Source organism: Podarcis filfolensis, assembly GCF_964270895.1.
Source record: "Podarcis filfolensis genome assembly, chromosome: 12".
Lineage (NCBI taxonomy): Eukaryota > Metazoa > Chordata > Lepidosauria > Squamata > Lacertidae > Podarcis > Podarcis filfolensis.
The window spans coordinates 9,721,615-9,793,316 of record NC_139614.1 but is presented as its reverse complement, the minus strand read 5'-3'; the positions used below and the strand labels follow the sequence as shown (position 1 = coordinate 9,793,316).

At 42.6% G+C, this 71,702-nt stretch overlaps 1 protein-coding gene and 3 long non-coding RNA genes across 7 annotated transcripts in view; 1 reads left to right on the top strand and 3 right to left on the bottom strand.

Moving 5' to 3' along the window:
• The window catches only part of PDCD6IP (programmed cell death 6 interacting protein), a 28,576-nt gene extending 5,902 nt beyond the window's left edge, over positions 1-22,674 (top strand). For 2 of the 3 annotated variants that reach the window (XM_083577726.1, XM_083577724.1), the window contains exons 4-18: positions 228-355; positions 1,461-1,614; positions 3,455-3,555; positions 6,967-7,083; positions 9,277-9,499; positions 10,167-10,290; positions 12,163-12,340; positions 13,402-13,513; positions 14,520-14,689; positions 16,029-16,277; positions 16,511-16,645; positions 17,966-18,060; positions 19,183-19,309; positions 20,541-20,719; positions 21,675-22,674. In XM_083577726.1, the coding sequence (XP_083433852.1) occupies positions 228-355; positions 1,461-1,614; positions 3,455-3,555; positions 6,967-7,083; positions 9,277-9,499; positions 10,167-10,290; positions 12,163-12,340; positions 13,402-13,513; positions 14,520-14,689; positions 16,029-16,277; positions 16,511-16,645; positions 17,966-18,060; positions 19,183-19,309; positions 20,541-20,719; positions 21,675-21,861 (2,279 nt within the window). In that variant the 3' untranslated portion in view covers positions 21,862-22,674. Of the gene's footprint in view, positions 1-227; positions 356-1,460; positions 1,615-3,454; positions 3,556-6,951; positions 7,084-9,276; positions 9,500-10,166; positions 10,291-12,162; positions 12,341-13,401; positions 13,514-14,519; positions 14,690-16,028; positions 16,278-16,510; positions 16,646-17,965; positions 18,061-19,182; positions 19,310-20,540; positions 20,720-21,674 lie in introns of all 3 variants that reach the window. The other variant, XM_083577725.1, reaches the window with a different exon arrangement.
• On the bottom strand, positions 10,332-12,204 carry LOC310745664. Its single transcript, XR_014540293.1, has 2 exons — positions 12,059-12,204; positions 10,332-10,806 (listed from the first exon to the last, which is right to left on the bottom strand). It is a non-coding gene; the product is annotated as an uncharacterized lncRNA (long non-coding RNA).
• A 20,327-nt stretch (positions 22,675-43,001) lies between the features above and the next one.
• Positions 43,002-50,244, bottom strand: LOC310745663. The gene is made up of 2 exons (XR_014540292.1): positions 49,971-50,244; positions 43,002-44,637 (listed from the first exon to the last, which is right to left on the bottom strand). It is a non-coding gene; the product is annotated as an uncharacterized lncRNA (long non-coding RNA).
• Positions 50,245-52,017: 1,773 nt separating this feature from the next.
• LOC310745596 lies at positions 52,018-61,317 on the bottom strand. 2 transcript variants are annotated; one of them, XR_014540203.1, is made up of 4 exons: positions 61,064-61,317; positions 60,344-60,433; positions 58,602-58,668; positions 52,018-52,193 (listed from the first exon to the last, which is right to left on the bottom strand). It is a non-coding gene; the product is annotated as an uncharacterized lncRNA (long non-coding RNA). The 2 variants fall into 2 exon arrangements; XR_014540204.1 differs by lacking the exon at positions 52,018-52,193 and having other exon boundaries at positions 57,605-58,668; positions 61,064-61,313.
• Between the last annotated feature and the right edge of the window lie 10,385 nt (positions 61,318-71,702).

Sequence of the window (71,702 nt, the reverse complement as noted above, 5' to 3'; positions counted from 1 at the left end):
TTAAAAGATCAATATTTGAAAGAAGCCATATATTTATATTTATCAGCCGGCTGAGCACAAGGAGGGGATTCTTGAAAATGTAATTCTATACATAGAATGCAGGTATATGTTCTCTAGCTCAAGGTTGAGTTAGTTGTTTTTTTTTTTTAATGCATTAAGGCAATTTTGAATTAATTAGAATATTTATACTTGCAAAACGCATACTTTCCATGCATATTTTCTTTCAGCTTTGGCAAGTTTGGGCTATGAGAAGACTTGTGTGCTGTTCAATTGTGGAGCATTGGCTAGCCAGATAGCAGCAGAACAGAATCTTGACAGTGATGAAGGATTGAAAGCTGCTGCTAAACATTATCAGGTATTTCTTTTTCTCTCTAACATATGATTGAAATTGCTATTAGTTGTCTTGAAATTTGGCCATGTATGATTGAGTCTATATTCAAAAAGCTACACCTTGGTTGTGGGACAGTGACCTTTCATTGTTGGACAAGGTGGTGAGAAACATGCAATGGGTTTATTCACTTTGAAACACAGCAAACCTGGATTTAAGTTGTAGCTTTGCCATATAAAAATTGGCTGCCCTAGGGCACCATGCTACATTTCAAATTTATTCTGGTTCAGATAGGGAACCAATAGTCTGACTTAAAAGGGAGCAAATCCTATGAAAAGCATAGTTGGAACTGCATGTGTTCACTTTTCTTTGGAATATGCGAGGCTGCTGGATAGCAAAGCCTACCTCATCCCATTCTGTTTTTGAAAACTGAGGAAGCATATGAAACAGCTAACTGTATCATGGCAACTGTCTACACCATCTGTCTGGTACCCTTCAGTTTTTTTGTTTTTTTTTGTTATTATAACTCCTGTCAGCCCCAGCCAGCATGATGAGTGGTCAGGAATGATGGGAGTTGTAGTCCAAAACATCTGGAGGGCACCAGGCTGGGGAAGGTTAGTCTACATACTTCAAAAGGTCTGTACATAGACCTTAAGGGAAGTACATAGGCCTTAATTCTGAGATCATTGAAGGAATTTGGAAAGACATCAGTTGACACCCTCATGGTTTGCACAGATGGGAGTACTGTCAGTTTTTTTCAGATGTCCTGAAAAGAAACAACAAACAACATTCTTGGATATCGACACGGACATCACAATGATTTAAATAATTATACTTTTATAGATTTCCCTTTCATCGCAATTTAAAATAGGCCACAATATAGTTTTCTAATACAAAGGAGGTATATTTTACAGACTTAGAAAAAAATGTGACTTTTGAGCTCTCAATGTTTAAGCAGCATTGCCTCTCTGTCTTGCTGCAACCTCAGAATTGTTGGTGTTAGCATCACTCGGTCTAGCTCAAAAATCTGAGTTCTACTAAATACAAAACCAGCAGAAGCCTAAACATGCAAGATGTTTGTTCATCATGATATCAAACATGTGTCTTTAATAGAATATCATTTTCTCTCAAGTTTGCTAGTGGTGCCTTCCAGCACATTAAAGATACTGTCCTCTCGTCATTAAGTCGAGAACCTACAGTGGACATCTCCCCAGATACAGTTGGAACACTAAGCCTAATCATGCTGGCTCAGGCTCAAGAAGTCTTTTTTCTAAAAGCTACCAGAGGTATGGAATGGTCTACTTGTAATTTTTACATTTTAGTTTTTTGTTTTGCTACGGTAGGAACTACAACAATTAGCATTGCTCCTAATTTCAATGAAAAGCTTTTCAGTGTGATCAGCTGAGCAGTCTCAACAAACCTAGATCTGGCTCATGAGAAGACCTTCCCCAGAGTTTGGAGAGGATGTCCCCTTCGGGCTCTGGGGAGGGTCTCATTGCAAGCCTACAAGTGGCGCTTTGTTGAGGCTCTTCAGGTTTCTTCTCCCTAATTCCGGATTTCTGGGGCTACATGTAAATTGAATGCACGTAAATAGGGGTTGCCTGTATATTCCGCTGTGTCCTCTACATGCACATTCTGCAACCTTATCTGCCACCACAGCTAAGTACATAGCTGTCAACTTACAGATTTGAAAATAAGGGACCAGCAGCCAAAATAAGGGACCTGCAGCCTCACCTGTTCCAGGCATTCCAGTCTTCCTGTCCTCCTGCAGTCTGGTGAAACTCATGCTGGTAGCTTCGAGAACACTGTCCAACCAACTTTGTAACCAGAGGTTCAACTGAATAGAATCTGAATCGCATGCACCACAAGGCCTATGCAGCCTCAACTTAAGATGGCTCCCTGTCCTGGCTTTGCACTGCAAAGTTTGCAGCAGCACGTGCAACAAAATGGCGTCCAGCATTCAAAAAACCCCTCAGCTTGCTTTAACTAGCCACACACAAGGCATGCAAGCTCCACCCCCCAGTCGTTCTTAGACTTCTTATTTGGTGAGCAACACAGCCAAACAACACAGTTGGAGCCTCCCTCCTCCCTGGCCGGCAGGGAGGGAGGGAGAGGAGCGGCTTCCTTTGAAATTTAAGGGACATCATTTAAGGGACTTTTAAGGGACATCTATCAATAAGGGACAGCAGCGGGACATGGCGCTGGAATAAGGGACTGTCCCTTCAAATAAGGGACACTTGACAGCTATGGCTAAGGAGCAGCTAGTGAACCATTGTCTTTTATTAATTTACCCTTAGTAATGTAGAAAATTGATTGGGCCACTTGATAAATTTATTTCATATTTTGCTCTATTTATATATGCATTTATATCCCATCTTTTAAAAAAAATTACAATGCAGCCAGCAAAATAGTATGAGCAATAAAATCTATTAGTAATATGCTGCTGGTTACAAACAAGCACAGCAACTGTTTGCTCTGGAGCTGGTCTGTTTTTTATTAAGATCGTGTGTTTCTGAAAGCTTAATAAGATTATTGTGGGCTAGTAGATTGCCAGAATATTGACATTTGATTTATAAGTTTGAGTAGAAAATGGGGGGAGCAGTAGTAGTGGGGGGAATCATGGATCATCATATGCATTTTAGAAGTGCATCAACCATTTGGATTATTTGCAAAGTAGATTTGAAGATGCTATAATATAACTTTCACACAACAGCCTAGTTAATACTTGGATTTAAAAAGTGTGGTTCAAAACAATGCAATGATTAGAGCTTGCAAACCCTGGTAAGGCTCTTCTACCAAGTTTACGTTGTAGATGTGGAATATAATGTCTGATAACTGGACTTCCTTTTGGAAATCTATTACTTGATTTAGACATTTCTTAGAAATATTGTATTCTACTAATTTAAAGAGATTTGAATGGAATACTTTAATAGGCAGTAAGTTCCTAAAGCTAAACAATGTGGCTGCTTTAGTGTACATAAAATATTTAGAACTTTTAACACAGATCACACATTTCCACTGGATTTTAATATGATCTTACTCCTGTAAGTTGTACATGCAAAAAGTACTGCCTTGCTACTGCTTTTCAAACTCATATGTTTTAATGGTATCTATATTTTGTTTTAGATAAAATGAAAGATGCCATCATTGCTAAACTTGCAAATCAAGCTGCTGACTATTACGGCGACGCTTTCAAACAGTGTCAGTACAAGGATACATTACCCAAGGTTAGTAACTTCCTAGTGAAGGCGGCTTATGAAGAAAGGAAAATTTAGGAGTCGTAACTAAATTTTGAAGAATCCCACATGAAGCCAATGAATACTTGCTAATTGTTATAGATTTAGGAAAGCACATGGATTCATTCCAACTTGTTGCTTCAACATTACCGTATTTTTCGTCCCATAGGACGCTCCGTCCCATAGGATGCACCTACTTTTTTTGGGGGGGGGAATAAAGGAATTTTTTCCGCTTTATTTCCCCCCCAAAACCAGGTTGGGGAACAGTGTGATGGCGGCGCTGCGCCTCCCTGCTGTCCCCCGAGCTTGTGGGGATGGCCGGTGTCTGCCCGGCGCGAGGGGCGCTCTGCTTCAGGGCGCCCCACGCGCCGGGCGACAGGCTGCGGACACCTGCGCGAAGCACGGGGCGTCCTCCGGGGGGCGCCCCGTGCTCCGCGCTGCAGGCTGCCGCCCACAAGCCGTGCGCGCCAGGGGGGAGTTCCCCCGGGCGCGCAAGGCTTGCCGACACCTGCGCGAAGCAAGGGGCGTCCTCCAAAGGGCGCCCCGTGCTCCGCGCTGCCGGCTGCCGCCCGCAAGCCGTGCGCACCAGGGGGGAGTTCCCCCGGGCGCGCAAGGCTTGCCGACACCTACGCGAAGCACGGGGCGTCCTCCGAAGGGCGCCCCGTGCTCCGCGCTGCAGGCTGCCGCCCACAAGCCGTGCGCGCCAGGGGGGAGTTCCCCCGGGCGCGCAAGGCTTGCCGACACCTGCGCGAAGCAAGGGGCGTCCTCCGAAGGGCGCCCCGTGCTCCGCGCTGCCGGCTGCTGCCCGCAAGCCGTGCGCACCAGGGGGGAGTTCCCCCGGGCGTGCAAGGCTTGCCGACACCTGTGCGACGCACGGGGCATCCTCCGGAGGGCGCCCCGTGCTCCGCGCTGCAGGCTGCCGCCTGCAAGCCTTGCGCGCCCGGGGGAACTCCCCCCGGGTGTGCAAGGCTTGCGGATAGCTTCCTGGAGCCTGGAGAGCGAGAGGTGTCGGTGCGCACCGACGCCTCTCGCTCTCCAGGCTTCAGCGAAAGCCTGCATTCGCCCCATAGGACGCACACACATTTCCCCTTCATTTTTGGAGGGGAAAAAGTGCGTCCTATAGGGCGAAAAATACGGTATGTCCTTCAGTTAGACAATCTGGTTTATTTATTTAAATTTATATACTGCTTGAGTGTAAAAAAAATTTTTACAAAATTTTTATTTGGGATGTTTCTCTGACTCTCCCCCTCTGCCTGGGAATGTGGTTTCAATTCTTTACTAAAAAATTAATTCAAACTAACATACTTCGTAATGGAACTTATGCTTCGGTCTTTACTGTACCATCCTCTTTCACAACCAAAAAACTGATCTTGAGATAGGCTTGGTGGCAGTATGCGTGTGCTGTTGCTTGATTTCATGGCTTTCAGAAACAGGTAATAAAAGCAAAAATGTTATTTCAAACTTCCTCCTTTTCAAGATGTACGTTAGCTGTACTTGCGTCTCAGTTATTTGGATGAAGTCTCAACTCTAGAGTTGTTGTAAGGGCCTGTGTAAGTTAGTAATAAGGTGCTTTTGTTAGGAGAAATTGCTGCTGGCTTGGATATTAATCCTTAAATTTTCAGAGGGGCTATGTTTTCAGCTTCAACAGCCCTCCTTGATATAGTTGCTGCTTGAGTTCATGTGTCAACACTTTATAAATTAATTTAGTAAAAGGGCTGGGTGTTGCTTTTCCACTAGACTTGCCCCTTTGCTTCATGCTCAGCACAGCTACTGAGAGTGAGCTAGGAAAGTCAGGAGGAGCTGATAACAGGATGGACCTTGGAATATGTGCACTGGTATGCAGTTCAGTAATTATGACTCATTCATTTTATGCCAACTTACACCTTGTTTACATGTGCAACACATATAGCCTATTCTGTGTCTAACCTTAAACCTGGTTGCAGGTGGAGACCATTTTTAAAGACTGTGTATTTTTCATAGGAAAGCAACAGGCTTTTAAAACGTTGCTGTATTCTACCACCACATTTTGTTGTGTGTATAGACCAGACATAAAGCTTTTTGTAGACCAGACATAAAGCTTTCTTTGGAAGAATGTTTTAAAGTTTGAATTCCTGTTGCACAAGCACTTTCAGTGAGGCAGCAAATAGAGAATGGTATAACCTCATACGTAATCATTGACAGGGAAGTAATTAGAAGCTGCTTCAACAATTGCATCCATTTCCCACATTAGTCAAGTTTACACATACTGTCTCTTCTGCATCGTCATATCCAGCAACTTCAAGATGAATTCTTCCCATGTGAATTGGCAAATCACAGGGATTCTCAAGAACAACACAATCACAGTAGTTCCCTCTTGAAGAATTATGCTCAGTGGATCTCTACCTCTTTCTGTGCAGCTATGTATTTAATATTCAGTAAGAACTTAAGCCTGCCAATGGCCCATTTAGTCCAGCATCCTGTTTTCCTGGTGGCCAACCACATGTTTGTGGGAAGCCTGAAAGCTGCACTCTCCTCGTGTGATTCCTAGTACAGTAACTGCATTCAGAGACCTCAGACCATGGAGTTAGAACATAGACATTGTGGCTAGTAGCCATCAATAGTTTTATTCTCCATGAATTTGTCTAATCCTTTTTTTGAAGCCACCCAAGTTGGTGGCTGTCATAACCTCTTGTGGGAGCAAATTCTGGAGTTCTCCACGCAGTATGTGAAGAAATTCTTTCTTTTGCTTGTTCTGAATATTCCAACATTATTTCAGCATTACTTCAAGTTCTAGTGTTATGAGAGGGATAAATCTATTTCTCTATTCACTCTTTCCACACCTTGTATAATTTTATACACCTCTTTCACGTCTCATTTTGCCTTTTCTCCAAGCTAAAAAGCTCCAAATAAGAAAAAGCATTTGCCATGCAGAGAAATAAAGCTGTACATAGGTGCATATGTGGACTGACCCACATAACTCTGAACCTTGTAACAGGCAAAAATTGGCTCTACATTGCTCCTTTGTGTGATCTTATACTGGCTTCTGTTCATATAGTTGGAACTATATGGAATAGCTGGTTGGCATCCCAGCTGTACTTCCTCATTCTTATTTGAGTTGTTAATCTTTGTTAAATAAGATTACTAAGCCTGGGTTCAGTTAGCTGAACTGAAATCCTAAGCAAATTTAAAATGTGCCCAAATTATATTTATTTTTATACAGAGCTGTGCTCATACTTCCACCAAACTTCATCCATGTAATGTTACATGGGTGGGTGTCCATGGCTTCTCATGTCTTAACCTTTCTAAACCATTAATTGGGTGACTCTAATGTCCTGTTCTTCTTCCTCTTTCCTCCTGCATCCCATGTTGTCTGTGATGGTTTATGTGGTTGGACTTTCCCCTGGTCAGTATTTTTATTTCCAGGAGGTGTTTCCTGTTCTGGCAGCAAAACACTGCATAATGCAGGCCAATGCAGAATACCACCAGTCTATCTTGGCAAAGCAACAGAAGAAATTTGGCGAAGAAATCTCAAGATTGCAAGTGAGTAACGTCATTTCCTTTTTAGAATGCTGTAATTGGTTCTAGCTCTAGAAAGATTTAAGTATATGGGAGTGGGGTCCTGAAGACTTTTAAAAATCATCTTGCATCTGATTTCAACCTCAATTAGGAGGCTGAAGTCCAAGCCTGCAACAGTGTTAACTAATGTACAGTGGTACCTCGGATTACATACGCTTCAGTTTACATACGCTTCAAGTTACAGACTCTGCTAACCCAGAAATAGTACCTCAGGTTAAGAACTTTGCTTCAGGATGAGAACAGAAATTGTGCTCCGACGGTGTGGCGGCAGTGGGAGGCCCCATTAACTAAAGTGGTGCTTCAGGTTAAGAACAGTTTCAGGTTAAGAACGGACCTCCGGAACGAATGAAGTGCTTAACCCGAGGTACCACTGTATTCCATTTTGACACTAAAAAATTAACTGGATGATAATTCTATAGGATGAAACAGAGTTTCTCAAACTGTGTTCCGCAGAAGCAATCCAAGGGATTGTAAAAGAAAATTGTGAGATTCGTTGAGCTGCAGCCACATGTGTTAAATATACCACTTGAGCAATTGTCCTGGAAATCATTTCCCCTTGCCATGCTTTCCAGGGGTTGAATCAGTAGTGGTAGACAGAGGAGCATTGCTTGCCTGGTTTTCCAATGTTAATATACTACTGCCAGTTACCAAAGGCCTGCTGACTCAAACCTTCCACTCTCAGTAACCAGCAGCAACTTGTGGTTTTGGGAGGCCAGGTAAGCAATGCTGCTCTGTCCATGACAACCCACGACTGTGTTAAAGCTGCCATTCAAGCACACACCACGAGAATCCTTTACCCTCCCATTAGCACTTTCTATTGAACTGCAGCCTGATGGCAAGAATTAAATATGCTGCTTCTTTAACATAGTAAGAACTGTCTCAGATAAGAGCCAAAGACTTTAAGGTTGACAGACAAAGCAAAACCTTCTCCCTTCCAAGGAGGTGAGATCCACAGCAAAAATAAACATTTTAAGATGGAAGTGGCTTTCATTACTCCTAGTGGCTTCCACAGTGACATTGAAAGAAGGATAATAACAATAAGGGTTATTGTTATTATTTTATTTATTCAATTTAGATACTGCCTTTGATGAAAAGATCCCAGGGTGGTGAACAACGTTAAGAACTCATTTTATGGAGCGTAGTAATGAAAACATAGCACAAAGCATAATAGTAAAATCATCATCATAACTATCTCCCCTGCACCACACCTTTAACATGCCATAGATTATTTAATGGCCAAAGGCCTTTGTAAAAAAGGAATGGTTTTGCCTGGTGCCTAAAGCCATGCGATAATGGCACCAGGTGAGCCTCTCTGGGGGGAGCATTCTTCAAATGGGAGCCACTACAGAAAAGGTCTCTTCTTGCATTGTCACCCACCAAACCTCTTAGGGAAGGGGGACATGGATGACAAGAGCAGAGTCTGGGTCGGTTTGTATGGGGAGAGGTATTGAGGTTCTGAGCTTTGTAAGGCTTTATAGGTCAACACCAGCACTTTGAATTGGGCCCGGAAACTAATTGGCAGCCAGTGCAGTCAGGCCAGGATTGGTGTTATATGCTTAATGTGAATAAGCATGTGTGTGTATATTCAGACACGTTTCTGTTTATAATACCAAGCTTTTTGTCCCTTCATATTTCCTCTTCCTCCTGTTCTAGGAAAAGGTCGATTCTGCTGGTTTTTTTGCAGCAAATATATTGCCACTAAAAAGGCACCTGAGCACTATAAGAGTAACATGTTCTGGACATACTACGGTTTATTCATTTTTATTGGGTTTATTTTTTATTGCTGGGTGTTTGTTAGGGACTTTGACCTAGCTTGAAACAGAAGTGTATCTTTTGGGAATCAGTTTAGATATTTAACTCTACTGGCATTGAAAGTTTCAATCCCATATTCACTTACATGAGAGTAAGTCCCATGAAGTACAACAGGGCTTACTGAGTAGGCATGTACAGTATTGCACTGTAAAAGAGGATATCTGAACAATATGTTAGAAAGCATTGGAGTAGAAACTAAAGATTTGGTTCTGTAAATTCCGGGCAAACACCTTGCAAACTCTTTTGGATGTGTATGTTACCTTTATAGTCATGATTGTGTCTATATTAAATATTGCAGTTGTATGTAGAAACCAAGTGTTAACTTTAACTTTATTTTTAATTTAGCATGCTGCCGATCTAGTAAAAACAGTGGCATCTCGCTATGATGAATATATAAATGTAAAAGACTTGTCTGATAAAATCAGCCGTGCACTTACAGCTGCTAAGAAGGACAATGACTTCATCTATCATGACAGGATACCTGATCTTAAAGATCTAGAGCCTATTGGAAAAGCCAGTCTTGTGAAAGCCACTCCAGTTGTTGTCCCCTTGAGTCAGAAATTTACTGGTAAGCAGGCTTTTTATTGCAGTCTACCATTTAACATACATTACAGCCAACAGTACCTTTCTAAATTTTGGACTTAAGTTTTTGGATTTACCACCTTTTCACTAAATGTTCAAGGGGGTGTATTTTATTGCTAATCTCTCAGTGCTATTGTGAGATGTATTGGTAATCTTTCCATTTTGAAGATGGACAAACTGCTTCTGAAAGAGTTTAGTTTGCCTATCACTGAGCAGTTGCTTATTTATTCACCTGCACCCCACCTTTTTCCCTGATGGGACTCAAGGTAACTTACACATAAAAATGCAAACTGCTAAAAACATAGAAAAAAACAATAATTAAAACAATTAAGCATTGTTAGAAGTAAAACTATATACATATATTAAATCTATTAAATCCATACAGATAATTTAAATTAAAATATTACGGCACCAGCCCTTTCATTAAAAGTCCATTTGCTAAAGCCTTTTAGAAGAAAACTGTTTTGAGGTGTTCTCATGTTAAGCATTGATACTTTGCCTGTGTTAAAATTTTGGTTGAAAGACTTCCCTTTCCAGAAGGCAATGGAGAGCGTGTGCTGGTGGTTTGATCTTTCCAGATAAGTGCCCTGGGGAGGTAGAGGTATAAGTATTGGGGTTTTTTGGTCATCATAGTAATACAGCTCATTTTATAGATTTGTTTGAGAAGATGGTTCCCCTGGCAGTGCAGCAAGCTCTCACTCTCTACAACCAAAGAAAGGCAGACTTGGTTAACAGATCAATAGCCCAGATGAGGGAGGCCACCAATCTGGCAAATGGGTGAGTTGATGATTCTGATGTCTGACTTGGTAAAACATTGCTTTTGTTTGGCATGCCAAAGAGATACTGTTGAATAAAACAGAAGTTCAGTATTATTGAAGGTACGTTTTCATGTCATTTAAATTTATATGTTGCCTAAATTGTGTTTGGCATTAGAAGAGTACAATCACACTCATAAAGAGTAGTTTTCATTAGCAGTGACACCATCAAGTATTTTGTGTGTGGCAGAAAGCACACTGGTCAATTTGACTTTTACTGCAACGATACTTGGTACAGGCAGGCCCCCCCCCCAATTTATGCATGTTCAATCTGGAAGAAATGTCATAAAGACTTCACGGAAACATCCCTAAAAGGGCGAGGTGGGCATTTGCAGGCTTTTTCAATGGGTTTCCATTATAAGCAATTTCACCTACGCGAGCGGTGCTTTGGAACGTAACCTCTGTGTCAGTTGGGGGCTGCCTGTAATTTTACTTTTTGCTATAGCAAACAGAATGGTACAAGAGAAGACAGTATATTCTTATACAGTGGTGCCCCGCAAGACGAATGCCTCGCTAAACGAAAAACCCGCAAGACGAAAGGGTTTTCCGATTTTTTAGCGGCTTCGCAAGACGAATTTCCCTATGGGCTTGCTTCGCAAGACGAAAGCCCACAGGGAAATCTCCGGGGACAGCGGGGAAATCCTGCAGGGCTCCCCAAGCTGTGAATGTCTGCCCCGCGAGGGGCGCTCTGCTTAAGAGCCCTCGTGTGGGGCAGCAGGCTGCTATCCACAGCTTGGAGAGCCCTGCGGGGAAGTCCTGCAGCGCTCCCCAAGCTGCGAATGTCTGCCCCGCGCGAGGGGCGCTCTGCTTCAGAGCAGGCTGCTATCCGCAGCTTGGAGAGCCCTGCAGGGAACTCCTGCAGGGCTCCCCAAGCTGCGAATGTCTGCTCCGCGCAAGGGGCGCTCTGAAGCAGAGCGCCCCTCGCGCAGGGCAGCAGGCTGCTATCCGCAGCTTGGAGAGCCCTGCAGGGAACTCCTGCAGGGCTCCCCAAGCTGCGAATGTCTGCCCCGCGTGAGGGGCGCTCTGCTTAAGAGCGCCCCTCGTGTGGGGCAGCAGGCTGCTATCCGCAGCTTGGAGAGCCCTGCGGGGAACTCCTGCAGGGCTCCCCAAGCTGCGAATGTCTGCCCCGCGCGAGGGGCGCTCTGCTTAAGAGCGCCCCTCGTGTGGGGCAGCAGGCTGCTATCCGCAGCTTGGAGAGCCCTGCGGGGAACTCCTGCAGGGCTCCCCAAGCTGCGAATGTCTGCCCCGCGCGAGGGGCGCTCTGCTTAAGAGCGCCCCTCGTGTGGGGCAGCAGGCTGCTATCCGCAGCTTGGAGAGCCCTGCGGGGAAGTCCTGCAGCGCTCCCCAAGCTGCGAATGTCTGCCCCGCGCGAGGGGCGCTCTGCTTAAGAGCGCCCCTCGTGTGGGGCAGCAGGCTGCTATCCGCAGCCTAGGCAGCCCTGGGGGAACTCTTCTGAAGGCTGGCGGCGGGAGAAGGGCTTTTCTTCCCACCGCCAGCCTTCAGAAGGCTGTTCTGAAGGCTGGCGGTGGGGAGAAAAGTCCTTCTCCCCCCGCCAGCCTTCAGAAGAGGTCCGGGGACAGACTGTCCCCGGACCTGGTCTGAAGGCGGTCTCCATAGGAACGCATTAATTGATTTTCAATGCATTCCTATGGGAAACCGTGCTTCGCAAGACGAAAAACTCGCAAGAAGAAAAAACTTGCGGAACGAATTAATTTCGTCTTGCGAGGCACCACTGTACATTGTTAAACGGGAATGTTAACTCCCAACAAACTGTCAGTCAAGTGTCTTTAAAAGCTGGTTGATGTCAATTGAAGTGTCAAATTGTCCTTCCCAGAGTGCTGGCTTCCCTCAATCTCCCCGCTGCCATAGAAGATGTTTCTGGGGATAGTGTTCCTCAGTCCATTTTGCAGAAGTCTAAGTCTGTGATTGAACAGGGAGGCGTCCAAACTATTGATCAGTTGATGAAAGATCTTCCGGAACTGTTACAGAGAAATAGAGAGATTCTGGATGAGGTAAGCCTACAATAATACCAATAGTCTACACTGTTAGCACATCAACTTACATTTTACCATATTGTGGTAGTGGCAAAACCTGAGCTGATAAATTCTCACACTTTCTTTGTTTATTTACAAGAAACTAGATCACCATATGTTTTAAAAATAGATTCCATTTGATTGGATTCCAAGATTTCAGTCTACGTATATGCATATTTCCTTTCCCAATAAAGGGACGTGGGTGGTGCTGTGGTCTAAACCACAGAGCCTAGGCCTTGCAGATCAGAAGGTTGGCGGTTTGAATCCCCATGACGGGGTGAGCTCCCGTTGCTCGGTCCCTGCTCCTGCCAACCTAGCATTCAAAAGCACGTCAAAGTGCAAGTAGATAAATAGGTACTGCTCCGGCGGGAAGGTAAACGGTGTTTCCGTGCGCTGCTCTGGTTCGCCAGAAGCGGTTTAGTCATGCTGGCCACATGACCCGGAAGCTGTCTGCGGACAAACGCCGGCTCCCTCGGCCAATAAAGTGAGATGAGCACTGCAACCTCAGAGTCGTCTGAGGGTCCCCTGTCAGGGGTCCCTTTACCTTTATATGTATATTATGTGTGTGTGTAAATATATGCATCGGGTGTTTATAGGGGATAGGTTTTCAAAGCAACACTGGATTTGTTTCATTCTAAAGACATTGGATGATACCCAGTTCTGGCAGTCTGCTTGCAGACTGCTAACTAGGAACCTCATTTTAGCACAGAATGACAGCCAGATCCAGTGGATGTTGTCCGCTTGTGAAAGATAGTGCACAGCGACTAACACAACTGCTGCTATCATAATTCTTGGTAACGGTTATGCCTGTGCACTATTCTTTGCTCAACGAATGCTACAGCTTTCAAAACCTCTTGCATGAACACTGTTGAATTTTGCCCACTTGGTTAAATCCAGACTAAGTTGAAATTGGATGCCAGTCAAATAATTGGGAAATTTAATTATGATACAGGTGAAGCCTATATTCAGCACACTTTGCATGGATTCAGCCTTTTTATGGTTTGAAGTTATTTAATTAAAATATTTTTAAACGATTTTAGTCCCTAAGGATATTGGATGAAGAAGAAACAACAGATAATGAGCTAAAGAACAAGTTCAAGGAACGTTGGCAAAGAACACCATCAAATGACCTTTATAAGCCTTTAAGAGCAGGTAATATTTGTTCTTCATAACCTGGTACTGAGTTGCTGAAATATATTGGCATGAAGCTGAATTCTGTGTTGAGATTTATCCCAAAAGGGATTGGAGTGATAAGGAAAGACATCAGAGGAGGCAGAGTAAGAGCACCATTTATTGGACTCTGAACAACAGGTGGCCTCTTCTAAGCTCCTCTCTGGTCTGGTTACCTAGGTTTAGCACACCAGTGGCAAAAAGTGGTTGTACTACATGTATAATTCAGAATTGTAAGATTCTCAAATAATAGGATGAAATGCATCATATTTGCTTACTCTTTGGGGAAAGGTGCAGAATGGAGATAGGAGAGCAACTTAATTCTATACTTCAGAATTCATTATGCTGAAGAACCTTAACTTGATTCATTACAGACCCCTTCAACTATTTTTAAGTTTTACTCATTGTCTCACATTGTCTGCAGCATGTGTGCTTTAATTATTGGGCCTGTTTTTATTTTATTTTTTGCTGCTTTTATTCCTTGTATTTTCTTGTATTGCAACTTGAAATCTGTGGAATTCAGATCGTAATATGATAAAGTATGATAAAAATAGCAATAAAAATAGTTAAAAATCACACAGCATCTAGCATAATACATTGCAGTTGTTACAACAGAAAAATCATTAATGGTAGACCAAGACAATCTGCAGATTTAAGTAGTTCATGGGGGTGGGGGTGAGTTTGAGAATCATACCTGTTTTTATAAGTTGTGCGCTGAATTATTTTTACTTTAGTGTTTTACTGTTTTGGAGCCAGCCCTGGGATCATGTGATGAAGGGTGGACTAAAAATTATCTTTATAAGTGGGTTTCAATCAATGGAATTGTTTAAATTCACACAAACACCAATTTACTAAATTATTTGTAACGCAGACTGAGCATATTACTAAGTTTTTTAAGTAGTAATTGTACAGTATTTTGTGTATTGGTAAAAGAGGCATGCTTGAGCATCGAATGAACCTTTGTATTTTTATTTTTTATTTTTTGTAGAGGGAGCCAATTACAGCAATATCTTGGATAAAGCTGTGCAAGCTGACAAACAGGTTAAGGAACGTTACCAATCGCATCGCGATACAATTTCACTATTATGTAAACCAGAACCAGAACTGAATGCAGCAATTCCGTCAGCAAATCCAGCAAAAACTATGCAGGGAAGCGAGGTAAGAGATTTAGAAATTGCATATAAAGTTTCTTAACGATTCAGTTCTTGATTGATAATGTTCTGCCTTAACAGTTGTTTGAGAGACTACTTAAAACAGGCTTCTTCAACCTCGGCCCTCCAGATGTTTTGAGACTACAATTCCCAGCATCCCTGACCACTGGTCCTGCTAGCTAGGGATCATGGGAATTGTAGGCCAAAAACATCTGGAGGGCCGAGGTTGAGGAAGCCTGACTTAAAACTTGGGGTGAAGGGTTGTACAAATATTCCTTAGATATTACAGGAGCACTGTTAATGTGCTGCTTTCATGGGTTCATCTCACAATGCTGCTGTAATGATCGGAAGCTCATCACAGGCTAGTCAGGGCCAGTTACTCAAGTACTTAGCATCTGAACATTGTTTCTGATCCTGAATGAGCATTGATTACATGGCAAAGATGTGTTTGTTTGGCCTCAGTCATACTGTGTTGCATCTTTAGACATTAAAATGAGGTGAACCATTGGAAAAACACTGCTAAAGATAATGCAACACAACCTTCTAAGAATTACTTGTAGAATAATTCTACCTGGTTAAAGCAGTGGGAGAGATGTGACAATAGAGCCCACTTTATCAGCTTTGATGAGAGACCAACTGGTGCTTGCATTTGCTTGTTTTCCTCTTCCCGCCCCACCATTTCTTCCATGTGCTCTGTGTTTTTGTTTTTTACTTTGTAAGCCCGCAAGCAGGGACTGTTACGTTCAAGACTTAGTAAATTTTGTACATGAGAGGATGATGTTAATTTTAAAGTCTTCCAACGCAGCACAGAAACTTAATCATCTATTAGGAAGAACTTCATTTGAAAGGCAAAATTAATGGGACACAGGAGACTGGGTTTTTTTGTGTTGTGCTTTTTACATTAAAAAGTTCTGCAAGGCCTTCCCAGATTACCTGAGTGTCATGGCATGGAATGGAGAATGGCCTATCCTGTTTGCCGTCCCCACCCAATCTATCTGATATAAATTTATAGGTTCTTGTAAGCAGCTCATGATCCACTTTGTAATTAAAAGCAAAAATCAGAAAACTTCATGGCCAGATCTTCTATATGCCATTTCATTTTGCCCCAGATTGGTCAAGTCTGTGTTCTGTGATGCAACAAACTTGTCAGTGAGTTGGCCTCTGTAAGGCCCAGCCTTGCTAAGCTAATTTTTTTAACGTACAGCCTTGATGATGCAGTAGTGGGAGAAAATAACTATTTCAAAAACAACTGCTAGTTCTGACTCTTCTCTTTCTGGTGCATAGTGGAAAATAAGACTTAACAAGTGCCTCAAAGCACCAACAGTTAATTGCACTTTGCTTTCTAGGTGGTGAATGTCCTAAAATCCTTGCTAGCTAATCTGGAAGAAGTGAAAAAGCAGAGAGAGCAATTAGAGAATGATCTGAAGGCAATAAACTTTGACATGACAACAAAATTCCTAACAGCCCTTGCACAGGATGGTACGTTAAATGAAGAAGCCATTTCTGTCACTGAGCTGGATCGCATTTATGGTAGTCTCACCCACAAAGTACAGGAGACCCTGAAAAAACAGGAGGAGCTGCTCAACAACATTCAGGTAGTCTTATTTTCTTTGTGATACATTTTAAGGGCCAGTTTGGCACAGTTGGTACCTGGGGGGCAGGGTGCTGGTGGTCATTGATTTCAGTGTGCTTGTATCAATTCAGACTTGCAGCCACACATATTTTCTTCTAGTAGATAAATGTATTTATCTTAGTAGAGATATATGCTTATGGAATAGTATGAACTTTGTGAAACCCTCTTAAAATGCTTTCTTTTTTCTCATGGTAGAATTCACATCAGGAATTTTCTAAGATGAAGCAATCAAATAATGAATCCAATTTAAGAGAAGAAGTTCTAAAGAATTTAGCTGTTGCTAATGACAATTTTGTGGAACTTGTAGCCAACCTGAAAGAAGGCACAAAGGTATCGTAAGGTCCCTCACCACAAAAAGCAATACCACAGGTTTTATTTTATTCTTTTCCCTGGTCTGATTGATTAGTGAGTTTCAACAGGTGCAATGTAAAGCATTGCAAAAGCCCACTTGACTAAATGTATATTCTATATTCTAGAGAAAATGCAGGTCTTGAATTATAAAAGTTGAAAATGGAGTGACATTTCATGTACTTAATGCTACTTTGATGGGATGGGATGAAATGCCACAAATTTTGGAGCGAGTATTTATTACCTATAATGACAATAAGCAATAAAACTGAAAGGGAGAAATTCTAAACGAAATACAAACAAAAAATTGGAAGTTTGGGAAATGGCATCCCTTTGAGTTATACAGAACCAATAAAGAAGAGTTCTTAATATGCTCCTCTCATTGCAGCCTTGGGTCTCCTTTGAAGTTAACACCTGTAGCACCTCTTTTTAGCAGAGAAATGGGAAGATAGGGAACGAGAAGGAAGAGAGAAAAACTAAAAAAGAGAATGGAAGGCCCTGGCAGCGTGTTTATGTTGGGGGTGTATTGTTTTTTGTTTTAAACTGAAGAACGCTTGTTTATTCATTTATTGCACTTTTTATCCCACCTTTCTCACCAAGGAGCTGGAGATGGCTTGCATAGTTTTCATTTAATCTCCACAACAACAACCCTGTAGGGTAGGTTAGACCCAAGGTCACCCAGTGAGCTTCATGGCTGAGTGGAGATTTGAAGCCTGGTCTCCCAGGTACTAGTGGGGGTGTATTGTAATCAAAACATTCTAAAATTGCAAATGGCACAAGGGAGGCAACAGAGGAAAGAGGTTGGGCTAACAGGAACAGTATATAATTTGTTGCAGTGATGCTGAGGCTTAGCGCAGTAGATACGGTATACATTCCCTTTGTATACAAGGCACATTATGTGTCCAGTCATTGATGTTGAGTGGACAGCGAATTTTTTAAGCTCTTAAAACCAGAGCCTTTGTTCCATCTGAAACACATGCATCTTATTTAGGGCTCTTTGGACCAGAATGCAATGTAGTACGAAGTGAAGAAATGTCAAATCATGGTCATGAGAATTGTCAGTTGACATATATGGTCTTCACACTGTCCCTTAAGCACCTGCAGACTGTTTGCATATAATTCCTTGGTATGCAGTTCCACATTTGCTTTTCCTAGTGGCGATGCTGGAAATAGCAGTGGACTAAAATGTTTCCTTGTCATCAGTTTTCTCACTTCTTGGAAATAAGACTTATGTCAATATCCAGCGCTTTGTTTTTAAAATGCTTCTTACTGGTGAGTAGTCACTGTTTTCTTCCTTCCTAGTTTTACAATGAATTGACTGAAATCCTTCTGAAGTTCCAAAACAAATGCACTGACATTGTGTTTGCACGCAAAACGGAGAGAGATGAACTTCTGAAGTAAGCTTGCTCCACCTTCAAATATTAGATTATATTTCATCTTAATGGTTTTCTTAACTTCCTTTGAGGGAAGAGTTCCTTCCAGTCAGGGGGACTTGAGATCAGAGGTGACTCTTCAAATGATAAATATCCATTTATTGTAAATGCTTGGTAGTAATCTCTGAGAAAATTACAGGAAATGCTTAAGTCATACTGCAGTAACTTATTTATGTGTGTCAAGACGCTGGCCAATTAGTAAGGGCTAAATATGTATATATTATGCATAGAGCCAGCTATATTCCTCTATTCTGGTGGTGCCCCAACTTAAAAATTGCCCATGGTCTTGGCAGATCACTTAATGTTTTTTTCTGCCTTTTGTAGTTTATGTCATGTGTTTAATGCTATGTGGTTTTTAATAGGATTGCTACTTCTGTTTTTAAAGCCCTGTGTTTTATTGTATTTCATAGAATTCAAAACGTAATACAATGTAAGAAAGAACAGGAGTTGTTAAAATGAAATTAATACAGACATTTATTGTGATGGGTGCGTCAGTTCCCATCTTCAGCCGCAAATCCAGACATGCTGTGGCTCACCAAAATGAAGCTCACAGACCACAGTTTGGGGATCCCTGCTCTATTTCTTACAAACATGTCTCTGGCATTCTGCAGTTTTTGAACTTTTTTGTCTACATACTTTAGGCAGCAAATTTCACGTGTGTGGATCCAGAGAAGTACATACAGAGTTTTTCTTACATTCTAGAGCTGCTGTGGTCCCTTTACAGCCTATTTCAGCTGTTCTTCAGGGTCACGGACGAACACATCCCTTGCATGAGCAAATTGGGCACTTTTGACAAGCTATAGTGTCTGAAGTTTGGAGCATGGTTTTCTTTGCAATAGAAACAACATTTTTGCTTCTTTCAAATGCCATTTGATCCGAAAAGGCCGTATTTAATTCTGCTAAGCTTTGGTGAGATTAAGCTCAACCTAATTGCAGAGGTAATTTGACCAGTTTTATAATAGCTTGGTAGCTTTCTCTGCAAAGACCCTGTGTAGGTGTGTATCGAATACTAATTCTATGTTGGGGGGGGGATATTGCAGCATTCTATTATGCTTCAAATCTTATGAAAAACATTTTCCTTTTAAGAGATTTGCAGCAAAGTATTGCTAGAGAACCCAGTGCGCCTTCTTTTCCTTCTGTGCCTGCATACCAAACTGGGGGAAACAAGCCTCCAGCATCATCGACTCCAACTCCAGCTCCCAGAACCAGTGTGGTAAGTAAAGGAGCCATTTAAACAAATTTATAGTGTTATTGCCCTCTCATCTCAGTACATTAGTGTGACCAGCCTTAGGTACTGCATAGCTGTTTCATGAATGAGAAACAACCTGTTCTGTGCTGGCTGCTATTGCAGGTGGGCAGCATTTCTGTTTGCTTGTTTAAATATATACGATACCACTTACCATTACAAATCTTGAAGCGGTTTATCAAGATAGAAACGATTTCAAAAAATAATAATACATGAACACAGTTTCAATAAAAACAGTGCCCCAGATCTCTCCAATACTATAAGACAGTTGGATTAGTGTTACTAGTCTGGGAAAACCCAAGCCAGCAAATAAGTTTTTTGTAAAGCATTTCAGTGGTGGAGCATTTCAGAATGTAGGTGCCACTGTGAAGAGGGCCTGCTTTTGTGTTGCCCCCAGGTTCTGACACCATCAGGATGGTCTGTAAAGATCTAGTCGACCTGCTGTGGTTACATAGTACCCTCTTTGTCTGGCCCTTGGACCTCTTGCTAGACCGCTCCCCTTCGTCCCAGGCCACACCTGTCAGTGACCCAGCTTCACGTCCCCAGTATTTATGGCGGACTGGAATTACTACTGTTATTATCAATAATTGAATTTATACACCGCCCTATACCCAGAGGTCTCAGGGCGGTTCACAGAATAAAATCAAAATATAAAACCACAAAATACATAATCAAAATAAAAACAACAACCCAATAATCGCCCACCCCCCAAAAACCACATTTTAAAAGAGCATAGGATCCTCACAACACTTAAAGTAAGACAGTTAACAAACCTGGACAGGAGCCACTCATTGGAAAGACTGTGATCTCAGAAATGTCTGTGGCAATATTTATTCGCAATCTAATTGGCCGGGTGTGGAATGTGTCCTTAACCTCTGTTAGAGGATGGAGAGAACGGGTGGGTGTATAAGGGATTATTGGAACTAGCACAAAGGTAACATTTATATTAACTGGTAAAGGTAATATTTGTATCCGCACTGGCAGGTGGCCCCCAGAAGGTTATATGGCCCTTGGGATTAAAATATAGGGAATAGGTAGCATGGCCCTGGGTTGTTCAGAGCTTAGACTTGAAGCCTTGTTTCTTGACTTATGTTTCCTATTGTTTTTCAGAGCCTATTCTGCTTAGTGCCACACACAGATGATAGCATTGTAGTTTATGTCTATGCAGCTCACACCTAACTCCACTTTTCTTATTTAGGCCAGTAAACCACAGCCCCCAGCACGCCCTCCCCCGCCAGTGGTTTCTTCGGCAAATGCACTCTCTACTCCTGTACAAGCAGCCATTGGCACAGCACCTTCTCCGGCTGGCTCTACGGCTAGCACAGCACCTTCACAGGCTCAGGAGCCGCCTTATCCGACATATCCAGGATACCCTGGGTAAGTTTGCAAAGAAAAGGAAAAAGAAGGAGCTTAAGCACCACTTGAGAGATTAGATTGCTCTTAATTATTCAGCAATAGTCGTCTTCTTCTTCTTCTTTGACGATCAGTCATAGCCAAGTAAAGATTGTCTTCCAAAAATGTCTTAACAGTGAGTCTGTAAGTGACTGTGGAGGCCAGTTCTGGATCCACATGTCCTTCCACAGTGGGGACATAGGTTTCTGGGTGGGAGCTGGTTATGGTGAAGGTTTGCCAAGCGTGCCTTCCTCTTAGCACGTTTCTCCCTTTTGTCCTGAGTTCGAGTGTCTTCAAAGCCCATTACATCTTTGGTAAAGGCTGTTCTCCAACTGGAGCACTGGCAGGCCAGTGTTTCCCAGTTGTCAGTTTTTACACTCCATTTTTTTTTAGATTTGCCTTGAGAGAGTCTTTAAACCTCTTTTATTGACCACCAGCATTATGCTTTCCATTTTTAAGTTTGGAATAGAGCAGTTGCTTTGGAAGACGTTAATCAGGCATCCGAACAAGATGACCAGTCCAACGAAGTTGATGTTGAAGAATCATTGCTTTGACGCTGGTGATCTTTGCTTCTTCCTGTACACTGGCATTAGTTTGCCTGTCTTCCCAAGTGATGTGTAACAATTTTTCGGAGACACTGTTGATGGAATCTTTCAAGGAGTTGCAGATGGCGTTTACAAGCGGTCCATATTTCATAAGCAATGGTAGCACCAAGTTAAAGCTCTTGCTAGTGGAAGTTATTGTGGCAGGAGGATGTCACAATTGGATCTCCCCTAGAGTATTAAGACCCTATTAAGGATTCCAAAATTCTGGAAAGCTGTTTTTTCAGCAGAAGGTTTGATGGGCTGTGGAGGGGGAGATCCTTCAGAAGGTCAACTGGAGAGGTTTATGTGCTCTGCGGTATTGTAACTGTACATCCTGCCACTTTTTGTTTTTACAGATACTGCCAGATGCCTATGCCAATGGGCTACAATCCTTACATGTATGGCCAGTTCAATCTGCCCTACAATCCTGCGGCTATGTACCAAAATCCTGGACAAGCACCGTATCCGGGACAACAGCAGCCTGGATATCCTTACCCACAACACCCTCCACAACAGCCTGGATATCCTTATCCACAGCAATAACATATCTGCAAAGAAGCACTGCTTGTTATAACTAAGAGAAACTTGCAATAAGCATACTAAATCTTTAGTTCCAGTTAGTGTACCTCGCTGTATTGAAAACGCTCCGTAACTTTTCTCTGGTTAGATTCTCAAACATTCTGTGCTCCCGATTGGATTCTGACTGTATTAAACCTCTTAAAGGATCAGCAGGCTGCATCTGTAGTACGTGAACAGAATTAGATTACAGCAAACGGTGTGAACTACACTTAAACCAAAATTCTTTATTAAAAAAAAAAGTAATTTCCTATAAATAGTATTTGGGGTAATTGAGATGAAAAGCAAAAGGAATTGCACTGGGTGAGATTTAGTCCACAAGACTAAATGCGGTTTCCTTCTATATTTTGCTGGTTTGTATTTTGGGTATCAGTTTAGCTCACAATCAAGACATTGTAAATCTTAAGTGCAACATAATATTGCATAGAGATGCTTTAGAAATGTTTAACAGTAGAGATTTCTTACTACCCTATAACTGGTGTTATGTTTCTGAAGTTTGGGTGCACTCTTTGGCGTTGGTTTTTGAAGCCGAGGTTTCTGCTAAACACTCAAGGATGGAGATTGGTTGTATTTAAGTTCCTGTAATATACAAATGATTCCATAGATCAAGATTATGTTACCCCAGAATGAGCAAGAAAAATAAATCTGCATATTTTTATTGAATCTTTCAGAAGACGCTTTCAAGTTGTAAGATGTTCATCAGTGATGATTTGCAAAAAAATGTTGCTAAATTGCTATTCATGACTGGCTGAGAAGTAAAACACTTGACATTTATTTTGATATCTTGCTCCTGGTTTATCTAAGTGGTGTCAACCTGCTTGAACTGCTATGAATCTAATAGCACTGTCTTCAGTCTCTCCACAATACCACATTTTCCCAGTCCATGCAGGCTTGTGTATGTGAACACAAGAATAATCTAGGTTCACATAGGTTTCACATATCTGAAATAATAGTTAAAAGTCAAGATTTTTGTTTTTAAGCATGTGGTTGAATCTAGGTGACTTGGACCTAGTGTAAGCACAGACGTTTGCTGTAGTTTCATTTTAAAATTTGGATGGATTCTATCCCATGAAAGTCAATCCTAGAGTTAACATCCTGTACCTCTAATGGTGCCTTTGATGCTAGAAATGTATGCATGGCCAGTGGCGAATATTGTTGGACAAGACAGAAACTTGCCAAAAATCAGTCTCAAGCCCAGATTGAAAAGCGCACAAAAGCTTAAACAAGTTAAGACTTGAATTTTCTATCATACATGGGGAATTAATGCAGGTTATGTGTCAGTACTTCACAGCTAAAAATATACGCTTATATCCAAACCAGTCATTCTCAGAGCAGACGCACTGAAATCTGTAGACTAAAGTTACTTACGACCACTAATGGTTCTTCCTCTATAACTTAGCAAACCTTGACTACACCTTGTTGTTTAATTGCAGTGAAAACACCATAATAGTTTTGGATGCAATTCTAAACTCAATCATGGTTTAAACCTGGAAGGCAGCAGTGGGACATGGGCTAGAGAGCTGTAGCTGCACCTCTTCGTTCCAAGAACCCTTGGTTCAGAACTGGGTCTAAATGTTAAAACTAAGCAGATGGTGGCAAATTAAATCTGAAAACACTATGGGTTAGAAGGGGAAAACAAGCTATCGTATTGGTTCCTCTGAAGCCTGGGGCAGATTTTATTCCATGTATACAGCAACTCACTGTGAAGTGCATGTTCATATTTAGTAGTAGAAGCTGAAAGACCCTTCCCAGGTTGAAAACAAAAACCCACCTGACATCACAGCGATTCTTGGATTTGTGGCATACATTCAAACATTTAGAAACTAGGCAAATAACAGGTGTAGGGATTGAATATTGTCCATACCCTATATGAAAAGGCAAACTACTTTTCAGAATGCTAAAGCTTTATGTTGCCATAACATGGGTAGTAGGCTTTTGAAAATAAAATTATCCGCTAGAGGGCAGTCTCTCACCATCAAATAGAGAAAATGTCCATGTTATTGACACATAAACTGTTAAATACAGAGCAAGGTAACAACTATTAAATAAACTTGCTCTATCACAGTTTCTAGGGCAGTTTTCATATAAAAAAATAAAATGGGGATTACACAATAAAAATCAGTCCTCGGGAGGGGGTCGCAAAGATGGGGTGTTCTTGGTAGGTATGCCTATCTCTGAACCTCCCTTTTACCAAGGTGAGGGGGTGCAGAGAGAAAGGGAGACCTAAAGGGCTCTGGAAGCCAATCCTGATTCCTTCGCAGGTTCATTTGGGAAAAAACCAAGTTGTTTAGACCTTCAAAGGTTAAGCACTGTTACTTAGATGCTCAAAACAAATCAAGAGGCAGTGTAGCTGCATTTAAAATTTGTGCAGTATGTTTCCTATGACCAGTTCCAGACAGCAATCCAGCTGCAGTATTCTGAACAGGGCTAAAGAGAGTGAAAAACTTTGTAAAAGTCCACTTTAGGGAAATAAAATTAAAGGATAACGTTAACATAATAAAGAGAGTGTAAACGGGACCTTGTTTGCTTTAAATGACCAATAGATTCCTGGAAGGTTTTCCAAACTACTTATGGAAGAAGAGGAGTGCAGACAACTAATGGCTTTGTCCTTTAGGAACAAGGTAGGTCTTGGTTGTACAAAGCATAGCTGGACAGTTCCTTGAGAGCCAGTGTGGTGTAGTGGTTAAGAGCGGTAGTCTCGTAATCTGGGGAACCGGGTTCGCGTCTCCGCTCCTCCACATGCAGCTGCTGGGTGACCTTGGGCCAGTCACACTTCTTTGAAGTCTCTCAGCCCCACTCACCTCACAGAGTGTTTGTTGTGGGGGAGGAAGGGAAAGGAGAATGTTAGCCACTTTGAGACTCCTGAAGGGGAGTGAAAGGCGGGATATCAAATCCAAACTCTTCTTCTTCTTCTAGCAAGTACAGTTGTACCTTGGTTTCTAAATGCCTTTGGAGCCGAACAATTTGGCTCCTGAACGATCGAAAACCGGAAGTGATTGTTCCGGTTTTCAAACGTTCTTTGGAACCCGAACGTCTGAAGCGACTTCTGCGGCTTCCGATTGGCTGCAGGAGTTTCCTTGGTTCCCGAACATTTTGGAAGTCGACTTCCAAGGTACCACTATATTGCTTAGGAGTACCCAGAGGCCAAAAAGATGAGTTTGTAGGCATTGTTATGGCATTCAGCCATGCAGATGGGAATTTGGCATTGCACCAGTGCTAAGAATTTTTATTTCTTTTGACTGATGCGGATGGCTGGAGGAGTCCGAATAACTTAAAATTGGTATGCTAATCTACAGGTGGTGTGGTTTTGGGTGATACAGTTTTCCTTGGGAGTGCTACCATTTTATAATACAAGAGAAATTCCACGTGAGTGCTGTCACAAGGTGAAAAACCCGTACTGAATATTTTCTTTGCAAACTCTTCTTTCCTAGCAAATTGCTCAAAGATGCTTCTTCCATATCCCTAGCAACTTGATGTTGACTCGCACCGGATATGTGCAGTTCTGGTGCATGTATAGAGAGGAGAAAAAACTACAGATCAAAGGAAGAGGAAAACCATTTAGTTCACCCACTTGCACTTGGTAGGATTTAAGATCTGTCTAAGAGAGGGATAGCTGACATGGTGGCATGACAATGCTTTGGCTGCTGGGGGTGCATTCTAGTACAACCATATGCCAGCCGTTTCTTGTGATATCTTATTTCTATAATACCCTAGGAAAACATGATGCCAGGACCTCAACTGCTAGCAGCACTCACAAAAAAATTAAGTAGCTGGCAATCAAGTATTCTATACAGTGGTACCTCGGGTTAAGTACTTAATTTGTTCCGGAGGTCCGTTCTTAACCTGAAACTGTTCTTAACCTGAAGCACCACTTTAGCTAATGGCGCCTCCTGCTGCTACCGTGCCGCCAGAGCACGATTTCTGAACTCATCCTGAAGCAAAGTTCTTAACCCAAGGTACTATTTCTGGGTTAGCAGAGTCTGTAACCTGAAGCGTCTGTAACCCGAGGTACCACTGTATTAGCAAGAAGAACACTGATATTTATCTCCAGTTAGTCAATTACTCCCAATACTTGCATAGTCCTATTTTTACTGCTTGCATATTTCAGGGCTCAACTTTCAAATTGTTCAACTTTTTATCTTTCTATTCATATTTAGTTGATTCTACTACACAAGTGACATGTAGGTCAGAATATATTTGGCATGAAAATAGCTAAATGGCTCAGAGCCATGTTCTGCAACCCACAAAATAAGCTTTGGGGAAACTGCAAGAAATGAGTGTGACATTATCTTGAAACATGACCATCTATAGCACAGATTCAGAGCCAAGATCAGTGTTTGAGGCTCTGCTTCTTGAGAGAGTTCTATGCAAATGCAAATGTTAAGCCTTGCATTTGTTATGGGCGTTTGATCAATAGGGGCAAGGGCAAACAGATTCATCAACAATATGCAGTGAGCCACCAGGAAGTATAGAGATGGTCCTGATTTGTTCAGCTGGTGCCCTCCTGCCAGATCTGAGCAGAGGAAGTGGCAGAATGAAGGGTGGGTTTGGTGTTTTTTTTTGGTATTTTGTTTTCCCCCCAATAGGCTTTTGCAGAACATTCTGCTGCAAATGTGTTGAAAGTGTCAGCAGTGACAGGGAATGTGCGAAAGGAGAGAGGCAGCTTTTACTAAGCAGTAAGTGAACCATCCACAAAAGGGTCAAAAGCGAAGGAGGAGGATGTTTGTGAGAGAGAAAGAAGACAGCAATTGGAACGTAAGAGTGGATGATTTCACACAAGAGAAAGGGTGTTAAAAGATGTACCAAAAAGGTGGGGTTTTTTAAAGGAGAAAAAAACCCATGTTAAAGAGCTGAGGTTGGGGAAATCTTGACAGGTTTCTTAAAAAACAATTGTATCATCTGTTCAATACTCCCTTCTTGCCTTCACCTACCTTGTGCAAATCGCTAACAGGAAATTAGTGTACAGTGGTACCTCAGGTTAAGTATTTAATTTGTTCTGGAGGTCCGTTCTTAACCTGAAACTGTTCTTAACCTGAAGCACCACTTTAGCTAATGGGGCCTCCTGCTGCTGCTGCACCACCGGAGCATGATTTCTGTTCTCATCCTGAAGCAAAGTTCTTAACCTGAAGCACTATTTCTGGGATAGCGGAGTCTGTAACCTGAAGTGTATGTAACCTGAAGCGTATGTAACCCGAGGTACCACTGTATTCCTATTCCTATTTCAAACATTTACACTTTCCACGCTAATTTAGAAAAGGAAAGGGGTGTGTATGGGTGGGAAAGTTACTAATTTGCCTCCTGTGATGGACTGCAACTGGAGTGGCATGAAGCATGTGCATTTCCCTTCTCTCTCGAATGGAAGAAGGGGGAAATCAGAAAATTCAGCAACCGATGAAGAGGTTTGTTCTTAACCCCCTAAGTGAAAGTAGTTGGTAGGCAGGGAAACATGATATGAGCTGTGTATTTGCAGTACATTGAGTTTTTACTTACTGCTGTCATTAGGTGCTGGGAAAGGGACAGTTCTTGTACAGCTTGGCCCACAGATCTGTGTGATGTGGGGATTTTTCACAACAGTGGTAGATGCTTCAGCAGCGCTGGTTCCACGCAGTTCAATGACCCGAATGCCGCAACTCCACAGGAGCTGTGTGTCCCCACAGACATAACGAGGGGAATCGCCATGTAGAAGTCTGATACAGGGACAAAGGTCCCAAATTAGTAAGAAGATTTTACTTTCTTGGGCTCCATGATCACTGCAGGTGGTGACAGCAGTCACGAAATTAAAAGACACCTGCTTCTTGGGAGAAAAGCGATGACAAACCTAGACAGCGTCTTAAAAAGCAGAGACATCACCTTGCCAACAAAGGTCCGTATAGTTAAAGCCATGATTTTCCCAGTAGTGATATATAGAAGTGAGAGCTGGACCATAAAGAAGGCTGATTGCTGAAGAATTGATGCTTTTGAATTATGGTGCTGGAGCAGACACTTGAGAGTCCCATGGACTACAAGAAGATCAAACCTATCCATTCTTAAGGAAATCAGCCCTGAATGCTCACTGGAAGGACAGATCCTGAAGCTGAGGCTCCAATACTTTGGCCGCCTCATGAGAAGAGAAGACTCCCTGGAAAAGACCCTGATGCTGGGAAAGATTGAGGGCACAAGGAGAAGGGGACGACAGAGGATGAGATGGTTGGACAGTGTTCTCGAAGCTACTAACATGAGTTTGACCAACCTGCGGAGGCAGTAGAAGACAGGAGTGCCTGGCCTGCTCTGGTCCATGGGGTCACGAAGAGTTGGACACAACAACAACAAATGATGCTAAGAGGTATTCTCACTAGGTAAATGCAGGTCACATTCGAACCATGCTTTTAGAACACTATGGGTAGTACTTTAAACAGGCATCACTACCCCCAAATAATTCTGGGAGCTAGATTTTTTCCAAGAGTGTTGAGAGTTGCTAGTTGGGCACCCCTCTCCCTGATTCACAATTCTCAGAGTTCCCTGTGTACTCTGGACACTGTACCTCTTTGAGGGGAATGGGGACCTCCTTGAGAATCTATACTTCCCAAGATTTATTTTTTTTGGGGGGGAGAAAACACGAGGGCCACAGTTTTCCAACCTCTGCTGTACACAATGGGCAGCAGGCATGTTTAGCTCTAGTTAATGCATGAAGGGGTTAAGACCATAGAGTAAGCAGTACTGGCAGACATAACTAGGTCACAACCCCTCACTTGGGGGAGTTGGGGAACGGTTCCCAAAGCCTTTCCTTATTCTCTTCCAGCAGAAGGGATGCCAGAGCTTAGACTGCATGGTCATCTTTGTGTTTCTGTACAAATAATTTAGAAACCCTTACCTTTAAAAAACTAAGTTAAAATGCCTGTCTTTTCTTGCTGCTGTGTAGAACAGCATATGAATGTGACCTTTGAAGAGAGTTTGTTAGTAAACCATTTTAAGCTTTAAAAGGGGGGGGGGAGCAGGCAGTATGCCCCACTGAACATGGCTAGCCTCTCCTTAGAAGTAAAAATCCCTAGGATGGCTCTGCAAATCTACGTCTTAAAGTGGCACAAGGTAAAGGGACCCCTGACCATTAGGTTCAGTTGTGGCTGACTCTGGGGTTGCGGCGCTCATCTCGCTTTATTGGCCAAGGGAGCCGGCGTACAGCTTCCGGGTCATGTGGCCAGCATGACTAGGCTGCTTCTGGCGAACCAGAGCAGTGCACGGAAACGCCGTTTACCTTCCCGCCGGAGCGCTACCTATTTATTTACTTGCACTTTGACGTGATTTTGAACTGCTAGGTGGGCAGGAGCAGGGACCGAACAACAGGAGCTCACCCCGTCGCGGGGATTCGAACCGCCGACCTTCTAATCAGACTCTGCTGCAATAACAGGCCACGCCTCTGGTATTTCATTTACACGGACTGTCGGATCCTGTGTTTATATGGACTGCTCATTTGCGCATTTGTGTTCACTCTCATATCCCACACTTGTTAAGCGATTTCAGCTTGGACATTTTGTTTGCTAATATAGATCTTTTTTAAAAAAACAAAAACGAAAGGTCAACTTTTGGGAGCTTATCCTGCTTCTGCCATTCGCCTTTCTTCTCATTGCCAAAGGGAATAGGATTGTTTCTTCTCTCTGCCAGACAAACGCTAGATGTCAGCAGAGGGAAATAAACCAGCTGCTTCTCCAAAATCTTTTTCTGTTGTGTTGTGCTGCTCTTGAATTCCCTCTATCCCAAATGCATCATTGGTATGGGTGAAAAATTATGAACGGCACTGGTGAGGGTCAAAATGAAAGGATGCAGCCTTAAGAAAACCAAAGTACAGTGGTACCTTGTTTTTAGAACAGCTTAGTTTATGAACAACTTGGAAACAGAATGCTGCAAACCTGGAAGTAGGTGTTCCGGTTTGTGAACTTTGCCTTGGAAGCTGAACATGTTCCACTTCCTGTTTAGTGTGTCCTGTTTGTAAATTGAGTTCCCCGCTGCTAATCAGAGGCTTCCTAAGTTAGTCCCCTGGTGTTTAAAGCACTGGAATCCTGCCAGGAAAAAGTGGGGCAGCCCTCCTTACATTTCAAATCCCCAATATAATACTGGATAATGAGAAGGTGCAATAGGCTGAATTGGGCAAAGGGTTACAGCTCAATGATACAGCTCTATATAAGACAGATCCCTGTCTTTCTGTGTATCAGAAACGTCTCATTTTAGCTTGCTTGTTTGCCAAAGTTTCTCTGAAGTGGAAATTAATCAGCCAACACAGATATGAGGAACCTGTACGTTTGTCCAGTGATGCGCTATTTTTGGCCTGTAGTTGTTGTCCATATCAAGTTTTTGTGTGCGCACGAAATCCTTGACATTTGCAGATGCATACCACATTTAAAACCATATTTTAAACCATATTTCCCTAGCATGGGCGTTAATGACAGGACAGTAAACATGGATTTTGAAAGAGACTTCAGTACTGGAAGGATAAGCATCCACTGTCTATCACACAATGGTCTGAGGACCACCCTGCTCTGGTGACATTTGGACATATGTCTTATAGATATCAGTTTTGTGTGGATACCTCTTGGGAAATATGAGGGCTTATAATAACCTATTTGTTGTTGTTTAGTCATTTAGTCGTGTCTCACTCTTCGTGACCCCATGGACCAGAGCACGCCAGGCACTCCTGTCTTCCACTGCCTCCTGCAGTTTGGTCAAACTCATGCTGGTAGCTTCGAGAACACTGTCCAACCATCTGGTCCTCTGTCGTCCCCTTCTCCTTGTGCCCTCAATCTTCCCAACATCAGGGTCTTTTCCAGGGAGTCTTCTCTTCTCATGAGGTGGCCAAAGTATTGGAGCCTCAGCTTCAGGATCTGTCCTTCCAGTGAGCACTCAGGGCTGATTTCTTCAGAATGGATAAGTTTGATCTTCTTGCAGTCCATGGGACTCTCAAGAGTCTCCTCCAGCACCATAATTCAAAAGCATCAATTCTTCGGCGATCAGCCTTCTTTATGGTCCAGCTCTCACTTCCATACATTACTACTGGGAAAACCATAGCTTTTACTATACGGACCTTTGTTGGCAAGGTGATGTCTCTACTTTATATAATATATATGTATAATATATAATTAATATAATATATTATAATATAATATAAACCTATATGTTTAATTTAATATGAATGTACTGATGGTTCTTGTATCCTTAATGTGGGCTGATGGTTGTGGTTATTCAAGACTGTGAGCTCTTAATGAAATCTGTGAAGCCCCTTCTCCTGATCTTCTCCTCTGCTTTTTTCTAGTTTAGGACTTTTTGTTGTCTTCTGATACAATAACTAAACGGGCCAGCACAAAAAGGTAAGGGAGCCAGGCACTTTTTTCCATTCCCCAGACGCTGGAGGGCGGAATCTGCTGTGTCCACTCCTTTGAGACACTCCTTTATTGGTTTGCCATGAAGTCAGCACTGCAGAGACTGAGACAATCCTGGTATGTCCAGGAACCAAAAACAAACAAGATGCCTGCAATCCAATGGTTGTTCACTGCCACCTTTAAACTGAAGCAATTGATGAAGTGAAGCTTCTTCCCACTCTTCATTTCCATTCAAGGAAAAGCTTCACCTCCTTCATTTCTTCATGCAAAGCTGATGCTAGAAAGCGCAGGAGCAGGGTCAGTAAAAAAAGAAGAGAAGAGATGGCAACCCTATTTCTGCTGCCACAAATATGCTTCAAGTTGCAAATGCAGCCTCTGTATCTCAGAAAGTAGCAAGAAACCTTTCTTGTGTATGTTTTGAGCCCACTCACGCCCCAGTTCCCTCAAACAAGCTGTGGCAGGGGTGAAATTCAGTTCTAAATGTGTTTACTTGTAAGCCCCACGCAGTTCAAATGGGACTTTGAAATTAGCACGCATGGGAGCACAGCCTTATAGCTACCAAGACATTTGCTGGTACATTCTTGTTGCACGCTCCTCTTGGTAACAGCCGTTGGGTCAGTTCTGCCAGCCCTGCTCTTTCCCCATATTCCATTGGCAGTGCATGTATTTGGGGAGGGGGCACACACTAATGTAGAACAGAATGTCCATCTTTTCGTCTGAGGAATGTTGGAGGGTATTGTGAGATGTGAAGCTCATAGCAGTCAAGTAGAAGCAGAAGGAAGTCAACAATATAAAACACATTAAGAGATTCAACTCATACTAAAGGCTACCAAATGCAAGCAATACTAATATAGGTTTGAATCATATCAAATAGTACCTATAAGGTGATAGGTACCGAGATTTGTTTAAGTTTAAGTTATCATGTTAGTATAGTGTTCTTGATTATTGTCTTTTCTTTTTGCTTCTTTTTTCTTTTTCTTTTTTTCTTTTTTATGTATGTAGTTTATGTACATAGATGTGTATGTTTTTTTCTTTTCTTTTTGTATTGGTTATTAATGAATGTTTTTGTTAACTATGTATTTAAATATGTTTTTGCTAAAAAATAATATGCATGGATGTTATGGATGCAATAAGTTAGGTACAGATTTCGACATGAACAGGAAGCATTCAAGCTATTTTGGGAGTAATAAACAAGGCTTTAGAAAAGGAAACCATCTCTCCTTGTTGTCAACATTCAGACTAGACCCGCTTAAAATAATGGACACAACCAACTGAGGACTATTAATTTCAATGACTCTACTCTGAGTAGAACTTAGTTGAACACAACCCAAGACTTCAGACTAATGCCTAAAGGTTTAGAATATGTCTGATGTTTTAAAGTTTTGTATAAGGAAAAAATAGTTTTTCAATAACATGTTTAATATGTCTTAATGATCTGATTTACAAGTCAAATTATATTAAAAGTATTTTTAATATATTAAAAATATTTTAAGTATACAGGTATGTATCCCATCCTGGAAAATATTTAATAAAATGAAGAAGAAGCTGTCTGAACCCATAAAAGTGTGTGAGAGAATATGAAGAAAAGTGTTACCAGCCCACAAGAGGTCCCTCTTTTTCATCTGTAAAATGGATAATATGGAGAATATATAAAATAAGCTATATCTAAAAAGAGCCTTCCAAAGCAACAAAAATGTATTTTCAATTTGCATATAATCAGGATTCTGCACTTCAGAAAAATCTTACATTTTATTTCATAAACATAGGCATCTGCTGCTAATTAAAGCTGCAGCATATAATTACACCCTTTCTTATTAGTAGATATGGAGTCTGACAGTTGCTTAGATACAAAATAAGCAACTACAGATTGTCTCCTGCACTTTAAAAAGCACAGGGAGTTTGAACAACAGGATTTTAAAGTTCTGTATTATCTTCAGTAAATGTGCCTAGGGGAGGGGAAGGATGTTAATCTCATTGGTGGTATGTAATTTTAGAAGTCATGGCATTAAGTTACCGCCTCCTCTGTCTACCCCACAAAATACCCTTGCAAAGAGAGATAAGTGATCATTGTCCTCTAGATAAGCACTAAACAAGAGAAAGAGCGTTGCATGGTATTGTACAAGTAGTCAATGTTTTGCCAAGACCAAATGTCCTTACATTCTTATAGATCCTATAATACCACATTCCTCCTTGCTTTTGAAACCAAACACACACAACTTCACTTTTACCTAAACAAAGAGTGCCATGAAACAGTAGAGGTTAAAACTGGGTGTGATCCAGCAAAATTGCCTGCGCTTATGTTTCAGTTAAGTAAATTGAATTCAAACTTGAGGATAAATACCGAGCTCCTTCAGTTTCAATGCAAGTTTGGAGTGTTGCAACTTTTGCTGGATCGTACAGATTGGCTCAAATCGCACAAGGGCACATGAGGAAACAGCCTTATGTGTGCCTAGCTGATGTGTTTCTGTATTCCCATCAAGTTGAAGTCCCTTAACCTACACCTAAAACTTAACGAGGAAGATGCTGGGCAGACCTGACTGGGGAAGACGTTTCATACAGCTTCCAAAGGCATCATCTGAAGGTCCATGGTGCATCAGTCCTGATGAAGCTAAGAAGGTCTGATTATGGTCATTGCATGGATGAGAAACCATTTAGGAACTTCCCAGCATGCCAGCTTCAGCTGCATGATGCAAGAAACCATGTATGTTGCATGACACCTAACGACATAATGCTTTGCCCACAACTACGGCTGGTTTGGGCCCATAATATTCAGGCCAACCATGCAGCTGGAAAGGGCATTACTTTCAGAAGGGGCAGGGCCGGCCCTATGATGAGGCAGAATGAGGCATCTGCCTCAGGTGACAGATGCTGAGATGCAGGGACTTGCCAGAGCTGTGAGTGTTCCCTGCCCTGTGCCCCCTGCACTAGCCCAATGCCCTCAAGTACAGTGGAATACACTTTTTTTCACCAGTACTGGAGTAGAATTCAACTACCAGTCCCATCAGCTTCCATATGTGTCATGGTGAAGGGCACCATCTTGCCCATTGCCTCAGGCAGCAAAATGTCCTGAGCCTGGTGGAGCCGATTGTCCCAAGAGAAGAACTCTTAATTTTAGCAATCTAATAGCTTTTGGTTCCCCACTTCTTGTCTTATCAAGATGACATGTAACTGCATCATCATGACAGTGCAGCTGCTTGTGGGCGATGGGCATTGCATGTAATTAAGGAAGCATGTTGCTTTTGCCCAATGCAAGCCAGATCCATCTCACCCCGCTAATAAACTTTTCCCTTTCCCTCATTCGGTTAATAAGCTTTTGCTTTCCTCGCTCACGGGAGTCTGAAATTCAGCTGCGACACCTCCGAGCACAGAGCCCTTGTTATTAAACTGCAGGGGATGCAATCAGAGAAGTTAATGCCTTGGTAATTCTCCTGATCCATGCTGTTATCTTCCAAAATCTTTTGAGAGGATGCTACCTGCCTGAGGAGCACTGTGTGCCGTGGTTATTCCACCTTGCAAAGCACCTTTGAGACTTGGAATGTTTAGGTATAACTCTATTATTATGTATTTCGAGATGAGTTAAAGAGGAGCCATTCGCGCTTTGTGAAAGAATCAGGAAAGGGAAACTTGGAAAGGATCAGTTTGGCGTTCTGCACACAGATGAGCTTGGCATGGCCAGTAGGGGATGCTGTCTGAGCATCTTCCTCTCTCTCTTGAAAAGAAGAAAAAAATGGTAGGAGAATAATGTCTTTCTCTCCTTCCGCTGGAGAAGCTAAGGAAAGCCTTCCTTCCTCGGCTGGATATGTCCGTTTAAGCAAAACAGAGGACAATGTTTTAGGAAGACGCCAAAGACAAAAGGCAAGGAGAGGAATGATTTAATATGTCCTCTTGCTAGAACAGTTTTTGGAAGCTCTTCCTGTGGAATTCAACTGAATGTTCACATGTCAACTGCGGCACGTAAGGTGATTAGATATAATTTTTGTCAATCAGTTTGACACATCTCTCTCTCTCCCCCCCCCCTTCCCACGACAAGGAATGAAAAGCTGGTGCGTGAGCTGCTCAGCAAGGCAGTTGAGCGCCGTGAAGTGAATCATAAGTAAACGTGGGATCAGGGTAGAAGTTGCTGCAGCATCTCCCATCTTTGTGGCTCCAGAACATGGGCCAGGGTGCAGGAACAGCAGCTGCACAGAGGTGGAAGTGAGTTAACAATGGCCACAGCTATTTTATTTAGGGTGCTTATCTCCTGCTATATAACCCCGAGAGGCTTACAAAAATTCTCACAATAAAAATTATAATCCCAGCGACTGGATTGCTCAAGTGGTGCTTCTTGCCTTCATGTTTGCTCTTCGATTTTGTTCCCTGAGGTGAAGGAGGAGGAATGAGTAGCTGGATCTCATTCAGCCCATGATGGAGGTAGGTCTTCTTCTGTGGATACCTGCCAGTTGCCAGGCAACAGCTCCTACTGAGCTGAGGTCCTCTGGAACAAGGCAGTGGGGCTGTTCCTGGTCACAGCTCACAGAGTCTGCTGTGGCAAAGGACAAGGATCCAGGTGCAGGACGTCCTGATCACTGGCCAATACCAACGTCTCAACCTACAGGGATAATGTTGACATGAGCAGCGGGACTCATAGGCCCAACATGACGTCAATTCTGTGACCTGTGTGCATGGCAGGGATGCAAACTTCTGAGTTGGGTCGGGTCGCTGAAGTGACACCCCAAGATTACATATGGGGTACATATACCCACTGGGAAACCTGGAGCCCAGACCCATTTTTTTCTGCTGCGGACCTGGCAGCCCAATAATTCCAACACAATTTAGATTGCGTGGCATGCCTTAAGCTCTTCTTTCTCCAGCTCCCAGTAGAAGCTTACCTTCTGTTTGTGTGACGGGTCTGGAGAACATCCAAAGGATTTTGAAATCTCAGTTACTGAGGGTCCCCAGATGGGCCTTCCTACTGTTTTAACTCTCAAAGAGGCATTGCATTGCCAAAAAGGGAGACTCCTGTGACAGACTGGGGCCTTTTTAAGGCTCCCTCAAAGCAGCAGAACAGTGGGGAATAAGACTCTCACAAAGTTACTTATTTACTGAACCAAAGAGTTGGGGGGGGGGAGAAGCTGCTCTAGGGGTTGAGGATCTAGATTTCGGGTGGGGAACCTTTTTTCTTTAAGGGCTGTTTTCTCTCGGGGTAATCTCTCAGGTGTTGCATGCCAGGGGTGTGTAAGGCCGAAGCAAACAGTGGGTTGGGGCAAAGCAAAAAGTGAACAGATCCTTTCCTGCTGCCTCTGCCTTTGCTATGTTCTCCCCTCCGTTGCACCCAGATGAAAAGGCTGAGGGCTACAGGTTGCACCATTCTTGTGCACCACTGTCTAAATACCAGGAGCCATTCAAATGTTTTAGATATGCCATCATCATCCTCATCCTCATAATCATGTACTTCTGTGTTGAGGCCCTGAAAAAAATGGCACCTGGCATGAATTCTGCTCAGATTGATGCTGTGGAGGATGCTAATACAACACCCTGGGTTGGATCTAGACCAGTGTTTCCCAAACTTGGTTCTCCAGCTGTTTTGGGACTACAGTTCCCATCATCCCTGACCACTGGTCCTGCTAGCTAGGGGTGATGGGAGTTGTAGTCCAAAAACAGCTGGAGACCTGAATATGGGAGACACTGATCTAGATTAGCTTCCCTGTAGTTAGTTCCTATTGAAATCATAGAAATTAAGCCGTGACTAACTTGTCCCATAAATCTCAGTGGGTCCTAACTTCAGCTAACTGGATCCAATGAATAGGTTGCAAATTCTCAGGATCGTTGGTTCTGTGTAGGAGCAAGCTGAACATGCTTTATTTGAAAGCTTCTTCCACGATTTAGAAATAACAGGATTTGAACTAGTTCTGGCTATGAGTAATTTAGTATACGACTGGCAGACTCTACCCATTCATTAATCTTTCCAGCAGCACTGGAAGTTAACTTTTGCTTTGTTCAGAAAAAATCTAGGTCTCGGAAACGTCCTGCATAGCTTCCACAGAATTTGACCACACAATTGTCAGAATAGGAATGAGCTATAAATAGGGACGTTCATTCTCGAGCATTAACTACTAGGCATCCCTCCGTGATACAATAACATAATCTTATATTTTTAAGGCTGCCAACCTACCCACAGAGCTTCTTGGTATGCACGCATACGATGGATCCATAAGACTGATTTTGTATAGTAGCTACAGGTTTGCCAGTGTGGTGCCTGCAGCAAGCCAGTACTCCTATAATACCCTTTCCTGTGAAAGGCTATCAAGAGTAAAATCCCATCCAAAAATCCACAACGCCTGAGAGATGTGTTTGCTCTACCTGCTCAGTTCCTGTCTGCATTGGCTCAGACTCTCCTACACTGAACATACACCCTTAAACATGCCAATATTTCATTGTATGCCAGGTTTGAACACCCTCACTCCCCTCCTTTCTGGACAGAGCAGAGGTATAAAGAGCTTCTATCGAGGTGGGGCTGATTCAGTTGCCCCCCCATCAACAGAGGCAGCTTCAGGGCCGGATTTAGGTTTGATGAGGCCCTAAGCTACTGAAGGTAATTGGGCCCTTTATATGTCCAGCTGTCCTTTGTCAACAACAAATTGTCGCTGTTTTTTGTGTTGAATATATGCTATATGGTAATTTATGGACCTAATAGGTATCTAAAGCCATTTGCACATAACAAAATATGTATTTTATCAAAGTAATTGATATAGAAATGAGCAAACCAGTTATATTTTAGGGAGCAGGCAAGCAGGCGGGGCCCATTACTTACATCATAGGAGTCTACACAAAACACTTGCTGTATGTAGATTTTATTTTTTTTAATCTTATATGTTGGAAATGTACATCCAGTTTTCCCCCCATAATTTTTTTTGGGCCCCCAAGAGAGTGGGGCCCTAAGCTATAGCTTGTTTAGCTTATATGTAAATCTGGCACTGCTGAGGCAGCTGATGCCCAGACCATTTTGGGTTGCTGTTCTCCTCCCTGCCTCTAATATGGCAGCCGTTTTGTGTTAAGCCATACACACAGAGCAGAAATCCTGAGATGATGGCTCACCTACACATGGAATGTATTCCTTGATGCTGTGGCCATTAAAGAGGTAAAATTGCACCAAGGGGAGCTGCACATATGCAGAGCAACATGTACTGAAATGTCAGCATCTCATATTTTAGTGTGAGTTGTGACAAACTTGCAAAAAGGTCCACTGCTCCTGTACACAACACAGTGCTTTTTTTCTGGGGAGTATGCAGGTGTACGCATACCCCTAAACATTTTGTGAATCTAAGTTTGGCCTCATTGAGGGGCAGTATTTCAATATGAGTAGGAAAATGAGAGTACAGTGGTACCTCGGGTTACGGACGCTTCAGGTTACAGACGCTTCAGGTTACAGACTCCACTAACCCAGAAATAGTACCTCAGGTTAAGAACTTTGCTTCAGGATGAGAATAGAAATTGTGCTCCAGTGGTGCGGCGGCAGCGGGAGGCCCCATTAGCTAAAGTGGTACCTCAGGTTAAGAACAGTTTTAGGTTAAGAATGGACCTCCAGAACGAGGTAAGTTCTTAACCCGAGGTAATTTTTTTTAAAAAAAGAAAAAAAGCACTGTTACAACCCATATTGGAGGTAATGGGATCTTTGCAAGATTCTAGAGAATCATCTTGAAGCCGTAACTCTAAATGTCAGTACATGTACAGATATTTTCTCTCTCAGAGACTACAGATATACAATTGATCATGCAGTACTGGAAATAATGGGAGTTTTGTCAATCTGGTGCAGAAGATACAGGATTAAAGGAAATGATGTATGTTGGTACCTACACAGAGAAACACACAGAGGTGACAGCCACACTGCATATTTAAAACACATGCTTCAAAGAAACCTGGGAACTAACGAAAGTTAGAATGATGTTGGATTGGAAAGTAAATGGTTACTATTAGCAATGGTTAAGACAAGGAGAATAAGGAAGATTAGTTTAAATCTAAATTAAAATAAGGGAAGATTTGCTGAGTAATTGATAAGAATTTGGAATACAGAAAAGGGAGGCATGAGGAAGTCGGGGAAGAAAGGTATAAGAAATTAGGATATGAAATGGTACATGTTTTTTGTTTTGTTTATGTCTTTGTATGTTTATGTATGTTATGTTTATATGGAAAAAATTCTTGAATAAAAATATTATAAAAAAAAAACAAAGAAACCTGGGAACTGTGGTTTGCTAAGGATTCCGGACATTGCAGGTCTGTGAGGGGTAAACTACAGTTTCCAGGATTATTATTATTTTGTGTGTGTGCACTTTACATGTATGGTGTGGATGTGATCACAATCTCTTGTCACATTATTATTTTAAAATAAAATAGGAGACTTGGGTGTGGCTCCTTACTCCAGGGGCAGACCCTCCAGGTGTCCCTATTTTCCAGGGATAGTCCTGGATTTACAGAAGTTGTCCTGGTTTCTGATTTGATCCTGCAATATCCTGCTTTTCCTTAGAACATCCCTATTTTCATCGGAGAAATCTGACCTCCCTCAACCATCTCAAGGCAGTCCTGCAGAGGGAAGCTTTAAAACGTTTAATGCTCTGTTATGTTTTTATATATGTTGGAAGCTACTAGAGCAGCTGGGGCTACCCAGTGAAATGATCGTGGAATAGGATGTTCCTATTTTAATCGGAGAAATGTTGGAGGGTATGCAGAGGTGAGGGGATAAATCTTGTGTGACACTTGTTTTAGGAAAAGGGGAAAAAACTAGAATCCTTGTTTTCTATAGCTGTATGTTAAATATGCAGAGCTACTTACTCAGGATCATCCAAAAGATAAGGCGTCTAATCCTGAGTCTGTACTTTTCTCTTGGTGGATCAGATTTCTTTTTATTTATTAGGGTTATATCCTGCCCTTTCTCCCAAAGGAGCCCAGGCCAGCAAACAACAAGCAACAGAACCATAAAAACATCTTAAAAACTATTCCAAAACAGAAGCTGGCCAATACAGACCACAGTTTTAAAACTAGGTGCCAAGTTAACACCAGAGATAAAAAGGTAAAGGGTAAAGGGACTCCTCACCGTTAAGTCCAGTCATGGACGACTCTGGGGTTGCAGTGTTCAACTCACTTTACTGGCCGAGGGAGCTGGTGTTTGTTCACAGACAGCTTCTGGGTCATGTGACCAGCATGACTAAGCTGCTTCTGGTGAACCAGAGCAGCGCACGGAAATGCCGTTCACCTTCCCGCCGGAGTGGTACCTATTTATCTACTTGCACTTTGACGTGCTTTCGAATTGCTAGGTTGGCAGGAGCAGGGACTGAGCAACAGGAGCTCACTCCATCGCGGGGATTCGAACTGCCGACCTTCGGGTCTGCAAGCCCTAGGCTCTGTGGTTTAACCCACAGAGCCACCCACGTCCCACACCAGAGATGGTGCCTGTCTTATATTCAAGGTGAGTGAACTCCAAAGGTCACGTGGCGCAACACTTAAGTCTAGATCAACATGAGACCCACTAGATCAAAATCCACTTAGTACATTCTTTGCAAGAATCCTAGAAACCAGCAAGCATTTAATTGGTCTACTAGAAATTAAGTTATGGATTAGCCATCAACAGACTACATGATCTTGACCTCCTGTCTATTTCAGCAGTTCAGATTGTGCAGGCAAGCATCATTATGCAGCAACTCAGAGAGGATAATAAATGTTAGGTTAAAGATACATTTAGCACAGTGAAGACTCTTTGTGCAGAGGTATTCAGCAAATATGAACCTCGGTGATGGAACACTTTGGACAGATACCTAAACCACCCAGAGATTTCTGCTCAGATATTTTCACAGCTCTGGCAGCCCTAAACGAGGTATTCTAAATTTAGAGATACTTAACTGACCTTGCAAGCCCCTCAACGAGGAGCTATTCAGCCTACAGGAATTGCAAGAAGCATTTAAAGCACTTTTGCATCTGGAGCAGTTCTGCTGACAAATATCGCAGTTGCCATAAATGGTGTCTCTAAGTGAATACCCGCATAGACTGCGTGTTCAAGCTTCTTTGAAATTCAAAATCTATCAGTAGGTGGATGTAAGCACGGATGAAGGTGATTATTAAGCACATGCTCCAATTTCTTTTGTACTTCTCTGTTAAATGTAACTATTAGGTCAGGATATTTTAGCTACTTATTTCTATCTGCTGGTCTGCAGCAGGAATTAGGAATTTGGGACCATCTAGATATTGCTGAACTACAGTCCCCATCATCCATGGTCATGCTACCTGAGGCTGATGGGATCTGTAGTCCAGGAACCTCTGGAGGGCCATGGGATTCTCTTCCCTGGTCTATAAACATTCCAGACTGCATTCACTGCACTAGCTAACTCTCCAAGTCACCCTATTTTCCAGGGACAGTCCCAGATTTACAGAAGCCATCCCAGTTTCTGATTTGATCCCAGAATGTCCTGCTTTTCCTTAGAACGTCCCTATTTTCACTGGAGAAATGTTGGAGGCTATGGAGTTATGCAACCCTCAAGCCAAGGAGATAAGTAACTATACAACCTTGAGAAGACATCTGAAGGCAGCCCTGTATAGGGAAGTTTTTTAATGTGTAATGTTTTACTATGTGTTTATATATGTTGGAAGCCACCAGAGTGGTTGGCTCAACCCAATCAGCTGGGCAAGGTATGATGATGATGATGATAGAATAGGATGTCCCTATTTTCATTGGTGAAATGTTGGAGGGTAGGGAGTTATCTGACCTCCGAGCCAAGGAGATAAGTAACTATACGTTTAGAAAACATCTGAAAGCAGCCCTGTATAGGAAAGTTTTTAAATGTTTAATGTTTTATTAAACCCAGTCAGATGGGCAGGGTATAAATAGAAGAAGAAGAAGAAGAAGAAGAAGAAGAAGAAGAAGAAGAAGAAGAAGAAGAAGAAGAAGAAGAAGAAGCAGCAGCAATACTTCCCTATTTTCGTCAGAGAAATATTGCCAGGAATTCACTAAGCAGAACTTTGCTTATGACAAGTAGGTGGGGCTTAAACTTACTGCATTTGAAACAGAAGTTTGCTAGAGTCTTGCTGCTACGACTGCTTCTGTATCTATTTTTGAAAAGGCACCTGAGTTCAATTCGCAGGTGTTTGTGTCCCTTCTAAGGCATGTTGCAGTTCACCTGATAGGTTGTGTGGATTCGAGTTGGCCTGACCAACGAGTCATTCCACATCATTACCGTATTTTTTGCTCTATAAGACGCACCAGACCACAAGACACACCTAGTTTTTGGAGGAAGAAAACAAGAAAAAAAATATTCTGAATCTCAGAAGCCAGAACAGCAAGAGGGATTGCTGCGCAGTGAAAGCAGCAATCCCTCTTGCTGTTCTGGCTTCTGTGATAGCTGTGCAGCCTGCATTTGCTCCATAAGACGCACACACATTTCCCCTTACTTTTTAGGAGGGAAAAAGTGAGTCTTATAGAGCAAAAAATACGGTAACTGGCTAACTCGCAAAGGCACAGGCTTGTGCAAACAGAGCATAGACCTAGCTGGGAAATATTTTATACCTTTTCAAAGGTTAGGCCTGATGGCTGGCTTGAGGATTAGCCAAATTAATCCAGGGGCAGTATAGCCCTACTATATGAGCACATGAATTGCCCCAGATTTTGGAGTTTCAGACAGGGTTTTGATCTTCCAGCCAGACCAAGGGGATCATGCATGAATAGTGCTGCCCCGGATTTGCATTTACCATCTATCTCTCTAGAGTGAAACTTTAAAGAAGCAAAAGCAATCCACCTCCTACTGTATGGCTGCATTTATTTTCTGCCATGTGCCTTTCTGCCTCCAGCCCCTTTAATATCCCCAGAACACCGCAGGTCATTCACTTCGTGTCTGCTGCTAGTTGAAAGAAAAGGTGAGGATGTTGCATGCCTGCACCCTACAAAGGATTTTGCTCTGAGCTTTCGAATGCGAATTGCTGTCTGGTGTGTGCACATTGCACACACGCAAGGAAAATAAATAGAGTTGGGAGCTCTGGGTGTTAAATCCACAGCTGGGGGTTTGGCCTCCCAAGTCTCCACATATGTTTCCAGTTATGATAAGCATGTGCTGAGATATCATTAACTATCTGGTAGACAAACACACGAACACATGCTAATAGTCTTCTTGCTGTTTGTGGAGCTCTCGGTGGAGTTACACTTCATAAACACCTTTGCAATACAACAACAGCAGCAACAACAAAGGCCATTGATGCCATCTAAAATAAATTAGGTAAGGCTGCAATGTACCTTTCTTCTTCATCAGCTGTTCAGGCACCAGCTCAGAGGAAATTTGGAAGAACTCCTGGGGCGGGGAGGAAGGGAAAACACATGTCACTTCTATTACGGCAATTGTAAGGGATTGTTTGAGACTCTCAGCTCCTCAGCCTCTTGGGAGCCTTATCTCTATGAACAGAACAAATGTATCATCCCGAGATAATGAAGAAAGTGGTGCTTCTGGTCACTTGTGTGTCAGGTGTTTGGGGGGAAATTTCAGCTTGACACTGACATAGCCAATTATTCCCAAAGAATGATGAATTTGGGGTGTCTCCGAACCGTCACTAGAATTGGCAGGAGAAACGACTTCTCCTTTCTCCTCGGTGATTAATGGTCTTTGGATCAGGATGGGTTATTTGTTTTTGTCAAGTGACTGCTTTACAAGTACTCGGAGCACCCTATTTTAGATTAGATCATATCATTTAGGTTTCTTTATTTCATCAGTCTGATAATCTGCAGCCACCTTCTGTATGCCGGCATGTTTTCGTGCCGCTTCTGACACCAAGGTGTACAAAATTAGGCAAGGCAGCTTGCAGATAAGTGGAGAACAAGGCAGGGGGAGAAGATCACCTGTGGCCAAGTGGATTGGCTGTACTTCAGTTTATGAGCTCAGAGAAAAATGCATGCAGGTAAAATAAACAGGCACACACTCATTTTTCTGGCTTGGAGCTCCAAAGTTTGCTGTCATTGGCTGTAATGAATGGATCTTCAGGAGCACTTTCAGCCTGCAACATTTCTAGAGCTGTCAAGACAAGGCACGCCTGGGTGGAGCACTCATAAATTGGTCTAACAGTGATGGAAGCAAAGATCCGAGGAAAAGCAACCAAACAGATATGCTTGGCTGAAAAGGAAAGCAATGAATTTGTAATCAGGATTGCGTGCACCGCTCCATGCTTAAACATTCAAATTTCTGCAAAGTCCACTAACTGGTCTTTGGGAAATGAAACTTTTTCATCTTGTGTCTCAAAGTATCCTGGATGTCTCCAATGTTTTCATTAGATCTTGATGGTTTCTTTGGCATCTGTTTTCCGCAATAGGTTTTTGCGGCATTGCTATGAGATCATGTTTTGCTCACTTCCAGCTGTTACCTGTGGTCCTCAGGTGAACTCCGTGGATGTCCAGCTGCCAAATTGGAATGTGATTTACGAATGGCATCATAATACAGCACATTCTTAGTGCACGTATCATATGCTGAATTTTCAAAAGTGATTCTCTTAGATGTGGGTAGCTGCAGCCCAATGGGAATTAAAAGCCTCGCTCAACTGCCGATTAGCATTTGTGCTAGGGATGTGAACATCTCTGGATGTTTTTTCTTAGATCCCTAAATTGCTAGATACAGACATTTATTGCTTTGTTTAGCTTTTTAAGAAGACATCCTCTCCCCCCCCCCGCCTCTTAATTTCTGATGCCCTGTAGGTATGTGATGAGGGAGTTTTGTTGCTATGGTGATGGATGCTGCAGGGAAAAAAATGCTAGATGAAAATAATGTGCTCAAACAGAGAGATTCAGACAAGTTTATAAAATTCGACCCTTTGGTGTCTAGGAATAGTGTTGCTTCACGTGTCAAAGAGCAGATCTCTTTGGAGACCATGTGTGCTTGTTGCCACACATGTGAAGAGAAAAACAAATGCATATTCTGCTGTGACTTCACAGTTTGGGAATCTCATCATAAAAAGCTTAGGAAGAAGTTAATTTTCTGCAAAGCAATAATGCTTATGTACAAAGGCTGCAGTGGCCGCAACCTTAACCTGGTTCCCCTATGCTGTTTTATAGGAGGTCACAGCACAGTGTGAGGTGAAGATAAGGTAAAAAAGGTAAAGGAGCCCTGAATGGTTAAGTCCAGCCAAAGGCGACTTTGAGGTGTGGTGTAAATCTTCCTTTCAGGCCTAGGGAGCCTGTGTTTCTCCACAGACAGCTTTCCGGGTCATGTGGCCAGCATGACTAAACTGCTACTGGCGCAACGGAACACCGTGATAGAAACCAGAGCGCATGGAAACGCCATTTACCAGTTTGAATCCAACAGTTTGAATCCAACATGGCAGGCATGGAAGAGATGGGACCCCCTGGAGTGTAATGCTAGACTAGGACTAGCCGCCTGAGAAACAGTTTCTACCCAAATGCGATTTTGGTTTTAAACGCAGTGTAAGGAGTCTCTATGGGAGTATATTGTATTTTAAAATGGGGTATCAGAGTTTTTAGGGGGCTAACCAGATTGGGATAGCTGGGGTAGCAGGCTTGTTGGGTTTTGAATGTTTTATGTAGATTTTTCAATTTTGTTGTTCAGTATGGGACAACGACAATAAAGATTATCGTATTCCCCCCCTCCCCAGGCTCACATTGTATATATATACAGTGGTACCTCGGGTTACATACGCTTCAGGTTACATAGGCTTCAGGTTACAGACTCCGCTAACCCAGAAATAGTACCTCGGGTTAAGAACTTTGCTTCAGGATGAGAACAGAAATCGTGCTCCGGCAGTGCAGCGGCAGCAGGAGGCCCCATTAGCTAAAGTGGTGCTTCAGGTTAAGAACAGTTTCAGGTTAAGTACGGACCTCCGGAACGAATTAAGTACTTAACCCAAGGTACCACTGTATGTGTGTGTGTGTAAATAAACCATATATCATTGGTTTTCAACCGGTGTGCTGCAGCACCCAAGGGAGCCCCCCCAGACTGTCCTTTCATTAACTTCCAGCCTATATCTTCCTGCATTACCTCTCTCTCTCTCTTTCTTTTTTAATAATATTTTTTATTAGTTTTCAGTTACAATCCAACAATAGCCTCATTATAACAATGCAAATTCACAATTATTAATACCAATCGCTCAAATACCGAACTATGTAATTTAGATAAAGTGCCCCCCCATGCTAGAATTGATGGTTTGATTCATGCCTTCTAAACCAACACATGAACTAAAACATAGCTATTCTTTGAAATCTGCACTTTCCCAGATTAAGTGATGCAGTTCTCCAGCCAAAACATGACTACAGGAGAGAGAGAGAATATATTAAGGGATAGTACACATATAGAATGCATATATTTCCCCTCTCTCTTTCTCTCTGAGGATCATTCAGGGGAGCCTGCAGCTTTAACTTGCATCTTTCCGAAATAAAGCAGAGGTTAAAAAAAGTGGGGAAATGCTTTTGCATGACTTCTTAAAATCTCCCTCTTCGCGCACAAACAAAAATCCTCCCCAGCTTCAGCAACTAACAGTCCCTTAGTATTGCACAGAAGACTTGAGAAATGCACAAAAATTGTAAAGTAGCTTGATGGTCTGTGTGCCTGGATATGTGTGTGTGTACTCTATAAGGAGGGATTTGAAAATAATCCTGAAAGTGAGGATTGGCTTCTATGTTTCTCTCTCCTTCTATCCTCAACATCCCCCTGTTCTTCTCTACCTCTCCCTACCAAGGTATATGCTATCCTCTTTAACACCCACCCAGATTTATGGAGACAGGGAGAATGTTGCGGAAAGGACCATGCCTGCACAAAATATTTCCGCTTCTGATCTTAATCTCTTTTTGACATCTCCATCTTCCCTCCCACCCTGTGCGCGCTGATTTCGGGAAAGGCAGGCGGCAACTGTCATGCTGAGTGCATCAGCTTTGCTCCGCGGAGTAGCAGCACTACTTGGGTTCCTGTTGACACATGCGCTTCCACTTATATGCGCACCAAAAATAGCGTCAAGAGGGGCAGAATGCGGAACAGGAAAATCCTGGAATGTGATTGGTCAAGGGAGCTGCAGACTCAAAAAGGTTGAAAACCACTACCTGAATGGCCCATTGCCCTGGCTATCACCTCATCAGGAAGCTAGTTTGGCAATATTTTAACATTTGCTGGACCCAGGGGTTGAAAGGGTTTCTGCATACAGCCTAATCCCTCCTCGACAAACTCATAACAATACAGTGGTACCTCAGGTTAAGTACTTAATTCGTTCCAGAGGTCCGTTCTTAACCTGAAACTCTTCTTAACCTGAAGAACCACTTTAGCTAATGGGGCCTCCCACTGCCGCCAGAGCACAATTTCTGTTCTCATCCTGAAGCAAAGTACTTAACCCGAGGTACTATTTCTGGGTTAGCGGAGTCTGTAACCTGAAGCGTATGTAACCTGAAGCGTCTGTAACCCGAGGTACCACTGTATATACGTCACACACAAACAGACACACACTTTTATCATGGACATCAAGTACCATAAATCCTGTAGTTCTTTATGGGAGATTGAATAAGACTTTTTATGAGAATCATTTATATAGGGGTAAATTCTAGTGATGTAAATGATCTGGCTCACTATCTGCTATTTTGCAAGTTATATTAAGCTCAGAGGGAAACTTGGTTCAATCAACTTTAGTTGTCTTTGGATAAGCCTGTTTCTATGTTCAACGGATAAGAAGATGATCAGAAATATATCACAAAAGCCGTTCTTAAGTTTGAGTGCCAGGCAACAAGAGTAAGAAAATGTTTTATTGACTGTACAAATGATCAGCCTTTTTTTAATATGGTTTTATTTGTTTTTACCGAAATTTTGGGTGTAAACATAGTTTATAGTTTTTGGTGCTTGTTTTTTTATGTTGATTTTGTTTTGGAAATTGCAATGGTCAGGGGAGCTTGTCAATAAAACGTTGTTTTCTCTGTGTAGATAATATTTCTCTTTCGCCCTGAAGGACCTCGAGGAAAAGAAAAATGGTCCATATCTTCCTTCTGGAGGAATATAAAGGAGGCTTTGTACAAGAAAGATGAAGGACCCCTTTTAGACTGGAATGCATTGCTTGTGAATTGAGTAAGATAGAAATAAATGGAATATTGTAAATAGACAGTGGAGAAGAGGCACTTTAAAAACTGAACGTACATTCTAATCAATGCAGGTTTTTTCATTTCCCCTGCAGATACTAGGAACTCAGGGGCTGATTTAAGTGTCACTTGTGAAAATGGTTATGGTTTGTACAGCTTCTGTACAAAGTGGGAGGGATCTAGGTGCGTGACCAGAAAGTGAGTGGCAGAATTATTGTCGAGGAGATTTGAAACACTGTTATCTGTGAGCTGGTGGCAGCTATTTTAGAAATGAACAGGGATTTACAGGGATTTTTCTCCCCCCTCACAGTACTTACAGACTAGTGTTGTCTCTTGATATGTGGTCTGTGGCAGGCATTTTGCCACCTTTATCGAGCTAGGGGAAATGGCACCTCCTTTTTAAAAACACCTCCCCCCAGTACTTGTATCTCAGCCCTGTGTGGCTGTGCCTAAGGAACAGACAACCATCATGGTGCTCTCAAGATGTTACTGAACTGCAACTCTGAACGGTTCCAGAAAGCACAACTGGTGGTCAGGGGTGATTATGGTTTGATGACAATTGGAGATCACTCCATTGGGCACCCCTGATATTGAGCGTCAATAATGGTCACCTGCCAGCTGTTGCAAATGATACAGCATTTGCTGGGCTAGATTAGGGGGTATGCAGGCAGAGGGCCTTCTTGGTAGTGGCACCCACCATATGGAATGCCCTCCCATCAGATGTCAAGGAAATAAACAACTATCTGACTTTTAGAAGACCTCTGAAGGCGGCCCTGTTTAGGGAAGTTTTTAATGTTTGGTGTTTTTAATACAGTGGTACCTCAGGTTAAGTACTTAATTCGTTCTGGAGGTCTGTACTTAACCTGAAACTGTTCTTAACTTGAAGCACCACTTTAGCTAATGGGGCCTCCCACTGCTGCTGCGCCACCGGAGCACGATTTCTGTTCTCATCCTGAAGCAAAATTCTTAACCTGAGGTAATATTTCTGGGTTAGTGGAGTCTGCAACCTGAAGCATATATAATCTGAAGCGTATGTAACCCGAGGTACCACTGTATTCTGTTAGGAGCTGCCCAGAGTGGCTGGGGAAACCCAGTCAGATGGGCGGGGTATAAATAATAAACTATTATAATAATATTATTATGATGTACTCTTCCCACTTGCGATTCATACACATGCCACCTTTTACAGTGGAGACAGCACGTGCCTCTTTAGCTGCTGAGGAAGAGTTAACATTTATCTGGCTCCTGATACGCGTAGTTTGAGACTTCAAAGCAAAGGAAATAATTTGCTTTATGTTTCCAACTGGCTCTAATCTCACTAGGCCCACTAGAAAAACAACAGGGAAATGGAAGCGTAGCATGATCGACAGTTTATATACTTGCTTGCTTGCTCTGAAGCGCATTGACCAACCTAGAGATGGTGAAGTCTAAATTGACTTTTCAACACTGATGAACAGTAAGGGGGTAATGGGAGGAAATATTACGTCTTAATTGTCATTCTCGGCTGGGATCAGCAAATCTGATTCATCCTTGGGCTATTACTGTTTACTAAGTCTCGAGGCCCCACTGTAATTATTTTCTTAATCCCAGAGCACATTGTCTGTGACAAAGAGAAAAATCGTGCCGTAGACAAGGGATCTCATTGCTCTCCCTGCCACTCATGTGCTCACCAACTTCATTGTTGACTGTCCAATCATCAGCCTGCATGGCTGTGGCTGCATCATTATTTCCGGGGGTTTCGAAGCTGCTTCTAAGGGTGAATTACAGTTTGATAACAATCACTTTAGAATGCTCAACTTCTCTTTTCTACACACCACCTCTATGATTGTGGGAATCACTGCAATGACTTATGCTGCAAAGTAAGAGTAGAAATTCGAGGTAGATTTACCTATCTGCTAATTCTTCCCAAACTCTAGGTTAGGTGAAAATTCTCCCTCCCTCTCTCTCTCTCTCTCTCTCTCTCTCTCTCTCTCTCTCTCTCTCTCTCTGATGCACACTGCAGTCCTATGAATAATATGAGCAGGACTTACTTCCAGGTAAATTTGTTTAAGATTTCTGAATCAGGTTGCAAGTGATGGTTGTACACAGTTACCTGGTGTGGGGTGTGGGGGTCAGCAACACTGAATTCAGTGAGGCTGACTTCTGAGAAGGTAAGTATAGGATTTTGTTTTTTAAAATGGCTTCCTTCCTTTGCACAACAGATTGATATTTAGAATTCCAAATGGAAATGTTGAGGAGGAAGAACCTCAATTATGGACTTTCCTTCCTTGGAGCTTTTTAAGCAGAAGCTGGATGTTCCTCTTTCATGGATGCTTTAGTTGAGATTCTAGCACTGCAGGGGGTTGGACTAGATGACCCTTAGGGGCCCTTCGGATCAGATCAGAAAAATCTTTATTTGCATCAGCCACTAGCCATAGCAATAAAATAAAATAAAATGTACAGAAGATAGAGGTAAGAACTTAACTATACAAAATACATTTTGGAGGTTTACATCAATAATCAAATAATAGATCTTATTCTAATTACTCCTGCGATTATTATTTTTTTGCAGTTTTTGCTGTCATCTGATTATTTTGATCTGCTAGAAGAAAGGACACAGTAGCAATGGTTGAGCAACCATTGGACAATAGTAGAAGGGTAATAGCCTCACTCCTCGTATCTTTATAAAGAGTGCAAGCCAAAAGCTCATGAACCACTGACTTAATACTGCCATCTCCGTAAGGATGCGGGTGGCACTGTGGTCTAAACCACTGAGCCTCTTAGGCTTGCCAATCAGAAGGTCGGCTGTTTGAATCCCTGTGATGGGGTGAGCTCCCGTTGCTCTGTCCCAGCTCCTGCCAACCTAGCAGTTCGAAAGCACGCCAGTGCAAATAGATAAATAGGTACCACTGTGGTGGGAAGGTAAACAGCATTTCTGTGCGCCCTGTTTTCTGTCACAGTGTTCCGTTGTGCCAGAAGCGGTTTAGTCATGACCCAGAAAGCTGTCTGTGGACAAACGCCAGCTCCCTTGGCCTGAAAGCGAGATGAGCGCCACAACCCTATAGTTGCCTCTGACTGGACTTAACTGTTCCATGGGTCTTTTACCTTTTCCTGCCATCTCCACATGGACATAACCATTTTTCCAGTAGAATTTTTTGAAATCGGCCCTCAAGTACAGCCAAAGGCAATATATTCAATCTTGCAAAAGTGAAAGCGTGCCTGTATTTTGGAATTGTTAAATTTTATAAATAGGAGGCCAATGTGCCAAAATGACTAGGTGGAAAATAACCATACCATGGACAAAATGTCTTTATCGCGGCCAAATTATTCTGTCGCTCAATATCATATAGGCACTGTCGGGGTCCCTTCCAACTCTACAATTCTATGATTCTCTGAAGAGGTAAAATATGCTGAAGGTTTTATTTATATTACAGAGTGTTATGTACTGAGTTGAATAGGATTCAGAATGCAGCGGTCTGATTGGTCCTAGAACAATGCAGCAGTATGATTGGTCCGCAGGAGCCACCCAATCCAGCTCCAGGTGGAAGTGAATCCGCAACCTGATTGGCCTACAGGAGAATCCCAGAATTAGCCAATCACGTGCGGCCCATTGTGTAAATAATGTATATAAAGCAGATATTTTGGGGGAACTTTCATTCCTCACTACTATGAGCTGAATAAAGAGCAGGAAATCCACACTTGACTCCGAGTATATTTCACAGAGGCTATTCACTTAGCTAATTCAGTGTTCTTATTCGGTTTTGCGGTCTGTTGTGCCTGCCTGAGGCCTCACAAACTCTTGCTCCAAAGAAAGTTGGGTGGATCCAGGTTTGAGAGTTAGAAGCCATTTTGTGAGGGCAACAGGCCCTTTGCACAGGGCACACATTCTTGACAAACAGACACACCAACAACTACTGGCAAAGAGGAACAAAGACTCAGAGTATTGTGGAAATTGTAGTATGGCACAACAGAGAGATGGGACAGTCCTATGTCATAACTGAATCCATCATGTGGGTCTGTTAATATGCCTGTCACTGACTGCAGTGAAGACTTCACCTACGACAGACACACATCTGGGGAAGCCTTGGTAGATAAGGACGATGAGAGCATCCTTCAAGAGATAAATGGCCAACATCTGAGAGCATTCTTTCTGGTCCAAGCAAGGAGGGGGGGCACTGGAGAAGAGATGGAGGAGAAAAAGACAAAGAAACTGGGATGTTTTAGAGACCAAGGAGAGAGCTTTATGAGGGCAGGAGGAGAAGGCGTGGCGTGGTGTGGGAAGGTGAGCCATGAAAATTTGGGCTACCTCAGTGAGGACACTGAAGAGGAAAGAGGAAGAGTAACAGGAAAACATTGAATTGAATTATTGGGTCAGAGAAATGTGAAATTGAATGTGAACAGGACTATCTCTTCAAGGCGTTCCAAAAGAAACTCATAAATAAACTGAAGGATACTACCCTGAATAATAGTGACTGGGGTAAAACCACTACATACATACTATTCCACAATTAATAGAGACAAAGGAACAAGTGTTTGCAACTCTTTAATTGTGTACCATGTAAAGCTCACTTCCAGAACATCTCCCATCTTAATTTGTGCTGTGCTGTTTGAAATGCTAATGAAGCTGGAATTCTCAAAGGTCATATTTGGAATATACTAGTGCTTTCCTTTTCATTCTTTTTTGTTCAGTTTCAAAACAATTAAAATGAGGTTTAGTTCCTAATTTGGCTAACAATGTTAGCTCTTCCGTTAATTAGCCCAAGTGTAAGAATGTCTCTTTGCTCTGGCCATTTGCTGAATGAGAAGGCACTATATTTTCATTTAAACTATTCCTCTGTGCTTTTTTCTTTTTTCCAAAAAAGGATGTCTTTTCTCTATTGATTGTGCAAAATAACTGGGGGGGAATTATTATAAAAAATATATAAAAGGAGAGAGGAAAAGTGCACATTTAGCAAATCCCTGCACTGCATACTTTACGGAGTCATTTATCATCCTTGGAAAGGTTGGAGTCTTCACAAATAGTAGAGAAAAGGGCCGGTAATTGCTGTGTGCAACTAATTGACAGATTTGTGTCGTTAAAGGGAGAGAATTTCTATGCCACCATCAGTGTTGACACTCTGAGGATGCTCTATAAAATCCATGTTTGTGAGATATAATTTTGGGGTGGGGGTGGGGAAACGGAATCACCTTCCTGCATTCATAGCAAATGTGATGGTAGCACTTTTTCATTAGAGAGGGGACAGGTATGGAACTTAAATGCAAACCAACATCTTCAAAGTGTGTCATCGGCACAAACATGGAGTGTAGGACTTGGTGTGCAACGGAGCCCTGCTTTCGACTTGTCCATGCAATCCAAGTCCCAGGGGATCGTTGGAAGGGACTGGATAACGATTTTGTCAATCGCCAGTAAAAATAAGCAGGATCTAAATCTAAGTATTATTTCTGAAACAAACTGTTTGTTGCAAAATAAACACAGAATAAATGGGATAGGTAGGGGGAATTAAAAGGGCATATGGAGTGTTCCAGAATGTTTTATTTAACTTGCGAACATTTCTCTCTGCAAGATAGACGAATGAAGAAAGCATCTACTGTCGAGCAAAGCTCTGCTACGTCGAAGGTGAGCTTCTCTGAATGGGTTGGGAAGGTCGTCTGGTGTTCTATTCCACAAGCTAATTTTGGATTTTCATTAGTATGCTGTGCTAATCATGTTTAATGAATCCAAGTCCAAATTGCATTATGGGTTATTGTCTACGGATAGGCTGGAGACACGGCACATTAGCACAGCAGAACAAAAGGCACAGGCAACGAATGCTAGACAAACATACGGCTCTTATTAGTTATGGACCTATCCTTTTTACAGTATGTCAGGCTTAGGGATTTGAAAAGTAAACAAATATAAATCATCGGGGAGCAAAGCTGTTCCAGAAGTACATTAGAGGAGCATAGCGCATGAAGCGGTGGCTTCTGTGGGGGATTTAGTCCAAATTTTACCCTCATCCTCATTGTGGTGTCCACTCAAGTGGGTTAATAAAATACGTGTAACAATGGATTAAGTTTATAGCAGGCTTTTAGAAAGCGCTACTCCCCAGTATATTTATCATATGAATTTCTCCTTCCTCTGCCCTAGTCTAGTCAGAGCTTCAAAGACTTTTAAGGCTGCTCAAAGGATTTCTGAATCCAACACTCTCTGAATAGAAGCACCAGAGCCAAACTTTGTGCAGAACTATTTTCCAAGTATTAAATGGGTTTGGGGAGCGAAGCTGCTTCCCAAGACAGAAAAAACTTCGCAACATCTTTGGATAAATTGTCCCATTACCCTTCTGCCTTATAGTTAGGAAACCTTTAACACCAGTCACCCAAATCAGATGCCCCCTGTATTCACCCGATTGCCTTAGGATGTGTTTGTTAGAATTCCTGCTCCGTGATTGCAGTCATGGGATTGTTGTCTATCACATGACGGTATGTTTTGACTCCACAGAGTGGGAAGTGACGGAGACAGGATGTTTGTGTTACTGTGTTCCGTGAAGCGGGACTATTGTCCTTTGTTCCTTTTCTCTTTGCTGTCTGATGCTGAGAGAGGGAGCCATGTTGCAGTGCTACGTGTGTGTTTATATGTAAATAAAGTAGATTAGCCAAAATGCTGAGTTGCTGACATTTGTTACGCAAACTGAGAAGACTCTGCGGATCCCTAAGTGTGCTGGTGTCTGTTGGCATTGGTCGCTGGTGATGTTCGGGCTGAATAAAGCTTTTGAAGCTCCCGAACGACCAGGAGGGAGAGAACATGCCAGTGGGGAATGTGTCTCTACCAGGGTCCTATTCGAGTGTAGGATGAGCTCCTGACAGTGTTCACCCATAAACCTCCCTGAATAACACTCCCGGATGCAAGGTTTCAAGGTCAGTTGATGGATGCCAACTGCATTTTCAGGAGGGATCAGCTGCTCTCTGGAGTTTGTGGTTGGGAATTTCTGCTTGCAGCTGAATGAAGTTGGTGTTGAAGAATCATTGCTTCGACACTGGTTATCTTTGCTTCTTCCAGTATACTGGCATTAGTTCGCCTTTCTTCCCAAGTGTTATGTAAAATTTTTGGGAGACACCGTTGATGGAATCTTTCAGGGAGTTGGAGACGGTGTTTATAAGTAGTCCATGTTTCACAAGCGTATAGTAAGGTTGGTAGTACAATAGCTTTGCAAACAAGCATTTTGGTTTCCCTGCAAATTTCCTGGTCCTCAGACACTCTGCACTTCCACTGGAAAAAAGCTGCACTTGCAGAGCTCAGGCGATGCTGGATTTTGGCATCAATGTCGGCCCTTGTGGAAAGATACATAACTGCCCAGATAGGAGAAGTGATTGACATTTTCCAATGTTACACCATTGAGTTGGATTTGTGGCGCTGCAGAGGGGTTGTTTTGTGCTTGCTGGTGCAACACTTTGGTTTTTTGGATGTTGAGCAATAGGCCAAGCTTTTTGTAAGCTTCTGCAAAGATATTTAGGATGGTTTGGAGGTCATCCTCTGAGTGTGCACACACTATGTTGCCATCAGCATACTGAAGCTCTATGTGCATCTTGCTATACAGTACATAATTGGTCTAATGAGTGGTCTGCATCAGCAGACTCATAAATCACATGGAATCCACCATTATGCTAAAACCATCCATTCAGGCCTCTTCTGGAAGAAAACAACTTTGCCGGCAATTAGTCTGTGTGTGTTGTTTGGGATGCCGCATAATAAGTATTGAGCTTATACGATGCTAGTGATTTACGTACCACCAAGTCACCAAAACTAAGCTTGGCTGTAGCACATCATCAATCTTTTCTCAATAGTTCAACAAAAGAATCCATTTTCTTTTGATAAAAGCCCCATTGGTCTTGTGATCTATAAATCATCCTTTCAAAAGAAACCCTTTGAAATATCAATTCAAGGTATTCTCACAGACTATCATTTTATAGCATTTCCTAGTGATGGAAGATAATGCCGGTGCCTATCAAAAAGGAAAATGCTGCCCATTTTTCACTGAATTTTCACAACTTTAGCAGGAGCTCTCAAGAGTCTCTAATATTACCCTCCCTGTTCTTCTGTAGCTTGTGAATTGAGTTAGAAAGCTTGTGTCAAAAAGGCACATTTTTAATATGAGGGAAAGAGTGTGGCGGTTAAAAACAGATTAGATTATAAAGGAGGGCTTGATTTTTTCTTCTACCACTACTGCCAATTTCTAAAATCCGGTGCCTTCCATATGAACCATGCACCAGTTTGTTTGCTGAAAGAATAAGTTATCTAATATGACCAAAAGCACTGTGACACCTTAGAGACTAACTGGTTTATTTGCTATGAGCTTTTGTAAGCCATAGTGTACTTCATTCAATGCACAAAGCAAGTTTGCTTTAAAAATAAAAGTAAAAATGATAGCTCCACGTTTTGTTTTGCAAACTTGGATATTAAATCTTAACTCCATCTTGATAGTAGAAGATGAGGAGTTGAGCTTTGAGATGGCCACGTGTCTGCGATGCTGCAAAATGACCCTGATCTCACATTGGAACCAGCCAAGGCTCCCAGAGTTCTTGAAGCCATAGATGGTGAAAAAAAAAGAAATCTTAGGAGTTAGAGAGAGATTGCAGACCTAGACTTCCACAAACTCTGAGAGTTTGCTAACCTGGCAAGCGAGTAAAAGAAAGGAATGCAAGACTGCCTAGAGTGTGGCAAGTCATTTCACAGTCTGATAAACCAAACATAGTAAGCTTCAGGAAAGGGGACACAATGGTGCAGGATGCATCTCTAAACGTATGTGTGATGGGATGGTGAGCTGCTTGTGCGTAAAATCCTGATCCCTCAGAGTTTGGCTAAGTTCCCAAACCTCTGTCTGTGATGGAGCTCCTTAAGCATGGCTCCATCAATCGCTCGTTGCATCGGACAGTGGGCGTTTACGGAACTTCTTCCAGCATAAAAGCTCCTTAACGGAAACGCGTCTTCTGGACTCTCGGCGTGACAGTTTCCGCCGAGGAGTGGGTGTCCCTACGGGAGGTCCTGAAACCTCTCCACTGTTCTCGCTTGAAGTATCTCTGAGCCCTCCCTCCGACTCACTTTCCCTTGTAACTCCACTTCTCCCCCTGCTGGTCCCCTCCTCCGCTGAGTGGTCTCTCTCACCCTCCATGAGCCCTTTCACCTCCTTCGTCTCAGATGACAGTTCCCTGACAGTATGCTAAAACTGGTTCTCCAAGAAGACCTCTACGAGGGACACAGAAATAGCGAACCCGGGAACCATCGGTTGATACAGCCGGTAGTAACATGGACTGCCGCCATTGATTTGGGAGAGCTTATTGTATGGGAAGTTAAAGGTGGCAGAATTTCAGGGCCCCCAGAATATATGAAAAGGTTCTGGGCAATCAGTGTTCAATATGTTTCAGATTCTTGTAGGTAGCTAACATGAGTGAAAGAACTCAAATTCGAAAGAAATTGGTCTGGATGGGGGGAAAAACAACCTTTGCAAACTTCAGTCACACGGCACTTTATGAACTGCAAGAGCTTTGTCAGTTTTATGAGAAGATAACGAACTGGACTTCACATGCTGTCATATTCACATTCAAGCAACTAAACTTGGCACATTGCGAAATGGTCAGTCACCATTCGAAGAGGTGGCTGGCTGTTCCTTCATTTTTCAGTCAGAAAGAAGCATTGCCAAGAGACAGAATGCCACCCCCCCTTTTCAAAAAGTTACATCTGCAAAATTCAGTTTTCCTAATGAAATTACAGATGTGATCGTTCAGCAGAGAAACGTGCATCCTTCTGCTTCATAGACCGACTGTGAGCTCATTAAAAATGAAATCACAGCGATAATGGAAATCTTTGTTAATCCTATATCGATTTGGCCACACCATATACTTCCTTTGCATTCTGAATGGCAGCTTGCTTTTCTTGTTGAAAAATGGATTCTGGAAACATGTGACCAGCCTTCTAGATGGTATTGATTCATGTGATTTTTAGATATTATTGCACTTACATATTGAGGTTGGATTAAACAGTACGTTAGGTATGCTAGAGTTGGGTGTGTGGGAATCAAAATGCAAGTCAGTGTTGCATTGTATGTTGCAAGTGGACTCTGGGTTTCTCTGCAGCTCAGAACATGGTTTCTGTTTCCTATCCACATGATAAAGAAACAATACTGTAGCTATGCTACCTGTTGTAAGAAATGTAATAGTTTACTCCACATCTCTATCACTTATGTAGACTAAGGGGTTTATTTACAGGAAGGGAAAATGTTTCCAGTATGGCTACTAAACATGATGCTTCATTCTACCTTCACTCCTGAAGACAATATGCTTCTGAATACCTGGTCCTGGAAACTGAAGGAGGGGTGATTCCCGTCTTAGTGATTCCCACAAACATCTGGTTGGCCACTGTGTGAGAACAGGGTATGGACTAGATTAGATTCTGGCCCAATTCAGCAAGGCTTCTCCTATGTTCTTTCTGCTGTAAAATTGATCTAATCTTGGTTCTTCCGGGTCATCCAGAAAAGTGACTGACAAGTCACACCTCCTATTCCTTCAAGTCTTGCTTGCCATGGGTAGGCAAACTAAGGCCTGGGGGCCAGATTTGGCCCAATCGCCTTCTAAATCTGGCCCACGGATGGTCCGGGAACCAGTGTGTTTTTACATGAGTAGAAAGTGTCCTTTTACAGTATTTAAAATGCATCTCTGGGTTATTTGTGGGGCAAAGGAATTCGTTCACTTCTCTCTCTCTTCAAAATATAGTCCAGCCCCCCCCCCCAAGGTCTGAGGGACAGTGGACCGACCCCCTGCTGAAAACGTTTGCTGACCCCTGGTGCTAAGCCATAGCAAAGCTTCATTATTAACTGAGCCATAAGACACATTTAGATTTAGTCAACAAACATTCTTTCAGTGCATCTGCATTAGCACTGAGGTGACAGTTTAAGGCCGCGATCCTACACGCACTTACCTGGAAAGAAGTCCTATTGAGCTCAGTGATGCTTACTTCTCAGTAGAGATGTATAAGGCTGTGTTGCAAGATCTCCTGTTTGCCTAATGTTTTCTTTATGGTTGTATTAGTCATACTCAGAGGAGACCCATTGGAATTAATAGACACAAATAATTCAGGATCATTATTTCAGCAGGTCTACTCTGCGCAGAATTTAGCTGGACACAAAATTTAGTCTCAGAAACAGTGGGTATAATGTATCTACGCCCGTTTCCAGGAACATTTCAATAGGTATCCTCTGGTTGCTTCCTGATTGATTTATGATGACACAAAACATCGCAGAAATCAGTCCACAGATCCTAGTCTGTTATTTAACATCTTTTTAAAAAAATAATAAGCTGCAAAGTGGATTTCTATTTGATTTTACAGAAACTGGATCAAAGCCACATTTATTTTCATGAAGCATTCCCAAAAGTTGAAAGCTATATGACAGCCTCTTTGGTTATTTAAATGATGGAAAGGTATCGTTAGTGAGCATGAGACACTTCTATGCCTTTTTATAGAACAACATTGGGAAGATGAGACAGAAAGGAAAGTATTAGGTCCGACAGTGGAGGCAGACCATTGCATACCCTCTAAGCATCCCAATTTCCTAGGGACATTTATTTTATCAAGAATATATAATTAAACAACATTCAAAAAATAAAGGAAAAACAATACAATTGAATAAAAATTTAACATACCCACACACCCAAAAAATGAAATACAAATTTGGGTTGTTTCATTCACAATCCCTGGGAATTATTATTATCATTGGTGTTGGAGGGTAGTAATATTTTTGCAAACATTTGCTTTATTTATAAATATCCTTGAGGTCTTATTATATTCTCACTTGAAGCTGAAATGTTCTTAAGAATTCTACATAGTAGCATATTTCACAAGAGGCATTTGAACATTGTCATCATTATTTACATACAGTATAAAGTAAGTTTTTCAACATAGCTGAAAATGAATCTTTATTTTTTTTGTCCCCTAGTATACCTTAATTTTTGAGCCCGCCCCCACAATAGTTCCTGACCTGATTTGACTATACCACAAATTGTTATTTAACCCCTCTAAATATTTCCATTTATTTACAGTAACCATCTCGGCAGCTGACACTAAATATCAAATCGATTCTTTGTCCAGTTAATCCTCATTTGGCCTGGTCACCTTTCCACAGTAATGCTATAATAATAATAATAATAATAATAATAATAATAATGAATTATTATTTATACCCCGCCCATCTGGCTGAAGGAATAGGAGGTGTGACTTGTCAGTCACTCTGGGCGGCTCCCAACAGAATATTAAAAACACAGTAATAAAACATCAGACATTAAAAACTTCCCTAAACAGGGCTGCTAATGAAGGGATTGCTATGAATCCCTAAATTAATTTCTAGGAATACCATCTTGGTATTCAACTTGCATGGGGTGGAACCCTGGACTCCCCCCCCCCCCCAAATCTTTTCATTTTCTTCTCAGTGACAGTCACCTTAGGGCTAGTGATGCAGTGGTGCAGGGACTGTTGTGGTGTAGTGGTTAAGAGCAGTAGACTCGTAATCTGGTGAACCGGGTTCGCTTCCCTGCTCCTCCACATGCAGCTGCTGGGTGACCTTGGGATAGTCACACTTCTCTGAAATCTCTCAGCCCCACTCACCTCCCGGAGTGTTTGTTGTGGGGGAGGAAGGGAAAGGAGATTGTTAGCCGCTTTGAGACTCCTTAGGGTAGTGATAAAGCGGGATATCAAATCCAAACTCCTTTTCTTCTTCTATCTTGTCCCATAGGCCAGGTGAGCCTATCAGTGTGTATGTACCTGCTGATACCTGATATGACAGTGGCCTTGGGGTGGCGAGGAGGGAGTCAGGTGCCACAGATGCAGGACAGACCAGCCCTGGAAGCAACACTCAGCCTGCTTGTGTGGTTCTGATGTTAAGTTTGGGCCACAACAGGATAGATTTCCCTGTTTGGGGCTTTGTAAGTGGGATTGGCCAGGGGCTGGAGATGGATGTGCGAGTGACTCATGGTCTGGCCTGAATCCAGGGTCTGAAGTGTTAAGTACAGTAACTATAAATACTTGTAGGTATTTCTTTGTGTTTAAATTTGATCAGTTAGTAACTGAATTCTAGAATTCTAGAGAGTTCTCTAGCAGTTCTTATGCGATTGGCTCACGTTGGTCACATGGGAGGTATCTAGTGAAGGAGAGACTCCATTTTATGTGAAGCAAGATGACTGTGTTTTAGAATACGCTGTGAACACTGCTAAGTTGAATAGAGCATCGGGATGCTTCTTCTCTGCTTGAAAGAAAGAGAGCAAAGCTGCAGGAGAAGGTAAAAGTGGAAATCTCTCATGTCCTAATTCTAACCTGAGATACAGAAGGCTGAGTGCTGAGCTCTGGGAAGGGACGAAAATACAGTTGTTTGGAAGTCAGAAGAAGAGACTGTAAGCCTATGCTTCGAGAAGCGTGTGACTGTAAATATTATGTTTTAATTCATCCATAAATTTCAGTTTCTGCAAGCAAAGTTTTTGAATGTTAAAATCTGGACATTGGTTTAATTTCCAAAGAAGGGTGTCAGTCTTAGCTGCAATTTCAACATAATGTGAAGAATTTATATTTATGATTCACCCTTCCCCAGCAGGTCCTAGGGTGGGTTAAAACAATTTAAAAATTCAGAATTAAAACAGATTACAGTCGCAGGAATAGGGTGGGTCCAGAAAACACGCAAGTTGGGTGTCAAAGGTCAGGTCAGAGAAGTGGGTCTCTTCATCTAAAGGCCATGTGTGTTCAGCCCTCAGGGATGGGATGTGTCACTTCAGCCCCTGCAATTGGCAGATCATATGATGACCCCTGAGCCTAGGGCTTGCTGATCAGAAGGTCGGCAGTTCGAATCCCTGCTACTGGGCGGTGGGCTCCCATTGTTTGGTCCCAGCTCCTGCCCACCTAGCAGTTCAAAAGCATGTCAAAGTGCAAGTAGATAAATAGGTACCGCTCTGGCGAGAAGGTAAATGGTGTTTCCATGTGCTGCTCTGGTTTGCCAGAAGTGGCTTAGTCATGCTGGCCACATGACCCGGAAGCTGTCTGCGGACAAATGCCGGCTCCCTTGGCCTGTAGAGCGAGAAGAGTGCGCTGTTACAATATGAGAACATCGCAGCTGCAGACAGCCAGCTTGTTGACATCATGTGATATGGCTAGCTGTGGGAAAGTAAATTCCCGGAAGTTCACAGGCTTTGGGAGTCTGTGTCCAGTGTGTAATTTGAGACCTTCCTGTTGCGTTTGTAAAGGAAGTCTTTGTCACTTGCTGGATGGAAACTGAAGTGATCGGACACGTTTTCTGTAGAGCTGTAATGTCAGAAATAAACATTATGTAATTAGATTTCTGACTACTCTTCTTTCCCCTGCGGAGGGGGAGAAGTGGGTGTGCATTTTCCCACTCTGGGAAATGTCGCCTATATCAAGATCTCCCTGGTCTGTCTGGGAACACAGCCAGAGGCAGATCACTGGTAAACCAGCTCCGGGAGCAGGGAGAGGGGACAGCCTCTCCAGATGGGGCTAGTTTTCCAACATGCGCAACCCCAAAGTTGTCCGCGACTGGACCTAACAGTCAGGGGTACCTTTACCTTTACCTTTATGATGATTCTAGATTGACTGGGTCTCATGTAGTATGATGATCCTGCCCCTCTGCTTTTGCCTGTTCAACAGAGTACAGGCTTTGCCCATGGACCTCAAGGTGTCAGGGACTGAACTCAGGTATGGCTGCCCAGGACTCCAGTGCCCTGAAAGAATTCTTCTTCACACACAATTGTGTATCTTCAAAATGAAGTATAGTTATACAGTGAGGCTTGCAGCACTTCCCATTCTCCACCTCATCCATTTATTAGGGCAGCAACAAGTGATCGATCAATTAAAAAACCTACTGCTCGAAATTATTATATTATTAATGTCTATATCACCCTTCACCTGAGAATCACAGGGTGGTTTTTACAAATTCTATACCTGCTTATTTGGTTGCACGCCAATGTCCACTTATGTGTGAAGAGACATGTTTAGGTGTCAGGATGCTGTCAGCGGCTCCTGGCTGGTCGCCCAGGAGAGCATAAAGACAAGGAAAAGTTTCTTACTGCCCTTTTTTATTTCAATCTTTACAGAGAGAGGTTATAGAACTCAGCCTCTTGGATAATGGTGTTGTCCCAAGTGAATCTCCACCCCCCATCTCTCCCACTTCCTCATTAATCATCCTCATCACCTCCTCTATGGGTGCTGCTATGTGCCCTCTGTCTTTGAGCTCTTTGCTCTCCTACTTTTAAGGCTTGCCGGGTTCTGGAAGATGGAGGGTCTGGAATGCTTTCAAATGACAACGTGTCAGCGGGTGTTGCTCTGGCTCTCCCTGCAATCTCCCAACTTCCCCCCTCATCTGCCTCTGTGCTGTGACCTCCTGCAAACCCCTGTTATAAATTTTACTGTCTTCCCCTTCCTCCTCCCTGGAAAGGTCATTCCTCCTCTGCCCAGTCCCTGACATCAAGATTACATTAATTGAATGGTAAATGGGCTAAAATCATGTCACAGGCTGTTGCATTCTTTCTGCCCTGACTGCAACATGCGTACCTCTCCCACCCAGCCCTGCCATGAAAACACAGTAAAATGCAACATCTGAATCAGTGGCTACATCGAGAGCAAAATGTTTTGCATGAAATTGTCTGGGGTTGAGTTTTCCATGTCCACAGAAAGCATTGCGATTTGAGATCAGTGGCCTGAATACTGCAATGTGCAGACAGAGCAAGAACCAGGATAAATTGTCTTAATAAACTGTTCTTTTACTTGATGGAACAACCATAATAAGCTTGTGTCTTGTCAATGCTGTAGCAGACAGGTCAATAATCTGCTTCCTAATTCACTCAGAATTATATTAGATCACTCCAAAGAAAGCATCTTATTATAGTTAATCTTCAACATTCATCTTTAATCTCCCACTTTCATTAAAATCAGATGATGGCCAAACTCGTGGGTATGGTAGTGATACCCTCTCTCCATCTCACATAGAAGAGAAGCATATTTTTAGATTTATGCCGGATAAAACTAAATCTCACCATTCTCCTGTGACGAAGGCAAGGGATACAAAGGGCTCTGCGAGGTGGAATGTAATGATTTATCAGAATGTGATGGCGCAGTTTCCAACTTATTTTGCAGTGCATCATGATGTGTTTTTTATATAAGAAAATCAGGCAGAGCTGCACTGAAGAGTGAGCTGCATCTGCCTTTCTGCAATGTGCGTGAAGAGTTGTGTGCTTTGATGATGCCAGACTCTGCTCTCCGTAAAGCCCCCTTGGTGCCGTTTCTGACTATGCAATTTCATTTTAACATTTTTTTGCGAATTCCAAATACGCTTATTCAGAAGTTAGTCCTATCAAGTGCAAAGGTATTTGCTTACTGGTAAGTATACTTATGACTGCATGTCTGTGCAGTCAGATTTCTTATTTATTTGATTTGATGCTTGGCAAGCAGATCTCTAAGGGGAGAAAAACCCACTTTGTAAATAGATTATATTTATGTGGTTTGTTTGAGTTGTTCACGAATGAAATGAAGATTTGCATAGAAATCTGCTTCTTCACGTTGCTGCTGCTGCTGGGGAAACCTTACTTTATCTGGTCCTTGGGATTTTCCCCAGGCCAGCCACCTCCTTGGAACAGAGTTTGCCCCCCAGCTTTTTTCCTAGCCTCTTTGAGTGCTTTTGCTTGGCTGAACTGTGATAATACCTTCTGCCTGCCTGGATGGAGGTGTGTGTGCTGGAGAAATTTAAAAAGGGCTTCCTCGACTGCAGGTATCTCTCCCAGAAACCCAAAATACAGTGGTACCTCAGGTTACATACGCTTCAGGTTACATAGGCTTCAGGTTACAGACTCCGCTAACCCAGAAATAGTGCTTCAGGTTAAGAACTTTGCTTCAGGATGAGAACAGAAATCGTGCTCCGGTGGCGCAGCGGCAGCAGGAGGCCCCATTAGCTAAAGTGGTGCTTCAGGTTAAGAACAGTTTCAGGTTAAGAACAGACCTCCAGAACGAATTAAGTACTTAACCCGAGGTACCACTGTAAAAGGATGCAGGCTCCAAGTGAAAAGACAGGCCTTTATTGAAATACAAATGTTCATAGAGACAGCCTCAAAAATGAGGAGGCTGTAAAGACCCACATTCGAAGAAATGCTTTGTATACACTTCCAGATTACACATGTGATTTCTGTTCACCTATCAAAGCGTTGCAGCAATCTTAATAGTTGCAACCCAATGTCACCAACCTGAACCAATCAAAATCACTTAGTTCTTCAGATCAGCCTACATCAGATCGTGATTAGGTAAAGGTAAAGGTACCCCTGCCTGTACGGGCCAGTCTTGCCAGACTCTAGGGTTGTGCGCTCATCTCACTCTAGAGGCCGGGAGCCAGCGCTGTCCGCAGACACTTCCGGGTCACGTGGCCAGCGTGACGAAGCTGCATCTGGCGAGCCAGCGCAGCACACGGAACGCCGTTTACCTTTACCGCTGGTAAGCGGTCCCTATTTATCTACTTGCACCCAGGGGTGCTTTTGAACTGCTAGGTTGGCAGGCGCTGGGACCGAACAACGGGAGCGCACCCCGCCGCGGGGATTGGAACCGCCGACCATGCGATCGGCAAGTCCTAGGCGCTGAGGTTTTACCCACAGCGCCACCCGCGTCCCGCCAGATCGTGATTACATATAATCATTTTTCAGTGTCTTTCCTTATTAAGACTTTGACTAATTTTCCTATTCATTAAATGTCTCCAAATATCAATTTTTTCATCTATCTACAAAACCAACTCGGAAGTGGGCAGCTGCGCAGTGCAGCGCCGGTAAGAGCGGGTGGCAGCAGCGGGCAGCGGGGGTTGCCGTGGGCCGGATAAACGAGTCCCTCGGGCCTTATCTTGCCCGCAGTCCTTAGTTTAGGGACCCCTGGAGTAGACTGTGGCTCTTGTGTCCTGCTTTGTGGGCTTACTGTAGGCATCTGCTTGGCCACTGTGAGAAAGAGGAAGCTGGACAAAATAAGCCTTTGCTCTGATCAAACAGGGCTCTTCTTGTGTTCTTATCTATACACCTTGCCATCATACAAATCTCAGCAGACGTCTCAGGCAGCACTTAATAAGAAGCACCCCTTTTCAAGAGACATCGGAAAGTAAGAAATTCTTGAAGTTGCTTTGTTCTTCAGTTCTTCCTTTTCTTCACACAGCGTGATGGGGAAAATGTTAAATTAGCTGCTTTTTTATTTTTTTTAAAGCTCACTAAGTCATGGCAATCCACTGTTTTGAAGACATGCCAAATGTAATTAAACCAAGCTTGGATGCTTTCATATCTAGCCAGAGCAAGTTTATATGGCTGTTGTTCCGAACTTCTTTTTATTGAAGAAGTTCTTGTTGAGAAATAACTGTAATAACCAGGGTGTCAACTCAGCTGGCTCACTAATATTATCCAGTAAGTACCAAAACTACAAGGTCAGGGCCCAAATCAAATCACCGTCCAGGGAGGCAGATGTTGACATATCATTATTAAAAACCCCACTCTGAGGAAGTCATTTCAGTGTTTTGCTATGAGTCAGCAAGCGGCCATCAACCTTCAGCGGCTTGACAGCCCACACTTCTAGAACTTTCTAGAGCTGATTTATGACTGCTATGAAAGGAAACCTGCTCTGCACTTATTGTCATCTGGGAAGGGCATAACGGACTGTTAACTTTCCGCTGCTAAAACATGGGTTGCGTTTGGGAAGAAAGGTTGATTTCAAAGGTAACATGTTCTGGCATAAGATGATGTTGAGAATAAAAACCTCCTCTAAGGTAACATCAAGCAATAGCGTTAATAAAACAACTTCACTTCTTCAATACAGCTTTTATTTAACTATCTATCTATTACAGCCAATGCAACTATGGTTTTGAAACTTTCGACCTTCGTGGAACTCTTTGTACGCTGACATCTACTAAAGAATCCCTGCACAATTACATCCACAGGATGGGGGAATTTTCTAGGATGCACACATCACAGGGCAGGGCAAACTTGCTTAGCCTCCGTCTTGCCATATGTGAACTGAGATTTTACCCTACAACCAGCATCATAGCATTGTAAATCACCTCCAACCAGGGGTAGGGGAGATACTTGCTCCCCTTCAGGCTACCTTTCCATCTATTTAATTTCTATGGAACACTTTGGTCCAAGTTTCACATAAACATATTGAAGCTTAGCTTACCTGGCTTGGGCAAAGAGGCAGGTCTGAGCATATTAACAGTCCCTTTTTATTTGCAGAAAACCCATCTTACGGATGTAAAATCTTGGGCTTAGTGAGGACTCCCAAAAGGAAATCTCAACCAAAATTTGCAATATTATTTACAGTTTTTAAAATACAGTGGTACCTTGGGTTAAGAACGTAATTCGTTCTGGAGGTCCATTTTTAACCTGAAACTGTTTTTAACCCGAGGTACTGCTTTAGCTAATGGGGCCTCCCACTGTCGCCGCGTGGCCGGAGCACGATTTCTGTTCTCATCCTGAAGCAAAGTTCTTAACCCGAGGTACTATTTCTGTGTTAGCAGAGTCTGTAACCTGAAGCATCTGTAACCTGAAGTGTCTGTAACCCGAGGTATCACTGTAATATTGAATGCACAGGGAAATCCCATGAAGCCCTTCTAAGCTCAGTGGGACGTACTCTCTACTAAAGGAGTGGCCCAGCTCCCCCCTCCCATTGTCCATCTCTTGGGGGCCACATGCCAACACTGGGAGAGGCCAAAGTCAGCCCAGAGCAGGACCAGAGCTGCTTCCCCCTCTTAAGAATCTCAGCGGAGGAAGACAGAGAGATGGCAAGTGGTGGTAGGGATCTTAAGAGAGAGAGAGAGAACAAATATGCTGTTTCCTTTCATGCCACCTGCATTCAACGAGGCTTGCAGCTCTGGCATCACAGGCTGCCAACCTCTGCTCCAGTACGTAGGTTTAGGATTGCAGCCTAATCAATATCTTCTTTTTTATTTTGAAATAAATCAGAGAGGGGGCACAACCCACGCCATCAATGTGCAGCTTTGTGCATGAAAAGATCTCAGTGTAGTATCTTTTTAAACTTCCATCCCTCTCCTCAGCCCTGCACACACATGTGGGCTGGAGGTGGGTACAGCTTCTAGTTTCTGCCACTCAAGACGGGCACCTCTCCTTGCCTCACCAGTGGGCTAGGCCAATACAAAAACATACAGGCTGTGTACACACCATATGTTTAAAGTGCATGATCATGTCAGGAGTTCAGCCTACACTCAAGTAGGACCCTGGCAGAGACACATGCCCGACTGGCATGTTCCCTCCCTCCTGGTCGTTCGTTCGGGAGCTTCATAATCTTTCTTCAGCCCGAACATCACAGTGACCGATGCCAACCTACACCGGCACACTTAGGGATCCACAGAGTTTGCGCAGCATGCGTGTGACAGACCTCAGCAACTCAGCATTTTGGCTAATCTACTTTATTTACATATAAACACACACGGAGCACTGCAACATGGCTCCCTCTCTCTCTAGCATCAGACAGCAAAGAGAAAAGGAACAAAGGACAATAGTCTCACTTCACAGAACACAGTAACACAAACATCCTGTCTTCGTCACTTCCCACTCTGTGTTGTCAAAACATACACAGTCATGTGATAGACAAGAATCCTATGACTGCAGTCATGGAGCAGGAATTCTAACAGATCAGTCATGAGTCCATTTGTGTTACTAATCTGTGCTTTAAAATAAAGTAAGTACAGAAATTTGCATTTAAATACACATACTACTTTAAACCGTCATGGCTTCCTCCAAAGATTCCTGGGGACTGCAGTTAGTTAAGGATGCCAAGAGTTGTTTGGATACCCGTTTCCCTTGGAGTAGTTTCACAGCTGGGGAACTCTGGGAATGGTATAATAGGAGAAACTTGCATTAAATGCTGACAAATTTGTATACATCCTTAAAATAAAGTTAACAAACTGGGGGGGGGGGGGGAAACAAGTGTGTGAGAATCCTGGGAACTGTCCCTTACCCCTCACAGAGTTACAATTCCCAGCACTGCTAACAAGCGACAGCACCCAGAATTCTTTGGGAGAATTTATGTGTGTTTAAATAGGCTTAAAAGTATGCTGTGTATGCAGCCAAACACCCATCCCACAGCTTTTCTTGTTTGTGCAATTATTCCTCAAGGTCTCTGTTCCTCCTGATGTCACAGCACCATCCTTAATCAGCGAGGATGCAACTTCCTTCAGCAAACTCACATTTGGCTTTTGAAAGTTCCTGTTGCTTAATCACACAAATCCACAGCTGTTCTCGTGAGCGTCAAGGTCTGGAGGGGAAGCAGCGAGGCCTCCGTCCCATCCCTTGAAGCCGACTCCATGCTTTTAATTGCCATCTGGGAAGGTGTTACTGAAAAATTGTTTCTTATTCAAAAATTGGTGCGTCCCCCCCTTCTTCAAAATGAAAAAACATAATATGCTGACAAGTGCCAGAGCAGTAGGCGGGAAGCTGCGAAAATGTGGGGGTGAAGGAAAGCTTTTTGCAGCTGCGCTGCCTCTACTACCTTTGATTCTGAACAGCCCTTGAACTAGCAGCACTCTTTAGGCAGCGGTTTGCCCTGCCCAAGTAACTTTGTAACATAGAGGAGATCAAGAAATCGTTTTGTAAAGCAGAGGAGACAAAGCGGAATAACAAAGAGCCCTCTAGGCTGGCACCATAAAGATTTTTTTTTATAAAAAAAAAGATTGCACCATCAGCTTTACTGTGGCATCTGTGGTTCAGAAACGAAGCAATGTTTCAGAAATTCCTGATCCGAATCTTGCCTCTTCCATGTATCTGCTCAGCTACCGATGCACAGGATGATGGCGGTAATCCTACTTTTCAGGCGGGATTTACAAGAAGATAAGGATGATGAAGCCTAACTCTTCTGAAGCACTGCTTGAAATGCTAAATATTGGACTACAACAACATCATAATGATGGGAGACATGAATGGAGTGGTATCTACACATATGGATAAGTCTCAAAATCAAAACTTAACATCAGATGGCAGACTGCCTAAAACATTCTTTGAACTGATTGACAATTTGGATCTGATTGATATATGGAGGACAAAAGACCCCCTAGGTAAAGAAGGAACTTTCTTCTCTGAGGCCCACCTGTCATGGACAAGGATCGACCAAATCTGGACATCTAGAGGGCTGGCACCCAAGACTAGAAAGGTGGAAATCTGCCCAAAAACATGCTCCGACCACAATGCTTTGAAACTAGAACTTAGACTTACCCAAACCGGTTCCTTCAGATGGAGAATGAATGACACCTTATTAAGAGATCAAGAGATTGTGAAAAAGGCCCAAAAAACGTTAAAGGACTATTTTGAAATCAACCTGAACACTACAGTTGAAAAAAGAATGATCTGGGACGCAAGTAAAGCCGTTATGAGAGGGTTTCTGATACAACAAAATACAATCAAGAAAAAGCTCTGGAATGGAAAGAAGGATAAAATATTGGAGAAAATATATCAAGGTGAGAAGAAACTGAGAACCAATCCCAAGTCAAAGGAAGTGCTGAGAGAAATCAAATTCCATCAAGCACAATACTCTAAACTGATAAATCAAGAGATCGAATGGAAAATCAAACAGATGAAGCAAAGATCGTTTGAATCAGCAAACAAATGTGGAAAGCTGCTAGCTTGGCAGCTGAAAAAAAGACAAAAGTTAAATACAGTGACAAATCTAGAGATTGAAGGAAGAATGGTTCAGAAACCAGAAGAAATCAGGAAGTGCTTCCACAGATACTTCAAAGAACTTTATGCACAAGGGCCTCAGAAAGAGTTGGAGATAGATCAATTTTTAAGGATAAATGGACTACCAAAAATAACCCAAGATAAAAGATCAATCTTGAATTGTAAAATAACTCAACAGGAAATTGAAGGTGCCATTCAGAATATGCAACTTGGCAAATCTCCAGGCCCGGATGGGCTTACCTCCAAATACTACAAGACTTTGAAGGACTACTTGACACAGCCTTTGATGGAGGTATGCAACCAGATCATGGAGGGGAAGAGGGCACCGGAAACGTGGAAAGAAGCATTCATCACATTGATACCCAAGCTAGAATCTGAAAAGACCCAGCTTAAGAACTACCGTCCCATCTCACTCCTGAATGTGGATTACAAAATATTTGCAGACATTTTAGCAAGCAGACTTAAAAAGGTCTTAAATGAAGTAATTCACAAGGACCAAGCTGGCTTTCTCCCTGGTAGACATTTATATGGAAATACCAGAAACATCATTGACATTTTGGAACTATTGCAAACCAATAGGAACACAAGGGCGGTTTTAATCTTCATTGATGCGGAGAAAGCATTTGATAATATATCTTGGAAGTTTATGAAGAAAAATTTGGAAGGGATGGGAGTGGGACGGGGGTTTGAAAATGGAATAGAAGCAA